The sequence below is a fragment of the Aulonocara stuartgranti genome (assembly GCF_965226115.1).
Source record: "Aulonocara stuartgranti genome assembly, chromosome: 10".
Classification (NCBI taxonomy): domain Eukaryota; kingdom Metazoa; phylum Chordata; class Actinopteri; order Cichliformes; family Cichlidae; genus Aulonocara; species Aulonocara stuartgranti.
In genome coordinates this window covers 5,136,558-5,198,036 of record NC_138946.1, presented here as the reverse complement: position 1 = coordinate 5,198,036, position 61,479 = coordinate 5,136,558, and the positions used below count along the sequence as shown (strand labels likewise).

Genomic DNA, 61,479 nt, shown 5'->3' with positions numbered 1-61,479 from the left:
TTCATAAATAACAGTTGAAGGTCAGCTCATTTAAATTTACAGAACACGTTTTCATCTCACTCCTTCTAATGTTCTGTAAAACCAGGAGTGCTGACTGACATTCGCTCTCATATTTCATGTTTCCACAAATGTATGTCACAGTGGGGTAATTCACTTACTGCTCAACCTGTTTTTCTGCTTTCCAGTTTCCCCTGTGATATGTCTACAGTTCAGATGATGAATGCTCATAATAAACATCAGCAACATAGAAATAATCCCTGTAATTCAAAACCCCAGGCTTCAGATTGCTCTAAACAGCAAGTTTCAAGTCTTTTTTTTTTTTTTTGGGGGGGGTGTTCTCCTCAAATTTAAATGAATGATGTCAATCAGGGTGGATACCCCAAATATGGTCATCTTAGGTACAGGGCTCTGGCTGTGACCACAGAGGCCCCACCCACATGCTGCGTGCGTGTCAGGGACAGCCAATTTAGAGGGTTTGATTCAGACACAGGATGAATTGAGGGGCTGAGCAAGTGTCCAGTCTAAGATAAATGGGATCATTTGAAATTGAGAACTGTGTAAATCCACTCTAGTACAGTCCAACGGTAAAACCACGGAGCTGGAAATTCACTGTAATGTTCTGTGAACTGTTCAGCTTTTAAATGTCCAAAGGTTTCTCTTCTTTTCTGATTGTCAAATATTTAGAATCATGATTGTACAGGGTCATTTTATGTTTGAAGATGACATTTCAATTTTTTTATTTTTTTTTTATTTTTTATTTTGGCTGATCTTATGTGACAATCTGTAGATTTGTCTATTTATTCGACTGTCTTCAGTTAACCTGAAGTCAAGACATGTTTATTTTATTTGTTTGGGTGATTTTATTTAGACTGTTCAGGTGCTATGTGTCAACCACATTATTTCACATTTTCGGGCCTAGTAATTTTTCCCACCGGTGTGTGCCATGTTGTTATTTATTTTTACTCTTATTAACAAAACTAAAACACTGTTACACTGACTTAACGGCCAATAATTTAGTGTTAAATTTTGAGCATTTGGCATCAATGATCTTTGTGATGCAGGGGAAATGGGTTTTTCTGGACACGTAGTGTATTGTTTTTATTGTTTAGTCATACTTCATGAAAACATATAATTGAAGGCTGGATTTCATCTATTAAAGGCAATGTTTCTTGTCCTGATGGGTCCGGACACACTTAAATTTCATCATTTTACTGTTTAAAGTAACTTAATTATGAAACTTTGTAACTGCCAAATTTTCGTCTTCTTTTAAAGTCTGAAAGCAGAAGAAAATCTTTATTTTGTAAGTGTTCTCTTCACTCCCACTGATCATTTGCACATTTATTTGTGATTAGCTTGTATCATTGCTGTATAAAGACATCTTTCTTTCTTCTTTCCTTTCTTTCTTTTTTTTGACAGAATATAAACTCACTGTTCACTTATTATTAAAATATAAGCTGTGATTATTAATTTTGTGTGTTTGTCAGTTGATAAAATCTATTTCATGGATTTTTACACAGATCTTCTGTGGATGTAGGCTTCCTTGCATCCTTCTGTCTCTTCATGTAATCCCAGACACACTCGATGATGAGATCAGGGCTCTATGGGGGCCGTACCATCACTTCCAGTACTTCTTGTTCTTCTTTATGCTGAAGATAGTTCTTAATGGCTTTGGGTGTTTGTTTGGAGTTGTCATCCTACTGCAGAATACATTTGGGGCCAATAAACAATCATTTATATTTCTTAAAGCATTCTTTGTTCACAGCATTTTTTCACACCTTCCTAAAACTTTTGCACATATGAGAAGAGATATTTATATAGCGAGCAAGAGAGCAATATCAAAGGATCAGCAACATGGAAAAGACTAAACCCCAATGGTGATGCACACAACTGTGAAGCTTACTTAGGTCCCCAGTGATACATCTTCAAGGTTCAAGGACTGGATGAGGGATGGGGTAAGTGAAGCAGAAAAAAACTAACAAGGAGACAATCCCTGTTTTATTAGTGAGGTTAAAAGGAAAAGCAAGAATGTGTGTTTGAAGTAGATTGCATGACTATTTGTCATGTTGAAACCTGAAAAAAAAACAAACAGATTTCCTTGTTAATAGGATAGTTGACCGATTAATCAGTTTATCAAGAGAATAATTTCCAGGCCTACTTAGAGGAAGGTTTCACTTGCGTGTACAAAAAAAGGATCTGTTTGTTTCACTCATTTTCCCCAAATTGAGGCAACAACCTTGGACCTGTCTGATAAACTGTTTGGAAAACTTACATTGGTATCTCACAGCTGTGTTCCCCGCCTCTGGCTTTCTGTGCACTGTAATGGTTTTTGCCAGGCCTGTGGCACAATTGCTTCGCTCATGTATGAAAAGACATGACGTGGCAGACGTGTTAATTTATCACGTTATTCCTTTCATCTTCATCATATCACCGTATATAGTCAGGTGACAAAATAGGCTGTTTGTGAACGCCAAACAAATGAATAACAAAAATATATGTATTGTTCTTTTTCCTTGCAAGCTACATATTTATTGTATAAAAGTAAATAATCAATTACAAGCATGATTAGAGTCACATTTAAAATACATTTAAGAACCGTCTTGCACAACAGTATCACCATAAATAAGTGAAAGTGATTTTAAATGAAACTGACTCAACAAAATAAATATAAGTTGTAAAAACAACTTTTTCAGTCTTGCACCATCATCAGAAATGCCTCTCTTCTTATGTGCTGATGAGCTGAGAAATGTAAATATTCTCTCTGCTTGTACTTTATGGACAGATTTAATGTAGAAGTCTGTTCCTGCTGCACAGAACTGTTCACACATTTCATTGAATTTGGGGCATTTTAACATTGAAGAAGTGCAGACAGGGCGTTGTTTACATTTTAACCCTGAGAGGAGTCATTAAGTAAATCAGCATCAGCTGTGGCAGCTGGTCGCACAGCTGAACGGTGGTTTTATTAAAAACTCTTTTAGAATTTGATTTGAGTGAGGTTTCACTGCTGAGAAGGGTGCTGCTGCGTTTGCACATTTAGATGCATGTGGATATATTTGTGTTTTGGTGTCTTTGATGAAGCTGCCTTACAATTCAAGCTGAGTTCTCTGTTGAGCTTCAGCAGCAAATATGTTTGCTTGAATTGTTTGGTTTGGTTTCCAGTTTGCTCTGGATGTTTTTATTTTCTGTGGTACTAGGATCCCTACATGCGTTTTATCTGAAGAGATAATTTTTTTAAAATTACGGTTTCAGTTTGCTGTGCTCGGTAAGTGTGTCGCCATGAAGGAGGAAATTGCTGCCGCTGTGTTCTTTTTGGCTCGGCTGGTGAAGAGATACGGATGTCTGGACAATGACAGCAGAGAGCGCTTTGCTGCTTCCCTCACCTCCCTTCTGTTTGAGAACTACAAGAACCACTGGCACCCAAGTGCACCCGCCAGGGGTCAGGCCTACAGGTCAGTAATCCAAAAGCAATTTTTTTTTTTTTTTTTGGTTGTTTCAAAATGGCTGAAGGTCCTGCTTCCCTTTTAAAAATGAAAAGTTAACCAAACATAATATTAAAAATTAAAACTCAATTAAATTTAAGAGGAAAAACTTTGTTTCAAAGCCTGAATGTGTATCCATTTGGCACTCTCCTTTTAAGTTGTATGGATTTACTATAAGACAAGTTGGTTGGGGACCCACAGGAAATCAGATTATTTGATCAGAAATAAATGGTTAAAAATAAAATGATTTAAGTATTTTTCAGACTGGTGGCTTATGTACATGTACTGCATCCAGAGTGTTATTGCAGGCATGTTAACTTTGAACATAAACTGCCTTGAGGTGACTGTTGTTGTGATTTGGTGCTGTATAGATAAAAATGAAGTGGCTGAGTTGGAGCCTGAGAACCTTTTTGTAGTGAACAGCTGTTTTGTAAAGTATCTATCCTTAGGTAAAGGTCTCGCTGCTGAAATAATAAATGTTTCTCAGTCAATTCTTAATGAATATGTTTGCTTTAGTAACTTTATGTTATTTTGTATATTTTGATACAATTACTGATTTTATTTTTAATGAATGTCACTTTAATGTTGCAGCTGCTGATTGTATTAAATGTACTTGGCTATAAAGTATCCAAATCTTTAAAATTGTAAGGTTATGAAACTCTTTCTGCCTTCAGAAATGCAACAAATATTATGAACCCACTTTGTAATTGAAAGTATTGATTCTTTACTTAAAATACCAACTGTTATACTTGAGTTATTTAACCTTGTAAATGATCAAAACACCTGGAAAAACACTTGTAATGCTCCACTCTACTGGCCTCAGTAAGAAGCAGGACTGCAGCTCTCAGGTTTATTCACAGGAATATAATGGATATCAATCTAAATGTTGGCGGGTTAATTTTAAGCTTTGCTCAGCTGCTCAGAAAAATGCTTGACTTAGAATCTGCTCACTTTATCTGAGCAACCAAAGGAGAGGTCTGAAGACTCAAAGTACAAGACTCCTTACGGTGGTGCAGGGAGTAGAAACCAGCACAATAGAAATACATTTGCATTGCAGCTGTGCTTAAGTAAAGTACTGGAGTAAATGCACAAAGTTGCGTTCCACTGCTCACTTTGAGTGGTGCTAGACCCTGTAATATTAGGTGTTGTCGTGGGAAATACCCCCCCCCCCCCTCTTTTTGTGCTCTAATTAAAATAAATGGGGCTTGCATTGCACACTACAGGCGACTCTATAGTTCAATATTCTGCATTTTCTCATTTGATTCGGGACATAAAGAAATCGTACAATTTTAGGATTCATGAAAGAGATCTTCAGTTTGTTTTTGTACCATTTAAAGAACTAATGTGCTGATGCTATTCCTAATCGTCTGGCTTTAAACCACCTTTAACTGGCACCAACTACTACTCTTCCATCTATATTTTAATTGGATTTTTACTGGACTTGACATCTTGGTGACATGTGAAATTGCAACACTATTTAAAAAAAAAAAACAAAACTTTCTTTGAGCTGTCCGGTGTTTTTCAGGTGTCTGCGTATGAACAGTGTTCGGCTACAGGACCCGGTGCTGGAGCAGGTCTGCGAGCGGAGCGGGGTGAGGTACGAGGACCTGGGCCTGCCCCAGGAGCTGACAGTGTGGGTCGACCCTGGAGAGGTGTCCTGCAGGTTTGCTTTAATCATTAGTCACCTTGCATTTGTGCGACGCTGCAGGTTACATTGTTTCAAAGTCCTCAGTCCTTTTTGGTTTCACATCTAACTTACTAACCAGATGGTAATATCATTAAGACATGAATAACCATTTATTTTAATGTCAGTTTAAAAGCAGAGTTTGAAGTAAATGCTTAATTATAATCTAATTATTGATCATCCACACAGTGACAAGACTTGAGGAAAAGTGCAAATAAATTGGTCTAATCAACTTTTTTTTTTTATATGGCTCAAACAGGTGGTGATATGATTAGTTAGCAGTGTCTTCATGCCAAAGCTAGAGCTAACAAGTGGTTCAGCGAGTTACAAACCTAATGTTGAATCAATAAAACGAGTGTCTTTCTATAATACACAATCTTTATCTCAACTTCTCCTAGACCACCAGGAGTTAACAGCCAAACTGAAGGTTCTTATCTATATCAATATACCATTGCATTGGCTGACAACCATTTAGCACGAAGATAAAATGACCTGTTTTTTGTTAACTATTTTACCTTGTGCATCTACCACACCTATAGTTGTAATTTCATTTTTACAAATAAGCATCGGATTACTTGTAATTAAGTTTGTCATGGGCATGTACTAATATATTCATAGTTGTGTACTTGATCATTGCTGCTAAGGGAAGGAATGGATTGTGACTGAAAAGGGCTGATTTGGCTTCCTTACTGGAGCTTTTTTTGTCCTGATTTCCTGCCACTAAACTAAAGATATGTGAAGCACATGAGTCGGGCTGATGTTGTCACAGCTCTGGCAGGTTTCTAGAACATTAGGACAAGGAGTGGTGGGGGAACAAATGTTTAGAGCAGTGTTAAGGTGGAACTTCTGGCCTCATAATGGAAAAGCCCTTTATTGTCATTGTACATGTACAAAGAAATCGTGAAACCTGAATTTGCCGTCAGTTTCTAATTTTCTTTTGAATCCCTGCAGGTATGGTGAACACAGCAGTCCATTCTGCGTCTCAGTGGTGGACAACTGTCGGCGCGGTGATGGGGAATTATCCCGCCGCATCCATGAAGCTGTGGAACGGGCGAGTCTCGAGGTCCCATCAGGAAGCTCATCAGATGAGGATGAAGATGGAGGTGGAGACAACAGCATGAGCATGAGTACCAGCAGCAGCAGCCTTTCAACCCTCTGCCCTCAAATCCCACCCATGAACAGTGAACCCAAAACCATTCCGACTGTTAGCAACCCCAACAGTGTTTACAGGGTGAGTTCAATATATGAAATGCAGGACAATTTAAAGCCTCCCAAGCTTGTTTTATGACGATGATGATGGTAGTGTTTTATATCTTAACATATTCATTCTCTGTAAGCTCATTAACATGAGACTTGGAAAAAATAGGCTTCCTGAAAGTGCAAGTTGATTGACCATCTTCAGGAGCAGGTTTTTAGCCAAAAAAAAAATAAAATGTAATTCTGCTGAATAACATTTTTAAAGCTAGAGCTTTGCAAAGTATTTTTAGTAACTTCTCTAAGAGATCTCAGGTTTTCTAAATGACTTTGTTGTACCTGTCTTCAGTTCAGCGAGTTCTCTCCAGGTGCCCCTCAGAGCTGGCTGAGGGAGAAGCGGAAAGGCTTTCCAGGAGACATGTTCCCACCTCATGGCGCTCCTGCTGGAGCCCACTTCTCAAGCCAGAAAGGCTTCAGATCCTATCGAGCCACGTTCACCTTCACTGGGCCTCGTGTTGACAAGTACCACTGGGTCAGCAAATCGCGATCCTAGCCTTAAAGCTACAAACCAGAATCTGGTTCCTGCTGATGTCGGATTTAGGCCACACACTTTGTACATCTTTTAAAGGATAAGCTTATTTGTACCTGATTTAAAGTAATGCTGTTTAAGTATGTTTTTAAGATGTGAAAATTGATATTTTAAATAATTCTTCACTCTAATTGTCTTTTTTAAATTAAAGTGTGAATAAAGTAACATTGACCTGTCATTGAAAAGAAATAAATAGATTCATGCCAGCTCTACTGGCCATAACATGTCTTGTTTTGGTTTTTTCTCCCTCTCTTAAACAGTTTTAGTTAACCTAACATTTAGGACTTTTAGATAAAACATCCAAAAGTTCTTTGAAAAACACTGAATCTATATTTACCTGTAAAGCGGGTCAGTCTGGAAGGAAATACAGCTGCGCTGGTGTGTGTGGTGGTTGTACTGGTAGTGTAGTTAGTGATTAGCGTGTAAGAACAATCAGCTAACGACACTGCCTATACAGCCACCCCAATCACACTGACCATCAGAAACTTGTAATCTTGCAGTAAATGCTTGTTGTAATAAAATGTATATTTTTGTCCCCTTTAGCTTGCCTTTTGTCAGTTTCATTTTTACTCTTCATTGAAGGCCCTTGTGCAGTGTCTGGTCCTGGTGTCACACCTGCAATATTTTTAGCAGAAGTGCAGGAGACCCTTTTCTTGCATAAACCTTGTTTCTGATACCTTACGAGATTGCCCATCTGCATCACTGAACGGCACAGGAAATCATTCCTGAATTCGGCCATCTCTCTCTGCAACCCATCCAACTAAGCAGAGCGTGCAATAGATGCACAACCTTAACATTTGCACATCCTCTACAGTGAAAATAGTTATAGTTACAATTCCAATGTCAATCATATATATATATATATAATCTGCGTAATATTCTGAGATTTTTATAATTTTTGTTATATTTTGTAACTTTGTATTTAATTTAGTTCAGTCAGTTAAATGGAACCACATGTGATTTTCCCACTTCTTAAAAAACAAACAAAACCCCCCACTCACACCTTCCTTCAGGTAACATCAATAAAGCACATCGTGGGATGGGGCAAAGTCTCACAGTGGTTTCACCTTTAACCCCCAGTGACGGTAATGACTCGTTTTTGTTTTGTTTGTTGATTTTGTTTTTTCCCCCCAGACCTTGGCTCATGTGATGACTCGCATGATGAATAGCAGGTCAACGAGCTGCCAATACCTGGGACTGTCTGCCTTTTATTTTTAGAACAGAAGTGTTTTGGATACAAAGTGAAATGTCTTCACAATCTCAAGCAGCCAGCTGCCCACTTTTTTCAAGCTCTTATAATAACCAATGCTTCCTCTGACAGGATTTTTTTTCATAAATCCTCCAATGGGGTGCAGTGGTTATCCCAGAAAGCAGATTATGTTTATCTGGAAGTTGTTCTGGTGGTTAACATGTTTTACAATTAAACTGTTGCTGGTTCAATTCCGGCCAAAGACAAAAATGTCTTCATTATTCATTATGAAGCGTATCTGGCATAAAACTATTTGAATCAAACTTGCAGAGCTCCTGTAGTGAACCTTTGGGCAAAGGAGCAGCCAGAAGTAGCTTAAATATGTTGTTTAGGGCAAATGAGTACATGCAAATTACAACACAGTTTTACAATGTAATAGTGTGTGTCAAAAATAGCTTGAAGCATTAGCAAATGCCATTTTCATGTTTAGTAAATGTAAGGGTACAGGGAGCAGATTACTCAGACTGGAAAAACAGGGAATCTGTAACCCTGTTCTGACCAGAAGGTGCCGGATCTGTTTATCAAAACATCCAAAATCCACCACTTAATCCATACGCACTTTATAAATCCCGACAAGCAGAAGTGCAAAAAGCCTTTTTTTCATGTGATTAGCTCTGAGCAGTTACCAGGCAACCTTCAGACACTCCAGGAGGGAGCTCAATAAACTAGTCCTATACTTCTGTAAAAGAGTGAAGTCACCACTTTGCAAAGCCACGTCTATGCCTTCTAATGCATTTTTGCCGTGGAAAAAAAAGTTTGAATGAGTCACATGCAGTAAGAGATCATTATTAGAACAACAAAAGCAGTCACACTGTCTAAGACAACTTTTCTCACTCTTATACTTGGTCTTTGGTAACAACGTATGGGCCTTAGCACCACAACCATACTTTTTGTGTGTGCGTATGTGCAAGAAACAGGTTGTGTCATGTTTTAATCTGTTTCTATAAAGCAATGACTTCTTAAAAAGTTAATATTTGATGTAAAGACAAAGTCTAATACGTAATTTTAGTTAAAATTAAATAACAATACCCACTCCAGTTAAGGATTTTTAACTTTTTTATTTATCCACATCTACAAATCTGGAAAATCCACATTGCAGGGAAAAGGAAGACAGGGACATAAAGCTCTAATTAGATTATTATTGCTGAGTGAAGATCCAAAAAGGGTTGAGGTTTGAGCCTGATGGCCTTTCCATCCTCCATTTCCAAAACAAACTCTTCAACTGGCATGTCAGTCATGTTACACATTTAGTATAGTGCATAATCATTACTTTGACACAACTGGATGGATTAAGTAAACTTGGAAAATATTTTTACTGAAAAAAAGTAGAAAAAGAAAGAATTTAGTCATGTTTAAAATGTGCTGCGTTCTTACCTGTCGTTGCTGCAGTTCTCGTTCTGTTTACAAGTGACCACTGCTGAAACACAACTGTCTCCACAGATACCCTTTACTGTGTGTGTGTATGAGTGTGTGTGTGTGTGCCCATGTTGTACGTGCCTCAACTTGCCCGATAAAGCAGTAAACAGTCGTCCTGACCACCAGGACTGGCACGTTTTGCCCTATTTACAAATCCCCAGCACTCTTGTGTTTTAAGTACATTTGTTTCTACCCCACATTATTTGGCTCTGGTGTAAATGAAGAATCACTCTCTGGCCTGTAACTATAGTTTAAACCTACTTTCCCTCAATTTCCTACAGATTACAACTCCTGAATGGAAAGATTTTCTTTAACACAGGGGTGGTGTTGCATGAGAACCTGGGGCTGTTGTGGAGGTTCTGCAAGAATAAGTTGACCTGAGTCCTGTTCACTATTATTTTTCTCTGTATGTGAGCTTTTTTGTGTGGGATGTGTCAAATGCTGAAAAGTGTGCTTTGTTGTATTAATGAATTATTGTGGGGGAAATTGACAGTGATACAGTAGTCATTAAAATTTGTTCAGAATTTGCTAATTTAATCAAATCAAATCACTTTTATTGTCACATCACATGTGCAGGTACACTGGTACAGGACATGCGAGTGAAATTCTTGTGTGCGAGCTTCACAAGCAACAGAGGTGTGCAAAAATACAATACCATAAGAACAAGCAAAATATAAGAATGGCTAAATCTGAGAGTTATATGAATAAATATATGTACAATATAAGAGTGTATGCATTACTGAATGTGTATACTAGATATGTTTTTCTACGTGTGTGTATATATAATAATAGTGTATACTTTATTGATCCCCGTGGGGAAATTATTTGTTTTTCTCTGCATTTGACCCAACCCCCAACCACTCTACCTACTGAGCTATCCCTGCCCTCCTCGATTGGGCACCGTTCCCGGAGGCGCCAGTGGGTCAGTGCGCTGATCTCCTCCCTGTAAGCCGTCTCATCACCGTTGGTGATAAGACCCACCACTGTAGTGTCGTCCGCAAACTTCACAATGATGTTGGAATTGTTAGTGGCCGTGCAGTCATAGGTGTAGAGTGAGTACAGGAGAGGGCTCAGTACACACCCCTGTGGAGCACCAGTGTTCAGTGTGATGGGGGATGAGGTGATGCTGCCCAGTCTGACCACTTGGCGTCTGTCAGACAGGAAGTTAAGGATCCAGCTGCAGAGGGAGCTGCTCAGTCCTAGATCCTGCAGTTTCCTGTCCGGCTTCGAGGGAACGATGGTATTGAATGCTGAGCTGTAATCTACAAACAGCATTCTCACATACGTGTCTAATTAATGATGATTCATCTCATAAATCATGACACACTGCTCTCCTCTACATATGCTGCCTTTATAGGGTAAAAGTATTGGCATCAGCAATATTAGACCTATATTTGTATACGGATCAATGCTAAAATTTGCATTAGTGTAACACATCAATAAGTAACAGCCATGATCCACAAATGAAAAAACCTTCCCAGGAAGTGGACGGACAGTCCACCAAAATTATTGCAAGAGAGCATCAACGAGTCATCGAGGAGGTCACAAAAGAACCAAGAATAACCTCTAAAGAACTGAAGGCCTCACTTCCCCCAGTTAAGGTCAGGTCGTCATTCACCAATAAGAAAGAGACTGGGGGCAAAAATGCTATCCATGGCAGAGTTCCAAGACGAAACCACTGCAAAAGAACACAAAGGCTCGTCTCACATTTGCCAAAAACATCTTGATGATCCCTAAAACGTTTGGGAAAACATTCTGTGGATTGAGGAGACAGAAGATGAACTTTTTGGAAGGTTTAAGACCTGTTACATCTGGTGTAAAATTAACAGATTTCAGAAAAAGAATATCATACCAATAATCAAACATCGTGGTGGTAGTGTGATTGTTTAGGGTCACTTTGCTGCTTCAGCACCTGGAAGACTTGCCATAAAAAACCTATAGTTTGTATATATACTGCATGTACTGTCTATTTGTGTGTGTGTGTGTGTGTGTGTGTGTGTGTGTGTGTGTGTGTGTGTGTGTGTGTGTGTGTGCACAAACTTGGCCAAAGACAGATGATTCTGATTCTCAGCAAGTCCACCTCTAAAAGGCTAAAAAAGAAGGAGAAGAAGAAGAAGAAGGCAAAGAGTGTGTAGTCAAAGTTCAGACTTAAACCAGATTCAGGTGCTTTGGCATGACCGTAAACAGGACATTCAGGTTCAAAAACCCTCCAATCTGACTACATTAAAACAATTCTGTAAACCAGCGGTCCCCAACCTTTTTTGCGCCACGGACCGATTTACGCCCGACAATATTTTCACGGACCGGCCTTTAAGGTGTCGCGGATAAATACAACAAAATAAAACTAGTACCGTACCGAAAAAAAGAAAATGTATTCATAACACACGTGAAAAGACCCAGGAAAACCGAGTAAACGATAAAAACGATAACAAAATAACGCTGAAAACCGATAAAAACCCTGAAAACTATACATTTCACACCTGAGCCTCAACTCTCGCGGCCCGGTACCGAACGACTCAAGGACCGGTACCGGTCCAAGGCCCGGGGGTTGGGGACCGCTGCTGTAAACTGCTTGCTTTTATGTTGCTTTTATTCTGCTCTGTACAGCAGGGGCGTCAAACTCAAATACACAGTGGGCCAAAATTCAAAACTGGAACAGGGCTAACGTTAATATTTATTGAAATATATTTATTCCTCCAGATATAAGAATGAATCTTTTCTTATGGACTCAAACACGTTTTGCTGAAAAACTGAATATGGAACATGCAAAGCTTAATACTAAACAATATATATATTAGCTGTATAATACCAGTAGGCCAGCTCTAATAGTAATTTGGTATGGCTTCGCGGGCCAAATGTAATTAGGTTGCGGGCCAAATTTGGCCCACGGGCCAGAGTTTGACACCTATGGTGTACGTGACCTTGAGTGTTTTTGAAAGGCGCTTTCAAATAAAATGTATTATTATTATTAATTCTACAAATAATAATTGGCAAAAAAAAACCCCTCCACAGCAATGTGAAAGACTTATTAGTTCTCGCTACCATCGGTTGTACAACCAGTTATTAGGTTTAGGGGGCGATTACTAATTCTCATAGGGGCATTTTTCCCATTAATAAATAAAATCACCATTTAAAAACGGTATTTTTGTTTTTTCGTAGGTTATCTTTGTCTAATATTAAAATATTATTGATGATCTGAAACATGTTAGTGTGACAAATATGAACAGTACAAAATGTCTTCTTTAATCCCTGATGTCGCAGAGGATCGTAACAATGTAGCGAAGCTACAGTACAAACATCGGTTTCACTTTTAAAGCTATTTGCAGCCGACTAAAATGAAGCTACGGAAACACACATTAGTATTATTCACGCTTTTAAGCCTAGCATGTTTAAAACGTTTCTTTTGAGACGCCACTCTAAAAAGAAAGCAGAACACAGGAAGCAGGAAGGACGTTTGGCTACTGAATGTGGCTTTTGTCACAGCGGGCGAACAGTCAACCAATGATCCAACGCCTTTAACTTCAAAAGGGTCGCTTTCGTCCAATCACGCATGTCGACATTACGACGTGGTTGTTTCTTGGTCACATCCGGTCATATATATGTTGCCACGAGTTAGCGGCGAATTTGGAGCGTGTCCATTTTGAACAGCCACTCGGCGTCCCCGGTATTTTCAGTCAAAGTAAGAACACGTTTTTATTGTTATTTTGGGTAATAGCAAATATAAGAGTAGTAAATAGAAACTGTAGGAGTTCCGGTTTATATCGTGCTTATTTCCATCGTGATTCTTCTGCGGCGACCATTTTGTTCGTGTGCGGTGTTTTCTTGTTAGCCTGTAAGCATGGCTAGTTCGTTAGCTGCAGCGTGCTAATGTGCGTTAGCGCGGCTTTTGCACGCTATGAGTCTCTTGTTCTCTTGATGATTCTCATCCGTTGTGCATAATGGCAGTTTTTAAGTGCACTTTATATCATCTAAACGGTTTTTGTGTTTGGTTGGTTGCCCATCTGATAGCCGGGCCTGCTGTCTGCCCCGAGCGGTAACGGAGCAAAGCGCGGTCCGCTTAAACGTTTGGACAACATGGAAGACTCACGCTCTTTCTTTCCTTTCAACCGCGGCTGTGGGGTCACTGGTGCACGCACAACTGCGTGTAACTGTCTTATTACTGATGATGGTCGGTGGTGTGTAAATAATAAATAACCTGCCGATATATGGCGCCATTGCAATGATCGGACTAACGCTTTAACTTAAAATTAGCATTCAGTTAGCATTATGTATGCGGCTCTTTATTAGCATTCCGATTTATGCTCAATATTCTCTGAAAATAGGGACGAATAGAAATATCTTTAGGCCGTGTTTCGGCTCTCCTTATACAGTAATTTCCAAACTCTGGGAAAAAATAGTTTCTATTGCTACTTGAATTTAAATGAGTACACTCTTTGTGTGTATCTGTTTAGAGTTAATTAGTTTTTATCCCGGGTGTTTTTAAAGCCATGTGCCTATTCTGTTGTTTTGTTATGATGCTATTGGTTATGTTTAACTATTTTAACAAAGGACCTTTAAAACTATACATTTTAAAATGTAGGATCCTAAAAATCACTAGAAATTAAGATGTAAAGTAACAAATGTTTAAAATACTACACACTATTAGTTGATCACAGAAGATCAACTAATAATATAGGACTAAAACCATACATTTATTATACGCTAGTAAAAGCCATTCTGTAGTTTAAACGTCAGTATTTTCAGATGGGAAGTGCTGCCTCGTTTTTTGTTTTGGTTAAACTTTGCAGTTAATAGATCATAGAGGATCCTTTTGGTAAATAAATCAACAGCATTTTAGAAGTTCTGCCTGTTGCAGAGTATGTAATGTACATTTAAGTATGAGTGAGTTTAAAACCAATGTGAGAGCGACTTAAAGTCAGCATAAGTGTGGCTGAATTTTAATCAGTCTTATTTGAACAAATTAGCAAGTGAGAGCAAAGATGGGATCAGGTAGTGATATGAACAAAAGGTTTCTTGTCCTTGTTGAAGAGTATTTATAAAGCATCAAAAACGTAAAGAAGACAATACCGCTTCCAGTTAGTGTTGTGCGTGAATTGATAAATGTTGGTTTAATGTAGTCTGCTACCTACTTCTCCAATCTCTCAAACTTTGTCCTGTCCCATCTCAGTCATTTGAAGATCCCACCGTCAGAATGGCAGACGCTGACAACCTGCTCATGGAGACATCAGAGCAGAACGGCAACGAGGGAGAGGAGGAGCAGAATGGAGCTGAGCTGGAGCAGATGGCCGGGGACGAGGAGCAGGACAACAACACAGATGGCGGAAAGATCGACGCTAGCAAAGGAGAGGAGGATGCTGGGTGAGTGTCTGGTTGGACTGTGGTTGGCCACATGTGATGTGTGCGAGGATCTCGTGCTGGCATGATGAGCCTTGGGAAAATAAACTGTGAAACCTTGTAAATGAAGAAATGTTAGCAATGTCTACATGTAATTTTACAGGAAAATGTTCGTGGGCGGCCTCAGCTGGGATACGAGTAAAAAGGACCTGAAGGATTACTTCAGTAAGTTCGGTGAGGTGTCAGACTGCACCATCAAGATGGACTCAAACACTGGCCGATCCCGAGGCTTTGGTTTCGTTCTCTTCAAAGACTCTGCCAGCGTGGATAAGGTGACTCCCCTCGTAACTGAGCATAATTTCATCCCGAACGGGCTCCAGAAGCTTTTATGGGAGAACGGTTCTTAGTAATATAAATGAATCATATGCTAATCAGCCACACTGCCTTGTCTGCATTATTAGTCATCTCTGTGATGATGACGCTAATCTCTGTGCTGTTATTGTCTGTTAATGGTAATATATCTGTATCCACAGGTACTCGAGCAGAAGGAACACAGACTGGATGGACGCAATATCGACCCTAAGAGGGCGATGGCTATGAAGAAGGATCCCGTCAAGAAGATCTTTGTTGGGGGTTTGAACCCAGAAGCAACTGAGGAAACCATCAGGGAATACTTCGGCGCCTTTGGAGAGGTTGGTTTTAGAGATGGACCGATCCGATATTACGTATCGGTATCGGTCCGATACTGACCTAAATTACTGGATCGGATATCGGAGAAAAATAAAAAATGTAATCCGATCCATTAAATATCACGAAAGCACCTCACAAAACTTGCAACACGCCGTAACTCGCCTCAGAACGTTAGCACGTCGGAGCAGTATGCATCACGTGATAGAGCAGCTGTGGCATGCAGGACCTGTCGGTGGTCTGGATAGCATGTGGAGCTTCGCTAGCAACCTGGCATTTCATCTCCGACAAAGTTATCCCCGAGAGAAGTAAAGCAAGTGTGTAAGTCCATCTCTGAATGTTTGTAAAGCATTCCTGCGTTAAGCTTAACAAGCGACTGCCTCTCGCTCTCCTGCTGCTACTTCAATCGTGAAACTGCTTAAATCAGCTGATCGGCTTTTCTGTCACGAGTCTCTCTTGTTTGTTTTTGGCCCACTTTGCACCAGAAAGAGCAAACCAGCGGCTGAACAACAGCAGCACGTTTAAGCTTGATAAGCTGTTGTTAGAATTTATTTAATATTACTTTCTACACCAGGATCTTTTTCTAAGTAGCTGACGCTGGTAACTGTGCAGGGGCGGATCTAGCAAAGTTTAGCCAGGGGGGCCGATAGGGCATTAACAGGGAAAAGGGGGCACAAAGACATACTTTTCTTTCTTATTCTCATTTAAAATGTCTAGCTTTTAATAAATAATTATCTGACACCCAAAGTTTTAATTTGATGTAAAATGAATAGAAGTCAATTACTGTATATAGTGACTATTAAGTCTAATATATATACCCTAGTAAGCTATAGTACTTTTTACTTTGGGAAGGTACCATCTGTGCAGTCTGCAATTTTGTTGAAGAAAGATGTTGAATCTATTTAATATTTCTTGAAAAATAATTGATTTCTGTGCATTTTTTTTCACACTGCATCAAATTAAGGTTGATTACGTAGATTAAGCATCATGAGGTGGAGCGTGAGGGGTGGTTCCCTATTTTTTATTTATTTATTTTTGTTGTTGCTGGGAGTTGGAACCCTATTAGTTAGGTTGCTTAATATTTACGCTAAGTACTCTTTAAAATACCAGAATAGGGAGGATGGTGTAGGTCTAAGTTTATTAGATTGATCAGTATTGCTGAACTATGAAATATTTTTTTTGCATACAGGTATAACAGAATAGCTTTAGTGTAGTTGTTGTTTTAAACTTGAGTATGAACTTGCAGACTTGCAAAATGCAGCAAGATATTTAAAAAACAGTTTTGTTGATTAAAAAACACTATATCGGATTCATATCGGTATACGCAGATATCCAAATTTATGATATTGGTATCGGTATCGGACATAAAAAAGTGGTATCGTGCCATCTCTAGTTGGTTTCAAATAAAATGTATTTTAAATATCTGCGGTTAGAATGCAGCAACCACTGCATCTCTCTTGTATGTTGAGTCTTCTTGGTTAAGTGTTTCCAGAGTTAAACTTGGGTAGATGGCAGTATCATTTTTATTCTCCTGTACAAACTCCGTGGATATGTTTGAGAGCCACTGACTTGCCCAACTTTGTATACTCATGCAATTCAACACATTATTTACAGTTTTAATCCTGTTCTTACCAGCTAAACTGGTCTAAGCCATAAATTAACCACATGTACATCACCACTGGCCAGTAAACAACAAAGTTGTAGATTAATTTGAGGAAGTCATCCTGTTAAGGATAAATAATAACTGAGATATTCTGGCACTTGTTTGTGTGTTTGAAGTTTGACTAAATGATGTGGCCGACATTTTTAAAGCAGAGATAATTTACTCCTGAGACTGTCATACTACATGCACCGTATTTGTTGTTTCTGATCAAAATCTTTTCTCCAATCCTCCCTTTTTTTCAGATCGAAACCATTGAGCTCCCAATTGACCCCAAATCAAAGAAAAGGAGGGGATTCATCTTCATCACATACAAAGAGGAAACCAGCGTAAAGAAGTGTCTGGAGAAGAAATACCACAACATCCAGGGTGGCCGGGTAAGCAGTTATTCCAGAAGTGCTGATGTACAGCTGGAAATCAGCTTAAATTCTTCTAATCAGCTACCTGGTGGACAGTGCAGCCTCACCTGTGATCTGTTTTGGTGAAGAGTGACAAAGATTAAGCCACTACAGATTAACTTGTTGCAAACTGATGTTTGACCAAGTCAGTAGTTAAACCCTGAGTTAATGCTTGAGATGTTTTTGAAATTTACAACTTTGAGTTTTCTCTGTATACACATGGGAAGTGGGTCACTCTTTAATTGCAAATGTTTTTTATAAATATCGCAAGGCGGTTTTAACGTTAGTTTTGTTTTAAAGGCCACATAAAGGAGAGAATGGATTTTTCAGTATGTATATCTCTTTTAGTGTGAGCTGAAAATTGCTCAGCCAAAGGAGGTGTACCAGCAGCAGCAGTACGGAACAGTGCGTGGAGGTGGCTATGGAGGAGGCCGAGGAGGCAGGGGCCGTGGAGGTAAATGACGATGATCACCCTCTTCCTTTCTGGATTTTCTTGTTTGTTTTGAATCTGTATGATTGGGTAAATGCTAAGAGGCTAGGTCACTGTTGACAGCACGTTTTAGTGGTAATGGGTATTAATATGTAATTTGGAACTTCTCGTGTACTTCTCGAGTTGGATGATATTGAAGTTTAGACCAAACTCATGTGCACTTTGTGTTTCAGGTCAGAGCCAGGGCTGGAACCAGGGCTATGGAAACTACTGGAACCAAGGATATGGCAACCAAGGCTATGGCTATGGTGGATATGGCAACTACAGCAACTATGACTACTCTTCTGGTTACTACGGATATGGTCCTGGATACGATTACAGTAAGTGCAAACATGCAGACGAGTTGTAACTTGGAGTAACAGTTAACACATCGAAGCCCAAACCTGAGGTGTACGCGTCAGTACTGATTGTGATTGTTTCCCCTTACCCCGCCCCCACTACAGCCACAGTACAAGAGTAAACTGCTTGATGTAGCCATGCCAGTACTTCTAGACCTTTGAGCTGTTCCACTTGCTCTGATAAACTTGCTAACATAACGTTTAAGATGTTCATTTTTCCCTCAGTTATATTCCTATAGATGCATAAAGTTGGTGCTGCATTAACCCTTTAAGACCTACCATAGAACCAAGTTCGCCAGAGCTTATATTATATTTTTACATGCTGTGGAGCCATTTTTGGGAGCATTTCAAGTTGCTATACATCAATACAACAATTATAGCCCAGATTTTAATAATATGTATTCATTAAGTGCATAGTAATTACATAAATTGCAAAAAAGTGCAATAAACTACAAAAAAATTGAAAATCGTTTTTGCTTTTTTAACATATTTCTAGTTAGAGAAATTTAAGAGGTTTATCCCTCAAAACTGTAAATACAAAAAAGTTGCACAAAATAGTTTCCCACCACAGGAAATTTATTTTGAGTGTCTTCATAGTTTTATTTTTGAAATTCACCAATTTTTATACACTGCAGGAAAAACGAAAATAAATATTATACTGCAAATTTGCAAAAAAGCAGCATATGCATCAAAATAAACTATTTCCAGCAGTGCAATATGAGTCCTAAGCATCCCAGAAAGGACACAGAAAGTCATAAAGTCAAAGATAACTTTTAAAAACAGTATAGGCCCTGTGGCCCTGATGGTAAAAAAAAAAAACCCACGAAAACGACGTCGCTTCCGGTTTCGGGCAGGTAATGGCAGACATGCAAAAGTTCGTGCTGACGTATATTCCAACATAGGAAGTGTTATGAACAGCTGATCGGCAAAGCGTGTTTCTGGAATATTATGTTTTTGTTGCTGCAAGTGCTTTTTATGCAGTTTTTGTAAAGCTATATGTGGGAGGAAACTGTGACCTAGGACAAGCTGATGGCAAAAGATGTAAGTACAACTCCTCCGGTTTCATATGCAAAACAAATTATTGCGCTAGCTTACGTGGTTGCAGAGCTACCGGGATTTAAAAATAGTTATGCAAAACAGAGCGTGCCCGCTCCGACCGGCTCTAAAGGGTTAACAACCTAAAATTTGCCAAAACACATCTGGCTCGCGTTTCCTGGTTTGACTCTTGGAGTTTGCCTCGTTCCTGCCACCCATCTTTAGTGTTTAAGACATCATTGAGTGCCATGTTTTCTTCTCAAGCCTCTAGAGTGTAGTTTGGGGAGCCGGAGAACTGGGTTCCTGTCCTGCTCTTTACTTAACACTCAAACATCATCTGTCAGATGTTGAGCTCTTGCTTTAATACTGCGTCTCCTTCACAGACCAGGGCAATGCCAGCTATGGAAAAACCCCAAGGCGGGGGGGACACCAGGCCAACTACAAGCCATACTGATGGTCACTTGGCAGTGCAAGGTATGACATTGCTACAACGCAACATGTGCGACTGTGTCCTAGTGCTACGTATTCCAGTTTAAACAGTGGATAGACTTATTAGACCCCCACTCACACCTTGCTGTTGTAATTTCAAGTTCGCATGAGTTCCCCTTTGATTTGACCTGTCATTGTCCCAAACATAGCTGTGGGGTCAGTCCTGGCTTTCACCAAATGGGAAAACATTCCTTTCCAATCGTCACCAGAAATGCCAGGCAGTTGGATTAAATATTGTGTTTTAATAATAGAACACAGGTCCCCAAAATGTTAGCTGTTAGGCAGCCACCTGCTGCTGACTGACTGCAGTTAGCATAAATATCATTGTTCAGGATTGTTTTACTGCTGGACACAGATGCCTGCAGACATAACTGATGACTAGTTGCTCTTTTGTTTTTATTTTTGGTTTCTTTTTAATGCAACTCCATTTGAACACCTGGAGGACACATTTACAGTTGGCGCTGTGTCTCAGCTGAGTATTTGATCATAGTAAACTGGCGAACATGTGGACGTCCTCCTGTAGCCTCATGCTCGTGTTAGTTCCTGCATCTGTTTGGGTCAGAGTCTAACTATTTGTACTTGAGTAAATTGGCTGCCAGGAGCATCTCTGCTGTTGAAAGTGAAATAGAGAGCACTTAGATGTTTCACTTGGCACTGAGCTACTAATAGCTGCTGTAAGTGGAGAACAGATTGAAGTTTTCAAGTTAAAATACTCATAGAAAGCTGTCTTTTTAAAAGTTTAATTTCCCTTTGAAAAGATTAGACTTTGAATGGTTTGTTCCAGCTGTGTCATTAATGTGTTTCACCCCTCAGGACTCCAGTGATCCAGTGAGACCGACGGCTGGACGGACACACACTGGGCCAGACTCGACCTCTTTTATGACAGAAGACCATTTGTACAGAAAACACCAGAAATGTAACTTTTTTCTTTTCTTTTTTTGTTTTTGTTTTTTAAACCCTATCAGTTTTAGTTTTTATTTTTCCCTCGTGTTTTTGTTTTGTTTCCTCGTCCCCTTCCACATTTCCACCGGAAGTGTAATTTTTACTGTACTTTTTGGTACCTGTTTTGATTCTATTGTATTGTAAGGGTTGTATTTTACATGTTTGATGGCTTTACAGGTTGAAAATCTTGGCGCTGTAAAGGAGCTTTTTTGACAAATAAATACAGTTTTCAGTAAATTTTGTTCTGATGCTTCCAGGTTTTGGGGAGGAATATGAAACATTGAGTGGGTTTAGGATTAAAGTTCAAATGTCAAGGATAATGTTGATTATGGAATTCTTTTTTCCCCCCTCCCCCCCTTTCTTTCCTCTTTGTCCCTCCTTACATGGATTCCAGTGTACCTAAGAAGGATTTTTAACTTGCCAGATTTCATCAGTTGTAAAACACAGGTTAAAAGACTGTTCCAGGCTGTTTGAACCCAACATCTGGAAGCCTGTGGGATGTGCTGGGAGGGGAAATGTTTTGTCACTTTAGATCGTGTTCTTCATACGCCGTTGGTTTTAGAAATGACCGTTTCTGAAGTTAAATGTCTTTTTTTCTTTTTCTTCTTTTCTTGACGGACTTGAGGGCCAGTGTCGTCGTCTCAGCCAGTGTCTCTGGCATTTATTAGTAATAAACATTCTGGTTTGTAATGATCTTTGTATTTTTAATTCTTAATGTTACTGTTAATGGTCCAAGTCATTAGATAAAACTGTTTCAATAGAAACTGTCCAAAAAGGAAAAGGAAGTTTCCTACTGAACTACAATTGAGCCCCTGCGGTTTTTATTTTTCAGTCATTTGTGATTGATCCCAGTTTGACCTCAGCATGCCAATTCCAGGGAATCCCAAATCCAAACGTCTGTGTTCCCTGGATGTCACCTGGACCTCTGTCCGCACCATTATGTGCACGTAGATGCTTCATGCGTTACTTTTTTTTTTTTTTTAAATTCATCACTATTGATGCTTGGTGCATTAGGTGGCATTCTGTGATGATGATGAAGGATGCACCTTGCGTTTCTGCAGTTGTCTCTGTAGTTTGGTGTTGGGGCTTTGAACTGAAATGTGGCTGTGCGCAAACAAAATAAATGCGTTTTTAAAACAAAAAAAAAAAAAAAAATCAGGCCTGTCCCAATGATCGCTCAGATGTGGCTGAAGTTGAAGGAAAAACTGCCATGTTTTGTGGACTCCAGGTAAGAAAAGTAATACCTGACGTTCTCTTTGAAGCCTGAATGAAGAGACTAGAGTGCAAGTACACTACGGTAAAATGACGTCTTCCTTGAGCTACAACTAAACAACGATGGCAAAGGCAGGGTGGTGCTTTTTGCACTTCAGCTGATAACTCCCTTCCCCCCCAAAGCTGGTATATTTTGTCTGTTTGTTTTTCCCGTGTTCATTCTTTGTTATACCTGGAAAAAAAATGAGCCATAATGAGCGTCTTGCAGGTAATAATTGTAGTTAGAATAATAACCACATTTTTATTGGAGACAGCTGGGCAACACCCAGAGCTATCGACTTTATTTTTCTCATCTTTGCTTAAATACCTGAAATGAAACAGTAAAATAAGCACAGTTCACTAAAATCAAATCCTATCCTTTTGGGAAGTATTGTTAATGAAGTTGCTGTTTCCACTAAAAGCCACTAGATGGCGCTGCTGTTAAACTCAGCTCACACCATAGCGTGTTTCTCAGTCACAGGCGAGTTTAGACCCTTTCATCAGATCACCCTTAAAAACAACTAATTAATAGTGTTAATAACACCGTATCTTAGTTTATTTTCTGGAATTATCTTTGTTCTCTAAATGGCGTTCAAAACATTAGCTAATGTAGCTTAAATCACCAGAGATTATTAGCTAACCTTCTGTTTCACTAGTCTGCTGGTATATCGGGAGTTGCCAGTTAGGGAGCTGATGTACTTATGAATTATTATAGTTTATTTTAAAGAAAAATCCTTTTCTGGTCGATTTTGTCTTCAGTGTTCAGATTTTGCGAGATGTATAGTCGTGTAACTTTTGCAGACACTGTCAACAGTGGAAAGTCCATTTTAGAATTACTCTGGTGTTTTAAGAGCATCTTGATTGTGGATAATTCCAGTTGAATGAAGAACAAAAACAAAGGTTTTCATCTGTAAAACTCCTGAACTGATGGCAAATGAAATTACTTATATGAAGCGAAAACAAACTCACAGGTACTTTAGCACTTTTTAATTCAAGTTTACAATCACCATTAACCCTGTACTTCATACACCTGTAGATTCAATTACAGGTCTTCTTTTAAACTTCGACTTCAGCAATGGCTGGTAGCACCGGGGCCTTGAATCTTCTGGTCTGTCTGCATGTGATGCGACAACTAGACTTCCAAACATAGATTACACCTGTCTGTCTTTCTTCTGGTCTGTTTGGTGAGGCTGCACCTTCCGATGTCTCTTTGGCTTTATCATCTTTTTCAAAGCCTGTCTTTCCATCCAGCGATGTCTCCCCACTGCTCATATCAAGAGTCCAACTTCTCATGGGGTCCTTACGGCAAATCCTAACCCTGACTAGAGTCTTATGCCCCTCTGAACTGGTGAAAATGGGTTGACGTGCTGAACCATCAGATTGTGAAAGCTGCCTGTTTGTTTTGGTCCCTTCATTGGGCCATCCTCTGCGGACGAGTCGGGCTGCCATGAGGAAGGAGTCAGCCTGGCTGTGCAGCATCTCGGAGCAGTATGACAGCGGCGGCCCGGGCATGGCCGACTTAGTGTCCCGGTCAGAAGGTGCTGGCTTACTGCTGCCTACCATCCTTCTGTTGTTACAAGTCGCCACCTCTGTTGCTGTAATACAGAAGGTATAGATGCACCAAAACATGAGTAGCCTCTTCCACAAAGACATAAACACTGACTCTCAGCCAAGAGTGACCTCAGCATTCTTTCAGTTTATTCGTAACTTTCTTTGAATTATGTTCACACTGCATGATAAATTATGGAGTGAACACATGGGAGACTGAAAAAGACAAAAAAAAAAACCCACATTAAACAACAAAAGTCATATTTATCACCTCTATTTACGTCCAATATAGACATGTCCAAATATTAGCAATAGTGTCAGAAATCTGACACTCCACAATTCACAAGCTATTTTATAACACTGTCATTAAGTGTCCAGTAAGGTTTTTGTAATTAACTAAAAGTAAACTAAAACTAGATGTGAAAAAACATTTCAGTAAACTTAAATAAAAATAAAAACTGGACTTGAAAAACATTAAAAACAAACTGAAGCAATTTTGTGAACTTGGAAAACTAAACTAATAAAAACTAAACTAAAGCTGTGATTAGACAAATATTTTCAAAGTGATTGGCTGAAAGAATCTTTGTTGGTGCTGAAGGAAACTGCAGATACTTTTTACTCCGTCTCACTTTAACATCACAAAAGGGATGTAGGTATTAATCTGGAGGTAAAAAAAAAGGGTGCTGGTGGTAGCACAACTTTTCTACTTGTGCAGCATTCAGATGAATCTTAGCTGAAATTTCTCTTCAATCAAAAAGAACATTTGTAGTTAGAAACATGTCAAATGCATTGTGGTGCTTGAACTTAAAAGCCATATGGTTCCCTTTCCCCCTGTTGAGCAGATATTATGTGGGGTAAAAGCTCTGGTTTGCTGCTGAACTCGGTCACCTTGGACAATACAGTTTTGTATTGCTGATAAAGAAAAGCCAGTGTTACATTGACAGTGGCTGGTCTGTAACCTGGATTGTGTCCAGGGCTTCTTCCTTCCTTGCTGTTTGCACTGATTGCACTGATATTTGGTCCCTGGTCTTTACTTTTGGAGTTCAGCAGGTTTATCTGCTGTGAACACGATTTCATGTTAGTGTCTGCTGAGCAAGCAAATTTTAAAAAACGGTTCTTGTACCAAACTAGCAGGGCTCAGAGCATCTCTGTCTGCCAACTCGACCCAGTTAAACATGTTTTTATCTGAACTTGTCTGGCTCTTATCTAGGGTGCATCTTATAGCTTTAATGCAGCTGCTGCTGAAGCAGTTTGTTTTCATTAATTCTCCAAGAGGTGGAGGCAGACGTCTGTAAGAGCAGCTGCAAGTGAGACCATGACAATAACAATGGCACATTGAAGCAGCCTTTCCTAGAATGTGGGGAACTTTACTTGAAGTTGTGAAGCTCACCTTACTGGAGGCTACTGAAGCTGGATGGATCTGCCCTGGAGATGCTGACAGCAGCCACACCGCCCAGGCGGAGGAGGGTACAGGGTGTGCAAGCTAAAAGATGGACCCCCAGGACCTCTGGTGGAAAAAGTCTTGGAAGAAAAAAAACAAAATAATAGAACTTAAAGATTAACTGAAAACAAGATTTAAGGCTTGATGCCAGCAAAGAACCACTTTTTAAGCACGACTGATACAAATTCCTGTACCTTCAGTAGATATTTAATGTCATAATCAAATATAATATTAAATGATATATGGTATAATGATCAACAAGCACATGCTGTCACTTTGGGAGCATCACCACAGTTCTGTCAATATTGGCAATAATAGCTAACTCCACACTGACAGTGTCACCTCCGGACTCTCTGCTAAGCGACCTATGGACACTGGCTGGATCTGCACTGTCACTGAAAGCAGAGGTTCTCTGTACTTTGCAGTTTTTACTTTGCAGTTAATTCAGGGGTTATTTTTCTTCTGCTTTACGCTTTTTAGTCAATATAATCCTTAAAATTCATTCACAGTGGTCGCAAAGAAAAAACACTTTAAAAGTTTTGGACTCAAATGTTCCCTTCAGACCAACTAACCTGCAACATTGGTCTGTGTTTGCAATCCTGTAAGCCTCGGTATATTTGTTTATTATTCAATACATGTATGCAACTCAATCAAAGTTGAGTTGATATCAAACATTGGATAAGACATTGGAATTTTTCAGTAAGACTGAATTATGCAGCCAAAAGTAATAAATTACTTCAGAGGTTTTCAGTATTTGACTCACCGTAGACAACAAATATATTTAGGTACATTTATGTAAAGACACTTGATTTTTCCAGCCGTAAAGAAACTTAAAATAAAAACATGCTGTTAAGTAGACTGTTTCAGTCCAGACTGTGCCATTTTTTTCAGCCTCACTTTTGACGTAAACACAGTGTGAAAATCATACAGCAAGGTTATTATTAATCATGAGAAAAATATAAAATTTCAATAGAAAATCTGGGAAATTAATATTAATAATGCAAAAGTCAAATTCAACTTTAACTCTGAGCATTGTTTTTTTAACCACATTAATGAAACTCAGACTACAAGAAATGCATGATGATGATCAGCTCTAGCCAGACCTGTACAAAAGCATGCTGCTTTAAAGGTGATAATTCATCTTTAAATATTTAGATTATCGACAGTTATGTAGTTATCATAGAAGCACACTAATGCAAACTATGACGTGGGTGTGGGTTCAAGTTATACCAGATTTCAGTCGAAGATCCTCATTTTTCTCTGTGCTCTTCTTCGTCTTCTCAGGACTGACTGATCCACTTCTGCGTAATCTCGATCTGAACGCTTTTTCACCTCTCTCTCTCTCTCTCTCTCTCTCTCTCGCTGACTCCCACTCGTTCTCTCCTCCTCTCTGCAGCTCAACTACCACTAACAGAATTTAAATAAGAGGAAATGTGGCACTATAAACAGTTTCGTTAAAAAGTAACAGTGCATGAGGTGTTTACATACATACATATTGACTGTGCAAAAGAACAGCCCTGAAAAAACAAAAACTAATAAACACACAGTTTGCATTCTACATTAAAACCTGAAAGTTGCAGAAAATGATCTGAAAACCAGGACTCAAGGTTACGTCGTGTCCTTGCTCAGGTGCTAAACCTGCACGTATCTGTATTTTTAGCACAGCAATGCACAAAACCACGTAGCCCTGTCACACTGCAGCTCAGTGTTGCAAATAGTAAAAGTGAAAGTAGGTCTGTTGGCAACTCGTAAAAACAAAAACAAATGCTCTTTAGGCTATGTCCCAAAAAACAGATGTCATAAGCATATAACCACTTAATAGGATGTGTAAGCACATTAAATACTTGGAGTGCTTTCTTATTTTCACCAGTCAGATTAGTCCACTCAGCACCATAACTTAGTTCAGATTATGTAAAATTAATATTTCTCACCTTATTTACATTCAATATAGCATTAGCGTCAGAATTCAAAATCCATAATTCACAAGCTGTTTGCTAAAACTTTCTGTCTGCTGGGAAGGAGGACACAGTTTGAAAAGAGCTGCCTGCTGTGACTGGAAATAAGGTTTTCAGAGTAGCACAACATGTGATTGGCAGAAAGAATCTAAAAACCTAAGATGGAGTTGAGAAAAGTGCAGATATTCTTTTACTCTGTACCACTGGAAGTGCAGACGGCTTTAGTAACTGGGAACATCTTATATGCTTTGCGGTTTTTAAACATAGAAGTTTTTATTTCTCCTCGTTGAGCAGAGGCTGTTTACACTGGTTGCCAGTGAAAGCCATAAAGAACCGTTCACAGAGAGCATCTTTAGAGGCATGTTACATTTCTTTCACAACAGATTGCCTGTTTGAAAATTATAACCAAAGATGCTTGAGGATTTGACTTCTGCTTAACTCAGCAACCTTGGAAAGACTGTTTGGCATTGCTGATTAAAAAGAAAAAGAAAAGTCAGCATTATGTGACGGTGGCTGAACTTTAATCTCAGTGTGCAGGACTTCTGTCTTCTTCTCTGTTTGCACTAATGCAACATAACAACATGCCAGAGTGAACACGGTAGCAGGACCGCTGGAAATCAGGATGTTGGTTTCTGTTGAGCAACGGCATTTTGTAAAACCCGTTCTTGCGCCAGTCTGGCTTGGCCCAGAGCATCTGTGCCCGCATGAGACATGCTTTTCGATTGCCTCTTGTCTCTTATCTTGATTTTGAGTGAGTTGTGCCAGTTTTGCTAACATCCCAGACAGCAGTGTTTCTCAGAGAGTCGGATTTGATCTCAGACATTTTTTTTTTTTTTTTTGCGTTTGTTTTGAAAAAACTAAATAATACTATATGTTTTGTGACTTGAATCCATCATGTTGGACTGCAGCTGATAGTGGTCCTTGTTCTGCCCTGCTGCTTTGATGAGCTCAGCAAACTGGCAACACCTGCTGCAGGTTCAGATTAGATTAGAACTGCAGATCAAGGACAAGATAGACTGCAGAATAAAGGACTCGTGACAGTTGACTGACATCAAGAATTGACAAAATGGTAATCTGGGCAGGCTGTCACCAGGACAGCAGGAAAACCACCAGACTTTAAGGACTTGAGGAATCTGATTAGCTACAACCAAACCTTCAAAGTGAAAGCTTTGCCAAAACTACACCGACTGCATTATCAAATCTGATGATGAAAACAAAATCGTTAAATATTGTTAAGTACATGTCCATGTAAAGTCTGGTGGAAGAAGATGGACGTTTTGATGTTTCATTTGCTTTGCAGCCATCATGTAGCTTGTAGCTCTATCATGGATTGGCTGCTTAGACTAGTCTATTGTTTCTGAGTCGTACCACATAGTTTAAAGGACCAGCCTGTCTTCCAAGTCCCACCAAATCAGTTATGGCCTAACAAGTAAAACCTGTGGATGTTTTACAAGGGTGCACAAGAAATGCATTTCTGCAAAGGACAATCTGATCTACAGAGAGAATCACCGGCACTGGTCTTCCATCCATCCAGAACCTGTACTTTTCAGGGTTAGGAAACAGACATCTCTGCAGAGCCCTTACATCCCAGACATAAACTATTTAACCCTGCTGCCCTCAGGCAGGCGCTACAGAGCACTGTTTACTAAAACCAGCCATCACAGAGATGGTTTCCTCCCTCAGGGTGTCTCTCTGATGAACACTGTGAAATAACCCACTGCTCTATCATTCAGGTCATATGTACAGTGCACTTCTTAGTTTTGCACATATAGTTTCTTAAGACTTTCTGCAATTTGTCTTTTCTTAATAAAACCTTTCTTTTTTTGAACCGGAACTGAAATTAGATTTTTTGTTTGTGTGCACAAACTTGTCCAAATAAAGACAATTCTGATTATCTTTAATGTCTGGTTGCTACAGAGGCTGTATTTATTTCTTGTCACACAATAGCTGCTTTGGCAGATTTGGATTTGAACGCTTCTTTGCTTTAGCAATCTTACTCTCACTATTCCCTTACGTTGTGAACCCCATTTTAGACAGTGTTTGTAGGTTTACCACAAATTTGAAGTTGTATTGTTTCAGTCTCATCATTTAGTATGTTGTGACTGTAAGTACACATGATCAGCTGGGTAACTCTCATGTGCTAGTGTGAAGGTGGAATTCAGAAACTTGAAAGCAGCAAGGCTGACAAGTCTGTACAGTTCAGAAAAGGCTACTAAAACAAAGAAGAAACATCTTGTTTATGTTGGGCATTAAACATACAGCCCATAGCTTTTTATTCTTTTCCCTCTGCTGCATGCACTTGGCCTGTTTCCAGGTGTTGAACAAGTCGAGAACAAAGAGGGTGTTGAAACTGCTCCGAACTACTTAGTGAAGTGATTGCTGGCATCTGAAATCTGCATTTGCACACTCTGAAACCTTGTACCCCACTCATTATATTCGCAGAATCAAAGTTCAGAGTGGGATGGAAGAGACCCATGATTGAAGTCCATCAGGGTCAGTTTGCTGGGTTTGCACTGGCTCAGAGCGGCCATCAGTCTAGGCGAAAGGTAATGACAATGCTGCAAAACAGTCATTGAACAGCAAAGTAGTTGCTCTGCAGACCTTACTGTGTCTATTGTTCATCTACATCTACCTTGGTATTATCTTTGACTTTGTACAATTTTATTCAATTGTACAGAGATTTATGTCACATTCATTTTCTGCGTGTGGGGGAAAAAAGAAAGTAGACCACCATCAACACATCTATTTCAGGATCTCTCAGTCTGTGGAGAAAGAGAAAGGAGAAAAGGGCTTTTGTGTGTTGCAGGTGTGTAAAATCTAACGTTCGTTGACGTTAACATGATTAGTAGCTACTGTCATACAAATATGTGACCAAAATGAAACTGGGGCATCTGATGACGTTTGTTTTTGATGGACCAGGCGGCTATGAACCGGCTCTAAATTCCTATCAAGCATTCCTTCTTTTTGTTGGACATGTTTATTGTGACAAAGTCACGCATACGTTACTTTCTGCAGGAAGCACCCACAAGAACACCAGATGTACACCAGCTATTTAATAAATGCAAATGTAAAATTTGACACCTCTTGTTGTGTTTGTAATACATTTTTTCTGATAATAAATAGTTTAGATCAGGGGTGGGCAACTCCAGGTCTCGAGGGCCAGTGTCCTGCAGGTTTTAGATGTGTCCTTGATCCAACACAGCTGATTTAAATGGCTGAACGACCTCTTCAACATGTCTTGAAGGTCTCCAGAGGCCTGGTAATGAACTAATCGTTTGATTTCGGTGTGTTGACCCAGGGTGAGATCTAAAACCTGCAGGACACCGGCCCTCAAGGCCTGGAGTTGCCCATCCCTGGTTTAGATGATGCAGAACAAAATTCAGCAAACTCTAAATAGGTTAAAAAAAATATTTAGAAATTCTAGTAGAAGTTTAAAAGCATAACTTTTCAACTTTTCAAATTCTCACTCAATAATGTAAAATGTAATAGTAATAATGTAATGCCTTATCAAAAAGTTAACTAGCTGATAGTTATACTGAAGAAAGACGGAAGTACTGATGCTGATTGTCGACCTTAAGCAAACAACATCTATGCAGACATCTATGTAGACAGTGATGTACAAAACTCTGACTAAACCTGTCATTGTGTTTGAGAAAACAGCGACAGTGGTATTCAAGTGCAACAGGAATGCAGGGCTATGCAGGAAGGGTAGAAGGACAGATGATTGTCAAAACCTTTTCCATTCCTTTGTTTGTTGTTTTGGATTTCTCAAGCTATTTAGGTTGATCTGCATTTACAGGCAGGCATTTGTATGTTGGCAAAGAGCAAAGTCGTAAAGCACCAATCATTTCTTTAGTGTCTGTCTTGCTAAAATTTTATTTAAAATTTTTCGCAACAGTGTTTTGGTCTGGACACCATTCCCTAACATTCACGGTACATTCTTTAGTGCTCCTTTAATGTGGTTTGTTGTTTAAAGATGATGATGTGTATCATTAAATGGAAAGTTAATGGTGATTGTTATACTGAATAGAGTCAGGGAGAGGTTTATGTACTTATGTTCCTTGGAAGGAACAAAGAGGTGACCTTTTGATGCCAAAGCCAACTTTTTGTGTCATGTTTGTTTGTCTAGTTATTGAAGATGAACATTCATGGTCTTGTGCCCTGACATACACAGGGAACAAAGTGAAGGAAACTTCTTCTAGAAACTTTTAATTAAATTAGACTTTTGCAATCCAGCTAATCCAGCTGTTGAAAGACAAACTTTTCTTTATAATCAAAATGCAACGAAACCTTAATCACAGGTTAATCCAAGGTTTCAATTTTCTTCCAGGTCTAATGAAAATACTGTTTTGGTTTGTGGTCATTTTCACCAATTGTTCCTTTAACTAAGTCTACCTTCTGTTGGAACAAGAAAGTTGAATTGTTTAAAAAATAACCTACATTACATCTGTATCAGTTTTTAAAATGTTCTTGTAGGAATTGGTCTCTACCTACAAACAGCGTAAATATTCTTGCAGGAAAATGAGAAATATGTCATCCTGTTATTATTATTATTATAAAGTCCACTAACGTTTATACTTTTCTTTTCAGTAAAATTAAAGAACTAAAGCAGTGTTACATATTCTTTTCCGTGGTTTTCTTTTAATCCACTGCGCGTTCCAGTGGAAAGTACAACTATATCAAAAAATTTTTTTAAATGGTGAACCGGTGTGTCCGGATTGTCCTGTCAGGTGATCGCTTGTGTAAAAGGGCTTAAAAGAGCTGCGGAAAGCAAACATCACCTGTGCCTGCACAACATTGAACTTTCTTATCTTCAAACACAAAAGGTAAGGCATTTTATTTTATTTTGCTTATATCCTCATAAGGTCATTTTCATGCATTAATGATGCAATTAATGACGTGAAAAGTGTATGATTTTAATTTGAAAAAGTATTGTGTGTCATCAGTCTGTTAGAGTTTTGGGTTGGCATGTGGTTTCTAAATTGTGTAAAAGTTTCCAGTGCAGTGATGTGTGCTGTCATAGCTGTAGCAGTGTGCAGTTAGATAACTGAGCACTGAAACTTTTATTCCTTTGCAGCCATATTAAATATGTGTACAGTTATTCACTGGCCACTTCATTAAGTACATCTGCCTAGTACTGGATTTGACCCACCTTTATTTTTACAACTGCCTACAGTCTTTATGGCATCGATTCAACAAGGTGTTGGCAACATTTCTCAGATATTTTGGTTCATATTGACATGATAGCATCACCGAGCTGCTGCAGATTTGTCAGCTGCACATTCATGATAGGACTCTTCTGTTCTACCAGATCCTAAAGATGCTATGTTGCATTGAGATCTGGTTGCTGTGGATAGCATTTGGGTGGAGGGAACTCATTGAGAAGTTCTAGAAACAAGTTTGAGATGATTAGAAATTCGTGACATGGTGCGTTATCTTGCTAGAAATAGCCATCAGAGGACGGGCGCACTGTGGTCATAAAGGGATGGACATGGTCAGCACTCAGCTAGGCTGTAGTGGTTAACCCTTTCATACATGAACTATTACAACTGCAATTAGGAATTTTTTCTTAAGTATTCTTATTCATCTTTAGGCATTAAAAAACAATTTTTGAGGTTCACTTTTTTAAACACGTACTTAAGTACACTTTGACAACACTGACTGACCAGTGGATGGCAGGGTATGGAGTGACAAATCAGTGTCCAATTTAGTGGTTTATGTGCCATTTATGTATACCATCAACACTGACACAAATACAAGAAAACAGCCTTTGAATAGCTGTCCACTGCAGTGACCACTATGCATGAAAGGGTTAAATGATGCCCAGTTGGTACTAAGGGATGCAAAAGGTGCCAAGAAAATATCCCCCAGACCATCACAGCACCAGCAGCCTGAACCATTAGTACAATGGTTTTCTTTCACTTTCTTTATGCCAGATTCTGATCATACCATCTGAATGCCTCAGCAAAAATTAGGACTCATCAGACCAGGCAACATTTTTCCAATCTTCTATCGTCCTGTTTCGGTATGCCGCCTCTTTGCTGATACGGGTGGCAACTAGTGTGGTCTCCTTGCTGTTGTAGTCCATCTGCTTATAGGTTCGACATTTTGTGTATTTAGAGATCCTCTTACATAGTTTTAGTTGTAATAAGTGGTTATTTGACTTACTGTTGCTTTTTAAATCAACTCAAAGCAGTCTGGCCTTTCTCCTCTGAACTCTGATATCAACAAGGCATTTTCACCCAGATAACTGCTGCTCACTAGATATTTTCTCTCGTTTTTTGCAATCCAGCAGATCAGCAGTTTCTGAAACACTCAGGCTGTGTCGCACTGCTGGCACGGTCTCTGCACAGAAAAAATCTGCGTTGCGCACAAAAAAAAATCTAACCTGAATTGAAATTAAAGTAAATATGTTAACAATTCTGTTTTCCAGTGTTAGTCAGTTATTGACTGGCTGCTCCAGTATGGGATTAGAACGATGCCACCTTATCCCATAGTCCAGCCACTGATGCGATTCACATTCGTATATACGCAGCTAATCAACGTCGTTGACAGGCTATGACAATGTGCCGACACCAGTGTTTTAGCGAACAAAGCAGCCTGGCTGATGTGGAGTGAAGCCACGTTAATGACAAAGTGTACAACCATTGGAGATGTGAGCAGGACAGACGGAACAACTGACGGAAAAAGTGTGGACTTTCTACCAGTTTTTAAATTGTGTTGATCGGCCACATAAAACCAGAGTTACGATAAAAATATCTGCAATGTTTGGTTTTCTTCCTGAATACTATCGTTGTTTATATTTACTGCTGGAAGAAAACGCTGGAAAGCCTGTGAGCAAAACCAAAACACCCCTCACCCTTTCCCATTGGTCGAAAAATGTACTATGTCGACCAATCAAAAAATGATATGGCAACATGGCATTTAGCTGTTTAGGAAGGGGGAGGTTTTAGGAGTGACGGAGGTGTTTTGAGATGTGAGAGATTTGCCACGTTTAGCGCAAATCTTGTGTAGTTAGTGTGTAGTGTAGTCAATAGTTTTGTTGTGTGTGTCAGAACAATGAGGCGACTGCTGAATGTTACAGGTGTTACAGGAGTGATACATCTCCTGTTGTCAGGCCTGCAGGTATCAGGCTGTTGTTCTCCTTTATCTCATAGTGGACAGAAATGATTATTTGGAGTGCCACAAATAATTTGTGTGGCATCAGATTTGATGCAGAACAGCTGATTGTTCTGTAAATAGTTTGAAATGTTTATTTAAAAAAACGCCTTGGCTGCATTTTTAGGTAAACAGCTGCAAAAAACTTTGTTGTTTGCAAAACTCAGTTACTTTTTTTTGAAGAACTATATAATTAATTGCCCAACATTGGTCATTATTTACTGTATTTTGCAGAGAGAGAGAGAGAGTTACAGGACCCAGACCACAGACTCATAATACAAGTCAGAGCTTTATATTTGTTTAAAAAATAAAGTTGTGTTTTCAAAATTGGAGTTCAAGTTATTTTTACTTCCAATAGTGTTAACATACTGCACAGGTCATGAACAAGATTTTTTTATTTTTTTCATTGTAAATGGGCTAAAGCAGTTAATTAAAAGTAGTCTAACATAAATGTAAACGCTGTAATTTGATTATTTTAATAAACCATGTAACTTGGATGGATTCGATGCTGGCGTGACCACAGTGCTCACGTCTGCTGTCGCTCACAGTGGTCCAAGGGTGTGTTTGCTCAGACACATGAAAAATTAAAGGGAACATTGGTGCAAAGCCTCACAGATGATGTGCAGCAGTGGGTCCCTCAGTCTGTCCTCACTCTGGACACTTGCAGTTGTCACACATGGTAATCAAATGTGTGATAAGCTGCAGGATTAAAACACAAGCGTAACTTATAAATACATGTTCATACTTTTATTACACAGTCAGAGAGAAAGACAAAGAGAGAGAGTGCAGGACAGACAGGTGACAGTCTCAGGTGTACACACTGCTACAAAACAGCACAAGAGAAGGAGGATTTAGTGTTTGTGTTATTACGAAACAAGAAGAGTTCCCAGATGGTGCAGTGGACACATGTGACTCCTGTGATTAAAGCATCTTTCTTTCAGCTTAACGAGTGAACCGTCAGCTCGTTCAAACACACGTTAAAGTCCGTTTGGCTCGACACCACCGAACAGAGGCAGCAATATAACATAGCTGACTTTAATTATCCATGAAATCATCACATTCTCTGTAGGATTAATGTCAACTACTGAACGGTGTATATTTTTAAAGGCTTTAAAACCAAGTTAGTACAAACGTCACTAATGTCACATAACTTTACCGATATGTGGCCAACAGTAATGTTTTAATGTTCTTCATTATTAAACATTTGCACATAAATAAGTGACATAATATTCAGTACTTACTTTTGAAAGTTTATTTTTCGGCCGTTCCGCTTCAGCCGTCTGCCATATTTTTCGGCAAAATTATCCACACCATTCGCCGCGCTATGAATATTTCATTTGAGCAAACAAAATTTCTGTTTTTAAATTTGCCATTGTGATTATCTGTATAAGTGAAATATCTGATTATATTGTCAAGTTTTGAATGCACTGGTTAGGTGTGGTTAATAAAGGGTTGTGGCTGCTCTCTTCCACAACAGCCTTTTGTAGTGCTTAACCTTGTGATCTTATGAACTTTCAACCTGGTTCCTCCTTTAGACTCCATCATGACTGATACGATGGTCGTCACGCAGCCTCAGCCTGTGATATATGTTCAAGGGTCGGATGAATGGTCATCTGGGTTATTTGACTTCTGTGAAAATGTGCCAGAGTGTAAGTGTCTCTGATTTATATCTATACCACAGCAAGTACTAATTCACTGCCAATGCACTGTGCTTATCATTTCTCCTTTTTAAGGCCTTTTTGCTTACTTTTGCTTACCCTGCTTCGCCTGTAAAACTTCGAGAGACTACGGGGAAAATCTCTGTCTCCCTCTGGCCGACTGGGTGAGCGGCATGATCCCGCCGGCCACCATGTCCATGAGGGTCTCCATGCGACACCGCTATGGCATCACCGTAAGGCCAAAATTTGATTTTCTTTTTAATGTATCTATATTTCACTCACTTAGCCTTCAGCCACTCTGTTGCACTAATACTTTTGAGAGGAGTTTGTTTCAACTTTTTAAAAGTTGCTTTTATTTGTGTTAACTATTTCTTTGCCTACTGCGCGTTTGCCTACTGCGCGTTTTAAGGCTGTCAGTAGGCTACTGACAGCCTTAAAACGCGCAGCCTTGTAAAACAACCTTTATAACATGACCAAATTATAACAAAAGAAAGATTGTATATCACCATATTTCGGATTTTTAAAGGAAGAAACTGTATTTTCTTAAATCATTCTGTGTCTGAATAATTTTTATAGATCAACATGTATTCTGTCAACATTATGCAATCTGCTCTTTATCTATAAAACTGTGCTTAAGACTATTTCTTACCTAAGCCATTGGGGTCTTTCAGCTCTTACATATTAACATAAAAAACTGGCCTGGTTAGCCACTTGCTGACCAAACGTCACTGTGTTTTGTTTTTAGGGCACCATGTGTAACGACTGTGTGCTTTCGACATTCTGTATCTCCTGTGTCTGGTGTCAGATGTCCAGAGAGATGAAGAAACGAGCACTCCCAGTCGTTATGGTTGCTACTAAAAACGTGTAACCTCTTCCTTCTTCATCATGTCTGGGGCCACCATCCTCATGGAGTCTTAGCAGCACAATACACTTTAAACAGAAATCCAACTGTAGCCATCCAAGCTTATTGAAGTTAGGAAACTGAAATGAAGTAAAAGGAAACTGTTTTTAATGTAATTAAACTATCATTAACTATCTAAAATAGTGCCTTTTAAATTTTATTTTACATTTTTCCCTTTGAGAACAAAAATTCTTCACCGAGGGGTTTATAATGACCACTTATTAACCAAAGAATACTTTAACTTGAGTTTAAAGGGGGTGTTAAAAGTGTGTTTTTGTGTAATCTCACATACTTTAGTCAGGTTTGTATTTTATTTTTATCTGGCATAATGAAAATTTTAAACAGATAAACTTAAATGACATAAAAATCCAAACACTGTTCTTTCATTTTTTGTCAATAAAATTAAGTGAAAGGCACATGACTCTTATTTTTCTGTGTTCATACAGCACGCTGTTAACAGATGGTAAACATACAAGTGTATGAAAGTGAATTTCAAAAATACATAAAAGAAAAAGGGTTTGGTTACCTTTAATAAGTGCTTTAAAAGTGTAACACCTCAGAACACAACACTGGATGCCACTTCTTTTATTGTTTTCTTCTTTTTTTAATAATTAATTTTGATAGTAGTAGTAGCAAAAGTAGTAATGGCAGAAATTAGTTGGGTGCCAGTCCTTCAAACTAGCATGTGCTAGTTTACTGATATTGATATTTTTGGTAAATTCAGCTGTTTTCTGTTTGAAGGAAGCTGACATTTTATCAGTGATGTATGATCCTGACAGAAGGTTCTTCCACAGTGCGATGTTTTGTTTTTTTTTTTAAATCCTGTCCCTTCTGGCAGGTTTCAATCAGAATTATAACAAAAGGATAAAGCACAGATGGAAAAGCACAATGTATCACAAACTGATGCACCTGTAAGAAAAAACAAAGGGAAAAAAAACTGTTCATTCAGTATATGAGGACATGCATTGATGTATATAAGATGCAGAGAGTATTGTAGTCTCTTATGTTATGTAGCGCAGTTTCTGATACTATAATCAATTTTAACTGTAAGTTCTTAAGAGACTATGAGCTGTCAATGTCACACATCAGGAGTCAATTCTGAAAATTGATAAAGTGTTTAAAATGTAAAGTGTGTGTGTGTGTGTGTTTCTATTAAGGATTTCACTCACTCTTTGAACGAATATCAAAGTCTTGGCCCTTTAACAGAGATGTGATACAGCGCCATCTGGTGGTTGACTTTCATTGGAGATTTTTTCCCTTTAATTTAGCTTGAGGCAGGTGCATGGTTGCTGATTGTTCTTGAGAGGATTTGTGTCTCTGATATATCTGGGGAAGTTAAAAGATGATGAGTTTTCTTGATCGCCTCCATCTATAGCAAAGAGCAAAGTACATACTGTAATCTTGCATGTAGTGTTTTCAATTTTCAGTGCCAGGACTATCCATTATGGGGTCCAGCAGAGCATTAAAGTCACCTATTGTCATTTTTGAGCTATAAATATACTTGCGAGTGATTCTTTGGCATGATTTATTTCGTCTTCTGGTTATTATCTTTTATTCATTTTCATTCCTTGTGCTGTTTTATATGTGAATGGCTGTCTGTCTCTCTGTGGTAGACAGACTGATGGCCTGTCCAGGGTGTACCCTGGTTCTCACTCCATGGCAGCTGAGATAGGCACCAGCACCCCCGCGACGCTGAATTGGAAAAGTAGGTTATTTGGAGTGCGGCATCATGTCTAGTATTTCTGACCCTAAAAGTCTTATTGATGATTTCAGGATACATGCAACAGCTGTTTGTATTGTAAGTTAGAAGGGGAGAATATCAGAAAATGCTATCTTATGCTAACTAAGACCCAGTGGAACCCCATTTCCACTTAACAGAAACCGTACTCATACGTCAGGATTGTTAGATGTTCAGTTTAATGTATGGACTTGAAATTCACTTTAAAGTGAGTTTGTTTTACTTCATGCCATCCAGATTTCATAAAATTTCATTTTCAGGTTTAAAATGAAATGCAGTGTGGTCATATTTTTATGGAAGGAACTGGAGTTTTGGTAAAGCCACAAATCCAGTCAACACTGTCTAAGGAGCTTGGGCACAAAGCAACTAGACTTCTTCAGAATATGTTTCACGTCTCATCTAAGAAGGTTCTTCAGTTCTAAAAGCAAATAGTCCCAGGTATTTTAAACCTAGTGCTAGGGGGGTGTCCCCCTACTAGAGGATTGTTGACCCATTATTAATAATATGCCTAATCAAATGAACCAAGATTATCATCAGAGGTTTCATGTGAAACCACTGTGAAACTTTGACTCACCCTATCATTTGACCTATTGAGGTCCCCTGAGGCAAGATGTGAGTGGGGGTTGAGGCACCTGGGAAGAGACATCAAGATTGCATTGTAGGTAGCAGACAGTTGGTGTCGTAAGCCACCCAGTCTGACTGCCGTTCACAGTGCACGTAGACGGCTTCTTTCACTACTCTTTCAAACCACCTGTCTTCTCATTCCAAAATGTGAACACTGGCTTCCTCGAAAGAGTGACCTTTATCTGGTACTGTACACAGACATCCAGTCATCACAAAAACGCACTTATGTGAGTGGAGAGTTCTGTAGATAACCTACTAACAATGCACTGATCTACAAAGAAAGATGCAGTCAGTTCATTCCAGTAACAATCATTCCAGCAAGAGCAGCACAAATATTAGGTCATAACAAACGGCTTCAATGCAGGTATCCCACCAATCTACTTACCAAATAGCACAAGTTTTATGTTCCTAACCGAATCGATATGTTTTTTTTAAAACGTTTTTGCAGCTGTTCTCTGGACAAAACTGATAGGGACTCATCCTCCCTTAATACAAATTGTGCCAAGGTGTGATGTCGCAATCTGAAAACAGCTGATCTATCTGGCATAAGGAAGAAAAAACACAGCTTACCATCAGATCTTGACGCAAACATGTTTGATTAAAGTTACCGTTCTATCGTGTGCCACGTGAGTACCTCGGAGGTTGTAGTTACTTATTAAAGTAAATATTACTCAGACACACTTCAGATCGAAGCCTGAGTATTTGCTGCATTTTGAGAGACATCGATACTTGGTTTGAAACAGATGGATGAGAAAACCAGTCTGTCGTGTTTTAATTCTTTACCAATCTTTGTGTGGAAATGGGGTTAAAACCCGAAATGCCAGATTTCAGTCAACTTCCTGGAAAACACAAGATGTCTGCCTGCACAGGTTTAACAACTCTGTGACAGGCCCAGGGGCAGATGTTTCGCTGTCTTTTTTTCACCTACCACCAAAGTAAACAAGAGTACATAGCTAAGTCTCTCTTTCTCTCTCACACATACATGCACACAGTTCATGCTAAGATGATAGTGAATAGTAATAATCAACTATATTAATAACATGATTCCAGCTTTTGATCAACACCAGTGGTGGATCTGCCAATTCTGGTATTCTATGGCAAATGCCAACTGGGCTCCATGGTGCTAGGCAGTGAGCACAGGGCCAAGTAGAAGATGTTCGGCCCTCAAGCCACCCTCACAAAGTCTGCGTTTTACTGTTTGGTCAGAGACATTTACACCAGTGGTCATTTAGTAACTCTGGTAATGTTCCTGTTCCTACTTGGACAAAGGAGCAGATACCAGTCCTGCTGATGGGTTAAGGGCCTTCTACGGCCCAGTCTAGCTCTCCTACTGTATTTGTCTGTGCTGGGAGGCACAGCAAACCTTCTGGCAATGGCATGTATTTATGTGCCATCCTGGAGGAGTTGGATTCCCTGTGCAACCTCTGTCGTATCTAAGTATCATCTCATGTTACAAGTAGTGACACTGACCCTAGCCAAATGCAAAATTAGTGAAAAAACAATCAGTAAAGATGAAAAACCATTCCTGTTTTGGGGGTTGTATCCTCTAGTGCACCTGCTATTAACTTCATCAGCACCAGAGCAGCTGGAACTGATTAATGACCCCCTCTGCTACTTAGCCGACCAAATCAATATCCCAGAAGTTTAGAAGTGTCTCTTGAATTTTTTTGAGCAGTGTATTTCCTCTGACATCAAACCTTTTCATAAATTTTTAATCCACTCTTTTAATCATTTGAGTGTAAAATGACTGAGAAAATACAGAACAAGTTTATTTGACCACCACCAAATATAAGGTTTATGTCACAGCTGGCCTACATTAACAGTATTGATCATTACCAAAATATTTCTCATATTTCATTGAAGGTTAATTTACCAGTATGGACAATTATATTTGTAATGCTAAAATGTAATCATTATTGTTATCGATGACTTTTCATAACTACTTTTCTACAAAAAAGCAGACAAAAAGAAAAAGCACATTATTATTGTAAGGTGCCAAATTACAGTTGAAATCCTAACAGAAAAAATTGTTTTAGTTTTTGACTTCCCAGATAAGTCCAATGTTCCGGCTCACCCAGTCCAGCCGCCCAGTCAGATGTTACGCCCTTGGCGCCTGTCATAACCCATATAAGGCGTATCTTTGCATCTTATATTAAGATCCTCTTCCCGCCTCCTTCACAGCGATGCTCATCGCTGTTTCATCAGAATGTCAGTGTTACTGAAAATCAGAAAGATGTGGAGCTCTGATTCCAAAGGTTTCGGTGAGGACAGAGCCAACGCCTTGGCGTCACGCCCGCAACGTTGACTCATCCACGCACGCCAGTTCCTCACTTCATCTCACAATAGCACATTCCAAATGCATGACCACTCCTAATGGAAATCATAACAATCACATAAAGGAACATAAAACCTCTATTGTTACTGTTGTTGTTTTTTCGGTGTTAATTACAGTGAATTGCCTGGCGCGAACTTTGGGTTAGGGCAACTTGACCTGTCGTTTTTCTGCCCACAGCTTTTTAGTTCAGAGGGCACGAGGTCACTGGAGAAAGCAAACAACAACAACAACAACAAAACAAACAAACAAACAAACAAACAAACAAAAAACCCCAACACGCTCACTTTAAAGAAAAAACACACACACTTGAGACATGTATATGAATATGAAATACATGCATATGAATAGAGAAAGCTTCCGTTCCGTCAGTAATGGGAGTCCTCAGTATGCAGCAATACCACATATATTTCCCCGGTGAAGTGAAAGCAGTGTGGGATCATTTTTTTCCGCATTAGACAATGACCTTTCCAGTTGCCGCACCTTCACTTCAATATTAACACAAAGTTGCGGAGTGAACCGGTGCGTCCGGATTCTTCTGTCAGGTGATCTCATGTTTTCTAAAAGGATTTAAGACATGAGAGCTTCTCGGAGCTTTCAGAGATCAGCTGTGACCGAACATCCACCTCAGAGCTTTCTAATCGTCAAACACAAAAGGTAAGACATTTTATTTATTCGTTTAGTTTCGTTCCCATCCACATGAGCTCAGACTTTATATATTAACCACAGTAAAATTATAAATATAACGAGCAGCAGTTTACTGTTTTAATTTAAGAAAGTAATGATATTATAGGCCTATTAATAACCAACATGTTGACAAGTAACAATTTAAAAGCAGAGGAGCTCTTTAATGGTTATTGAGAAAGGCTGGGAGTATAGTGAACATTTACCAGCTTTCCTGAAATACACACCTGATTGTAAGAGGACTTGCAGTTGGAATTTTTCACCTTGCTCTTTCTTTTAGGCGCCATCATGACTTCTAAAATGGTTGTTCGGCAACCTCAGCCTATGATGTATACCCAAGAGTCTGATGAGTGGTCAAGTGGGATCTGTGACTGCTGTCAAGATGTGCCAGGGTGTAAGAGTCTCTTAATTATCTTCAAAGTTTATAGAGGACTTTTGCTCTGCAGTGATCGTCACACATGTGACAAAGGAACTTATTTTGCTCACTCGAAGGGAAAATATTTATTCCTAATAATCAAATTTTTAAAACAGTAGGAAACAAAATCAAAACAAACAACAAACAAACAAAAATGCTGTTTTCGTATTTCATTATCTATAAATAACATAAAAATGAATCAAAGAGTGTTTTTTGTTTTCTGGACCTGAACCTCCTGATGAAATCCAGGAAGCCACACCTACATAAGAATTAAGGCCGTAGTATGTTTTTTTTTAATGTGGTGAGAAAGGCATTGGTCCAAGAAAGAAAAAAAGGATTTATTAACATCCTCATATTTTCATTTGTATTTTCAAACACGTGGTGTGCGTCATGTGATTGGTTGTTTTAATCAGACAAAAAAAGGACAAAAGATAATTGTACTTCCGTCATACTTAGGTGTTATTTTCAAATTTAACTCATAACTTGTACATACCCACATGCACAACTATAGCACTCACACTTATTTTTTCCAAAGACATAATAACCCCGTTTACACTATTTTCAAAGATCTGATTTGTTTGGCATTCATTTTCATTTCATTCTCTACAAAAGGGAATTTCTATTCTAATAACGATTAGCGTCTTTTAAGAGCACATGCTCGCCTTTTTTTCTTTTCTACATTAACTCACTGTGTCCTTGTATAATTTCAGCATCATAATGATGTTAGATCTTATTTCTTCTGAGTTATTACTTAAATGGCCAAACCGAAATGATGATAGGACAACTATAAGACATTTTATTTTCAGTTTAAATCAATAATAATGCTACTTCCTTAAATAGATTTAAATCAGACGTCTTTCTAACACATTCTACATAAATAGCGCGGCTTATTGTCCTGTTTTCTTTATTAAGCATTTCAGGGTTTTACGTGAGTGTGTGTAGTTGAGTGTTTTCCTGGTTTCGCAGTCCATATCATTTGCTTTTCTCTGTATCTTTGCCTCTTTCAGGCTGTTGTGCTTTCTGGTGCTTGCCCTGCTTTGCCTGCATAACTTCGAGAGATTATGGTGAGCCTCTCTGCCTCCCCCTGCTGGAGATTTTCAGTGGTTTTATCCCGGGAATCACCATGTCCATGAGGGTCAACATGCGACAGCGCTATCGCATCAGGGTAAGGCCAATGTTTTCAGCTTTATACAGTTAGTTCCCGAGATGTTTGGACCAATATAATTAAATACATCAGACCCTGAGCTTTCATTTGAGAGATTTTTTTTCTTTAAGCAGGTAACAGCAGGTGACCTATTAATAGTCATTAAGTCAATGGTAATGGTCTTATAGCTAGAACTGAGCCAAATAAGCAGAGTTTTAGAAACTAGAATATATTTGCTTTCAAATCAAGTCTGAAACCTGCATTTGTCCTTCTAGTATCAGATTTCGGTTTGGGTATGATCTTGAAAAGGTCAGTGCTGACCTGGTGGATGTTAATAGGTAAAGCTACAAAAACAAAACAAATCCATCTGACAGATAGCAAGAACATTAGAAGGAAAGATGATCCTGAGCAGAATGACTAGAAAATAAAAAGCATGAAATAGTCTCGGAAGAGCTCATGATCCCATTAAACAGCTGGATGTTGAAATGTGCAGAGTTACAAAGTAGATTGGATGGTGCTCAACCCTAAAGATGGGTGTAGCCGGTCTGGCCTTAAACTCTTATTGCCGTTAGTTCTCTGCGTTGTGTTGTGCGAATGACCAGAGGAGTCAGCTCTCACTTTGCCAGCTGGGTGGATTTATTCTCCCAGAACTGTTTAAAATAAAAACAAAACAGTACAGCAACTTCACTTTACTAGACTTCTGCATGAACACCTCTCCTCAGCGGGGCCTCTAGGCGACTGAGGTGCAACATTACAACAAATCCAATTACCAAATAATACTGCTAAAATGTATTTATATTCATATATAACAAACAAAAATGCACTGCATCGTGAACATATAGTGACAATTACCTCATCAACAAAATTATACTTTAGGGAGACTTCATTTACCAGTGGCAATTTTACATATTTACAGTAAGTTGAAACAGTGAACATGAATCACAAACAAACAGAAGATATAACCAGTTCACATGACACAAAAATAAAAGAGGGAGCTCACATACCTGTTTAAAATAAAAACAAAACAGTACAGCAACTTCACTTTACTGGACTTCTGCATGAACACCTTCAAGGGAGAGAGAAGGATAGCGGACCACATGAGAAGCCACGTGCATGCTCCTATGCTCTCATCTGAGACATGCTAACTAGCATGTTACAATAAAGTGCTGTACTCGACAGAGAAACAATAATTCACACTAAAACATCTAACAGAACTATGAGACAAAATGCACAAAGGGAACGAGCAGTGTTTGAATTACTTTTAGTTACTTTAACTGTGTTTATTTGCTCTGTAACTGAGAACACTAGCGTACGCTCACCTCTCCTCAGCGGGGCCTCTAGGTGACTGAGGAAAATAGCGCGCAGCTACAGGAAGTGACTTCGTGGGAAGTCAAAGGTCACACAAACAAAATAAAAGCTCCCAAAATATAAATACAGAAAATAAACATATATAAATAAACACATATACATAACCAATACTGACAAAGCGAGATAACACTGCAGGATGGATCTTTGGTGAAATATAAATTATTTTTTAATACACCCGTTACATCGGCACTGTTTTTCTTTTTTTTTTTTTAGGTCAGAAAGTGGAATATTGTACAATTGCTGGCCAATTCAATGAAACTTTTTGAGTTTTGTTGACTTTTGTTGGTCAGTCTGGTAAAGGTAAACAGTGTATTGCAGCATAATAATCAGGAACTGTAGAAAACTCACCTTAAGGAACAATAACTCCAAAACCAATTCAACAGAGTGAAAAGCAAAAGGTTAAAAATGCAAGACTTTTCAGTCCAAACTGCTAAAACACAACCAAACTGTAACCGCACATCAAAAAACCTGATTCATCTCTTTTCACAGGAAAAATCATTTCCATATTAATGTAAAAACTGATCAGATTGACTGTTTATTACCAAACGTGTCTGTATTTTATCTGCAGGGCACCATGTGTCGGGATTGTGTGCTTTCGACTTTCTGTTGCGCCTGCAGCTGGTGTCAGATGTCCAGAGAAATGAAGAGTAGGAATGTTTCAGTTGTTATGGTTGGTGCCAAAAACACATAACCTCTTCGCTCTTCATCATCACCACCTGGGCTGCTGGTTACTTAATACAACACCATCTGCGTGGAATGTCAGTAACATTTTACACCGATGACTTCTTTGAGGAAGAGTAGTGTTCACGTCACTGACAGAAACGTGTCTGTAAATATGACTTTATTAAAGGGAGACGGGATCATGGCTTGCTGACTAAAACATTATAGAAATCTCTTAATAAATGTTAAAAATATATAATGACCTTTGTCTTGAATTTTAATCTTTTTTTTCTTGTGAGTTTGCTTACATACACAACACTAATGGTTGCATTTAACAAGTCACAATCTACGTTCACAATAAGCACTGGGATTCAAAAATTTGTATAAAAAACTGAAGAATGTATTTTTTTTATCCTGCTTGCAATTAAATAAACAAATAGCACAGAAATAAAAAGAGAGCATGGAGGTTTTATTTATTTATTTATTTATTTGCGTTTATCACCAATAAAAAATAACCACAGTATGTTCAGAAAGCAGTTAATTCTGTGAATGTCCTCTGCGCCTGGGTAAGACTCCACCTCAGGCTAAAGACACACTGCACAGGAAGGTGACGCGGGCTCCTTTAAACACTTGTAAAAAAGTGACACGGCCACTAGAGGGAGTCAAACTCTTTACAATGAGTCCAACAGCTCGTTAAGGCTGAGGTCAAAGTGGGTCACACAGGATCAGACTGACTACAGCATCGCCACTCATGTTTCACCTTACAAGCTGTGCCACCTGTGTGTTCAGGAGGAGAAACACGTCATAAAAACACCACACAATGTAAGATATTTCAGTGTAGTTGATAAATCTTTGTTTTACCTCTGCAAAGTTGTGGAAGTCAGAAATGAAGCTGCAAGCAATTTCATCACTGTCAGTAAGTCAATGTAGAATAAAGATAAAGTTTAGAATAGAATAATTTTGCTTGTCTACAGGAAAAGATGCAATATTACAAGTTTAAACTAAACTGTTACTTTCCTTGAAAATGATCCTTGCCTCAAGATTTCTTCAGGTAACAGAAAAATAACACAAATACAAGTTTTTAGTGATTTTTTTTCACTCCTGTATGTTACAGATATGATATAATTTTAATTTACTTGATCAAAAATTGTATTTATAAATGATCTCATACCCACGACTTTGAGTTGGATAAGCGGATTAAAATGGATGGTTGGAATTATCTCGGAATTTTGTCTTCCCAAAGTCTCAGTGTAATTTTTCCCTTCTGAAGCCTGATAATGGGTTTCTGCATTGTCATAGTTAACACCATTAACAAGTTAGCATTTTGTTTTAAATGTTAAATGTAGGCTTTCTCTGCCTTGAGCTGAGCATGAACAGGTGTTTCATGGATCCAGAAAACCTTTTAGTCTCTTTAATCCTGTTATTTTGGCTTTAAAAGCACCATTTTTGTTGTTGTGTTATCCATTTAAAGGCCTTATGGATAAACCACCTGACTTTAGCAGGTCATAGATCTGTGCTACTACTTTCTGTACATGGTAAAGAAAAAATTTAGCTGCTTTGTATTTTTCTTTAGTCTTTATTTATGGCTCCTGGAATCATTAGCGAGTGTTTTAGTCTCCTTTAGCTTGTTGTTTGGTTTTAATTTCACAGGACAAGCCGGACAATTTAGCAGCCAAAGAGACAGATGATTTTTCTCAAAGGTCGATAAACACAGCTGAACAATGACAGCAGTAAAACAGAGAGGATGCTGGACCTAAAATGCATCACAAGGGCATTTTGGCTTGTATTTAGCAGCTTGTTTTGGTCTTTTTCTGCTCTAAACGTGTCCAAATTGATTGATTCAGCTTTAAACTTGTGACATCTGCACTGCATGGTCACCTCGGTGTTTGCCAAGACCAATTACATTCAAAGGAGGATGAAGAAATAGCGCTTTAGCCCCTTTTGCTTCAGTTGTGGAGTCTATCATGTCATATTTTGTCAAATTACTCCCAATAAACTTTCCCACTTGTTTAGTCCCATTTGTGTTCCAGCAGGGACAATCCTTCCCCACTCCTGGCAAACGTGGCCCTGGTGTTCACTGTAAATTGCTCAGTGGTTTGTTTTTAATGGGATTATAATGACAGTTATGGTTTGCAAGAATTGATGTTTGTGACTTTTATGAGGTGTGAGTGAAGGGGCGGGTCCAGGCGGCTCATAAAGGCTGCAGGAATGTTAATTGGTCGAGGGCAGTGCTGCCCTCTTTGTTCTGCTCTCTCATACTGGGCTTCTGTTGCGCCCGTTAAAGGCCAAAGAACTGATTTAAAATCTGTGACTTTAACCCCACACACCCTATACTTCCCCCTACACACACACACACACACACATGTAGACAACTTATCCCACTTACAACTCCCCTCTGTTCATCCCCTCCCATTCTTTCTTCCAAGTTTTCCCCTCCCACTCCTGAAGAGAATGGACCTCTTTGCTTCTCTCATTTCCTCGGTGTTCCCTAATCAGGTGGCTGGTGCTCCCCTTTCTGCAGGGTTTGATCCAGTGTTGGGGAAGTAATTTTATCACAGTTTTTTCCCCTTCTTCTCTTAAGGCCACACGGATGGTTGCACATCCAGTTGTGACGAGCCAGATGACTTGGCGCTGTAGCGAGGGAGAGGTTTCTGAGCCCCAGAAGGGGATTTATGTCAGAGAGTCATTGTTTATGTTACGAAATATTGAATAAATGAGCAAAACTAAAGAAAATTACTTTTATTTTAGCATGCACTGGTTTCTATTTTAACCAAATGCCTTCGGGCCCTCACATGCTGATGATTATCTTTTGCTTTGCAAAGTTTTTTTTGGATTTGGTCTTTTCTTATATTATACAAAATTCCTGGAACTGCTGGTTTTTTAAATTTTTATTGGGAACAGACTGAAATATTTTTGTTGCACCGGCACTTGGGCCGGACGAGTGAAAATCCTCTGAGAAGTTTAACTACACATTTATTCCCTCACATATCTTCTTCATCTCATAAGATGAAGAAGTGCAATTTGAACAGCTTACACTATAAAGAAGTCATGCTGTAGTAAATGAAAGAAATGGGACTCTTTTGAACTTACACTGTAAGAAATAAAGGTGTGAAATTACAGGAGAAAAGGTCCTGGTAGCTCATTGCTCAGATGGTCATGTAAGGTTTTTTTTAGGTCACAGAAACTTTTATTGTGAGCTCATTAAACAAACAAACATTTCACTAGCAAATCAAGAAAAAAACAGGAATTTTTACTGTCATTTAATTTTTATCTATTAATTAATTTATTCTAATTGTTTACTTAATTACTTTGGTGCAGTATGACTGTAATTTTGTGGCTTGACAAATTGGTCTCACGTCCTCCTTTTCTGGTCACTGTGGAAAATAGAGGGTGCTGTCACAATGAAATCCAAGTATGGGCTGTAATAATCTGTCTGCCCGAGCAACCAGCAGGGCTGGACAGGCTACTTGTTAGGTTATCTATAAAAAACCGAGGCTACAGATAATCTCCAGTTATGCTCAATCAGTGACTCCTTGGAGGGCAGAACCTGAGATGACAATCAGAGGTCATGAGACGGATTTGAACCTGGACAAACTGGAATCAGCCCGAAGCTGCCGAGTGTCATCCAGTTTGTCCCGGGGTTTCCACCATAAGAGATAGAGACCTAGTCTATCTGCCCGGGTCTCTCTATAATTTCCTGGGGAAGTGTTCCTTTTAAAAGACAAGGTTGGAGTTGCCCGGGGAGTCGGCTGATAACAGCTAAGGTTAAGATGAGGCAGGAGGGGGAGGCGTAGTCCGACGTGCTATCAGACGATGGGCCTCCGAGCAAACAAACAGCTCTGACCTCTCAAAACAACGGCAGCAGGGAGCAGCTGATAGGGAGAGACGGATAGGTAGAGGCTGGTGATGATGCGGCGGGAGTGTGTGTCTCGGAGTGTGTGTAGGGGAGGTAACAGGGGGCAAAGGGGCTTGCAGGGCAAGAATTATCTCAATGTCTCAGTGTCCATTAAAATCAGAGGGCTGTGTATGTGTGTGTGGTGGTTTTCACGGTGTCTTAAATGTCCCAAGATAATTTCAACTCGGGTTTTGGTGGAGACTCGATGCTCCAGCAGTTCCCCTGATAGCTACACAGGAAGCCACATCTTTTATACTTTTATACTACTTTCTTATTTTAAAATAGCTTTTGTATCTTCAGAGCATGTGCCATCTGTCGTGAAATGTGAGTTTACATCCTTTTCAAAGTAAAAGAGTACACCAGCAAAATGTCACCTGTTTATGACCAAAAAGCAAAAAAGATGAGTGTTTTCTCCTGATACTAATGTCTGAACACGGCATCAGTTACATTTTACATAAATCTACAAAAAAACAAAAAACACAATTTTGTTGTACATGTACAGTGATAATAAAGGGCTATTCTATGCTATTAAATAATACAGCACATCATTATATTTGCTGTTTGTACTGGAGTCTGTAGACACACACAGACAGATGAAAAAAATTGAACTATTAATTGTGGAGTAATGATTAACACAAGGAACAGAAACTGTGAAACAATATAAATAAAAAAATATAAAATAAAAAAAATATAAACAAAAAAAGCAGACTTTTTTTGTGTGAAACCAGATCACCTGTGTAATCAGGATACAGATTTTTTTAAATTGTATTGAATTACATTTTGTATTATAACATCATAGGATTTAAATTTTGGATCAGTGTCTTTCACCAACATCATCTCTTACAGAAAATCAATAAATTTGAAAGAGGTTTTAGTCACACCGATCCCTCGAGCTCATTATCTGTGCACATCTTTTGGTTTGTTTGTATAATCATAATTTAAGTAAGTTCATCTACACAACTCAAAGTAACATGAAACTCGACAACTGTCTCCAGTGTTTAAGTAACTCGTTGCACCTGATCGGCCACCCTGACCTCCTCCCTTAACCATTCAGAGTGAAAACAGCAGTGTGTTAAATCAACGGTCGGGGCTACATTGGTGGGGTGGGCTGGCTTTGGGTATTGTTCATATTACGATTCATAGAATAGCAGCTAAGTAAGAGATATATGTGTTTTAAATAAATCTAATCATGCAACAGGTGATTGTACTAGCAGATAAAAATGACAAATGATTAAGTAAAGAAAGAAGAAGCCATAAAATATTCAATATTAACCTTCTGCCTGCTATATCAATCTTCCAGATTTTCTCATCTAATGCAAAGTTGTTTGAATTCATTTTAGAAGTGTGGCGGTGCTGTGCACGTACATGTAGATGCACGCGTTTGCCTGTGACACAGAGATAAATGAGAGAAGGCAGAGGTGGGAGGTGTAGCAGCAGAGGAGAGTTCAATGAAAGGGAGGTAAGGTTAACTAATTCTTTGATTACTGAACCTTGTCATTCAGATTGGGCGAGGGCTTTAACACTCAGTGAACACAGAAAGGTAATGCTGAGGGCTGAAGACTACAGGATAGGTCTACTGAATGGTAACAGAATCTGTTTTCAATTAAAACATTTTTCTTTTCTAACTGTTTTGTTACCAAATAAACAAAATACATTATTCCAAAAAAAAAAAGAGTTTTTAATTCCAGATTTATTAATGTTTTTGTCATTAAACAGTAGCACTAAATTTACTGAAGCAAACTTTGGCCTTCTTTTTCATTTATACCGAATCTGTCGTCCACTAGTGGGCAGCAGTGGGAGTCAAGCTCATGCACTGAAGAGGATCTACTGTTGTTAGCCTTGATATATAGCCGCTGCAAACAACCTCTAAGTGCATCTCAAGGTTCATTGAAGAAGTGAATAAGATCTATAACTCTTGTGTAGATGTCTGTCTCTCTCTCTTTTGGTGCGTCTGACAGCATTTCTTAAAGTCTTGTTTCATCCCAGGGATGGTTAATTAATTAATTTAGTTTAAAAAGACAATAAACACATTTTAATATTAGCTTGAGCTGCACTCTTTTTGAATGTCACAGGCTCATAAAATTGTAATTAAAATGTTTGATATTCACTGGATTTCTCTTGATTGTAATATGGTTTTATTTGGTTTGGTTTAAATTTTTGTTGAAAAGTAAATTTATATTCAAATAGCTTAAATCAACTCATGTTATTATTCATTGATTTGATAGCAACTCAACCTACAAACCTAGAAAATTATTAACATTTATCTATAATTTCTCCATTTACATTTCTTTTTCTATTTGATTCTCAGAAGACTGATCAGCATTTATATATACATAAATGTCTCTGGCCTCAAGTTTTGGATATCGAGTGCACCAATCAGACTTGATGAAGGTCATGTTCAATGCATCACAGTGTAACGACTGATTATTATGCAGATTTCTAGTAAGTTTTCAAAGTTTGAGCTTCAATCAGTCAATCAATACTTTATTTATATAGCACATTTAAAGACCAGAGGTACACCAAAGTGCTTGAAATATGAAATAAAATTAATTACATATGAGTACGATAGTAGAGTACAAATATATTTCCAGACAAAACAAAGCACTAATTAACCCGGGAGTAAAAGAAATATTTCACTCCTAGTGTAAAAGTTAGGCAGTCTCAAATCCCTCTGAAGCTGTGAGATTCCATATTTGCCATTATTCTCTTTGACAATAAGTGTCTATATTCAGGTTAATATAATACAAATCAAAAGTAGTAATTCAAACCAAATCCAGGCTTTGGTTACATGTGTATTACATCCAATACATCTCTAATGTTTCCAGAGATCTGAGAGTTAATGTCCGTTACCGTGAGAGTGCAGGCTCACCAGAATTACCTTTCTGAGTCTGCAGGAGTTAAAACTGTCCAGAGCAGCTCTGCGGGTGCTAATGTGTGTGTGCGTGTGTGTGTGTGCATTTATAGAGGGCTTTCGTTGGAGTCGCACAGTCCACATTGTCCTCGGTGAAGTGATATTTTGTACATAACATAACCGAGCCCATTGTTGTGTTTTCTGAAGTTTCCTGAACTCCACATCAGTTTTAAAGACTCCATGTTGCATTGCTGGTTTGTTAGAGGATATTCATGCCTTAATCGTGTTTTAACATCTTAAAAACAAATTTCAAAAACACCCTCTCAGCCTTAACAATTTAATCAGCTGTTAAAAAACAGCTAAAGTAGCTTGAAAATTTTGCACAAACATCTATCGTGTTTGTATTTCTTATACCTTGATATAGGATGAAAGGATACACTGAATAAGCCTATTTCTAAGTCCTTTGGTTCATAAACAGGTCTTTATGCCGTCATCATTAAATTTAATGTAATGTCACTTACTGTGGACGGAGAAGTGAAAAAGCAAACTTACAACGTCGCAATTGGAGGACAACTTCTCTCTGCTGCTGCATATTGGGTGTATTTTTATATATGTGAGTACGCTTCCTGAACCACAACACCACTTACCACCCCCACCTACCAGCCCCCACCTTCAGTCACCTCCACCTCCAACCCCCAAACCTAGACTCTTTGTCACCGTGGTGATTGGTAGACTAAACAGCGTGCAATGTTCACCAGATCCACATCCCACTGGATCATTACAAACATTAAGACGATACAAAAGGAAACAAAACTCGTGACCCCGCCCCACCCATGTGTCCCCCTGGCCTCCTCACGCTCTTTATTTTAAGTGCACGGTCACATGGACATGCTTTTGCACACTCACATGCATACAAGGCTGAAGCCTATATTCTTAACATTCTTTGGCCAGTAAACAAACGGGCCGGACAGATGCATCACCCCCAGCAGACAGACAGATTTTGAGGGCTGGGAATGTTTACATTGGTCCTGTCGCCCTCTGAGGCCTCAACCAGATTCAGGACGAACTTAAATAGAGAGGAGCAAAAGAACACCAAGAGCCAATGTTTATCAGGTCACACACTGGAAATGATACTGCTTCTGATCGCATAGATTCTCATATTTTATTCATAACTTGAGTGATATGAGTTTGAATTGGGCCAAATGAAGGTCTTATATCTGCGGACGGTCACTGAAAAACCCTTTTATCTCATAACAGAAAAGATTTGCACTGTGATTTTAAGTTGATGCAAATTCAAAAAAGATCCTATTCACAGGACGTTTTATCCTTTGGCTCGAGGCAGGTTAGAATATGATATAGGGAAGATGAAACTAGGAATATTATCATGCACAGGGATTAAAAGAGAATAAACACACTAGAGTATATTACTGCAAGTATTTCCAAAGTAATGCATGATGTTTTAAAGTCTGAACTAAAGATTACGGGTTTGTCTGTTCTTAATTTTCAGCCAGACACATAAGTGGACACGCTGAGTCACTGGCATTTTCAAAATGAACATGGCGACTAACCTGAATATGGAATATCTTTCCTTAAATAATCACCAAAGTCTGAGGTAAGTATGACAGAAAATGATTGGTTTGGTTGAGAGTAACATTTTACTATTTGAGTCCCACATAATGCCCATAAAGCGGAACTAAATCAGGCTCTCTGTGGACACAGGCTTTCTTAGAGTTTGGTGGTGGATCCTGAACTGGTCTCAACCTTGCACCTCTGTTTCTTGTACAGATTCTGAGAAAAAGAACTATGAATGAAAACAATGAAATACCTTTCCCTGAAATATACATTTTATTTCTCAGATGGCCTAAAAACTATCAAGATTTACCAGGCTGGATGTTGTTTTTTAACAAAACAAAAAAACCTTCTAAAACTCCTGTTTCTCAGAATTTTCTTAAGTATTTTAGGATCCGTATTTTTCTCCCATTTTACCAGATTGTTTACAAAATCAAGTGCACATACACAAATCCACACAATTCCAAAAATGTTAACCAATCAGTCTGATTCAAGGGACGTAAACAGCTAATCACTGTGCAGGAAGATCCGTTAGATACCAAATTAATTGGCTTGCTAGGTTAGCTTGCTTCAATTCTCCTCACGTTCGCCCATAGTTGTTTTTTATCCTTCTTTCCCCTCACCCCCAGTCAGTTTAGACACGTTTGCCCCTCCCTGAAACTGGTTGTGTTGGAGTTTTCTTCCTGTTAATAGGAGGTTCTTCTTTCCCACTTTCGCTTAGTGCTCATATACAGGATTGATCATCTGATTATTGGGTTTTCTCTCTAATACTGTTGGATGTTTACCTTACAGTATAAAGCACTACAGTGCTATTACATTATATGAATAAAACTGAACTGAACTGTGAAGATAGTTAAAAAGAGATGATAAAGCATACCAAAATACATCCTGGTGAGTTCAGTAAACTATGCGACTGATGTGTAACTGGTATTTGTTGACTTCAGTAAAGATGGAAAACTAGTCAGGGATATGAGCTTCAAAGCTTTGTTTTAAAAACCAAAACTATACCTTTTTCTAATCATATTAAATTAGACAAGCTATATACTCGGGTGTTTTACAGTAAGTGAGAAATGGAGATTTTCACAGTGCAGTTTCACCAGTTTACACATAACGTCCCCATCGCTGATGTTTGTATCATATAACATCTGTAGTATAAAGTAAATCTAAAACAAATACAACAGCATTAACTTGACTGTTTGAAACTAGGGGGCTCCCGTGATAAAGTAACAGCTGTTGTTTCCTACACACACAGACGGTAGTTGGTATGACATCGTTAAACCATCATTTAATCTTCTAGGGAGGGTGTTGAACTGGATGGCTGGGCATAAACGATGTAAAAGTATTTTTATTTGTCCAAACCCAACCAAAATTTACATGAAATGTTTTTTACGAAGGTAATGAGAAATGATCTTGTCTGCCGTGGACCTATCTGGACACCTTGCTTTAGAATGAATAGTTTTGCTCCCCCACTCTGAATGAGATAAGATAAAATAACACTTAACTGATTGTCATGGAGAAATTCAATAAGAGGACTCTTACAGCCTTAAAGTGGGCATTTGCATCTATTATGAACTTCCTTTTTCTTTTCTAAATATTCTTTTAAATAAACAAAAAAAAGCCTGTGACCCTGAGCAAAATATAAAGTTTTTTTGTGATCAGCACTAAAGTCATGACCGAATGAGAACCAGCCAGCAGACATGTTGGAGTCCCTGCGGTCCCGGATACGAATGAGCTGACCACATTTTACCTAGGCTCCACATCAGTCAAAAAGATATACGCCATTTCCTCCACACAGACATGCTCAGAAAAAGCCTCCATCCCAGTCTCCATCAGTCAAGCCCTGCGGCCGATGAACTTCCATCGTCTCCAAAGTTGATAACAAGCCTCTTAAGCTTGGCGGCTAATCAAGCTCAAAGGAGGGAAAGAAGAAGAGATAGTGGAGGAGAACAAGAGGTCTGCCTGTGGATACAGAGATGTCTCCCTCTCTTTCCTCTTCATTTTCAATTTTCTCTTATCATCCTCTCTCCACAGGGGGAGGTGGAGGGAGGCCTAATAGCTTGTGAGGGGGGCTCCCGTTACTCTCCGGGGTCTTTCTACATACCAGTCATTCACTTTAACTGGAGGGGGAAAAAAAGAGAAATGTCTTGATAAATCATTCAGGGTCACCCAGCTTCCATGTTCCTCTGAGTTAAAGAGATAGGCAAGGAAGAAAAAAATGAAAGAAAGAAAGAAAAATGAAAGAAAAACAACAACGCTCTGTCTCAGACGCTGGTTCCCTCTTTGATGTCCGGCCCATCAGACAAACAACATGAAGCTGAAATAAATGGAAACAAGTGGCTGCTGCTGCTCTCTGTGGTTTGCACTCGAGTTCAACTCTTTCTGCTAACAGCCTTCCTTGACCTGCTCTGGCGACATCTGCTTGGCATGAAAAAATGTTTTCACATTTAATTTAGCTACTGTATTTTTACGTACAATCTTTTTTTTTGTCTTTTTTAAAAAGCTACCTGTCTTTTAACGTGTTTGCAGTCATTTCAAGTCATCTTCTGAGAAATTTTCTTTTTCTTTGCAATTTTAAACTTGAAGATTAATAAACTCTTTGGTGTACATGCTTGGCTACTCATTTTCCACCTGACTAATGCCTCAGCTCCATGACTGCAGTCTTGTTAAGGACATAACTTATTTCTCTGGAATGTCCTATTATTTCACAACTATTTTCAGACAGATTATTTATTCATTCATATGAGTGTACAATATTATTACATGAAAGTGATGTAATGGGGAAAATCCAGGAGCTCAGCAGTAGTAATAAGTAGAATATGAGTGAATCAAACAGTGAAGAAAATGAAAGCCTCTGCAGTGATCGTCAGGTCAGCCTGTGTAGATGCTTAAAATTAATTCAGTTTTATTCATATAACACCAAATCACAACAGTTACCTTAAAGTGATTTAGATTGTCAGGTAAACAACTTAACAATAAGAGGGAGAAAACTCCAACTATCAAATGACCTTCTATCAGTAAGCACTTGGCAACAGTGGGAAGGAAAAACTCGCTTTTAACAGGAAGAAAACTCGGGCAGGACCAAGCTCAGGGACGGGCAAACATCTGCCGTGACTGGTTGGGAGGGAGGGGAGGAACAAATGAGAAAATTAGTTTTAGTGTTCACTGTCTTAATTTAGCGTGGTAGCATGCAATCTGTGATGGTCCCAGTTTTGTTGGGTTACCATTTTGGTTCCAGGTTTGATTTTATTTTTACTTTTTCTGTTTCTGGATCATCAGTGTTTCCTTATCCTGCCTCCCCTCCCTTCCTTCTGCATGGTCAATGTGCTAGTCCCATCTGTGTTCCCCTGTCTAAATTCAGTTATATTTAATTTTTAGCGCCTTCTTTTACCAGTATGTTTTGGTTACTTCCTGTTTTACTTTGATGGATTAGTTTTCTCTTGGTTTTACTTCCTGTTTTTGGTTCTCACCTGAATGATTGCCTGTTCTGCCCTTGCTGTTTTCACCAGCGGTTGACTGTGTCTGCCTTTGTCTTGTGCTGTAATGAGTCCTTTAGTCTGGTCTTGCCTCTTGCCATTTGGTGTTGAGCTTTCCTGTTTGCAGTCTTATCATTTTTATGGTTTTGGGTTCTTGTTTTTTTCCCCTGCCCAAAGGGAGTTGTGCTTCTTTGTTATTTGTGTCAGCCAAATAACTGGTTGCCTTGTTCTGTGTTGGCTGCCCCCCATGTCTTGCACTGCTCTCAATGATGTCATTTGCACAAGAAGTCTAGCTGGGGCTGAGGAGTGTGTGACTGGTTTTGTAGTGATATGACCAAAAACCAAAGTACTTGACAAATATAACCTGATTAACCTTTGCTTAATGAAAAGAAATTCTGTATATAGCAGATGATTCTGCACTTTTTAATGTTTTTTTTTAATGCCACTTTTTTTCCATTGGCGTGATGGATAACAAAAATGTTGAAGTCAGAGTGGTGGTCAGGCTTGTACTGTGTAGCATGTGTGACTTACACTGATGAAATTTTCAGCTCATTACTTGCTGTTTATTTTTTAACTTTTCACTTATTGTTATTTCTACTAAGTTATCTAACCTTTACCATAAATCTGAAAAATGTTACTTGGGACTGAATCAGAACCCACATTAAATCCAGGCTGTGGCCCCTTTTTTAAATTCTTATTTCTGATTTGATCATAAAATTAAAAAATAACAAAAGGGTAAGTGTTGTGCAGTGACACAGAGGATGCTTTTCAGATATGAATTAAGCCTAATCTTAAAAGAAAAATCAAAACACTTTACAGTAACACTTTACAATACAATAATAATACAATAACTAAGGGACTAAGGGCACAATTCCCCTGTAATTAAATTGAATTTCAATGTATTTATACAATGTGTTTAATTTATACAATTTATATTACATTATTATTTGTATGTATATTATAGTTATATTTGAACAAATACTTAAGGGTACTTTCAGTAGAATGAGGGGGTAACAAGTCAGGTTTTTACCAGAGGCGTTGTTTTGGTACATTCACCTGCTGCCCTGTTGAGGCGCACTGATATGCATATATACACATCCAAAGATTCCTACACTCAGTCTCATGACTCATTCTCAGCCATTTGCTCTCATCTTATTCCCACAACTCTCTTACTTCATCTCCTCTCCCTGTGGTGCCCCTCCTCATTCCTCCTGCCCTTGTCATCTCTCCGTCCTACATCACCTCCACTAACCCTCATATCATTCAGCCTCTCCACAACCTCTGCTCTGTCCTTGTTTGCTCCACAGCTATTTTTCCTATATTGTGAATGGCTGGTATTATACATACAACCATGCAGCAGGTACAATAATAAGGCCCTCTTATGTTTGAATACTTGCCGTCTTTTCCACATAGACAGAACTTACATTTGAATTTTTTTTTCCTCTCAGAACATTAAACATCGCCAAAGCTAGAGCTGAAAGGATACAAACTTCAGACTTTCTTATATCTTAATGACGGAGTTGTGATATTGATAAATCTTTTAACTTAGACAGTCATCAGTTTTACTGGCTTTGTCTTCAGGCTTCAAACAGACTAAACTTTGTTAACATTGTAGCTCTTTTCCAGTCTTATCGACCAAAATGCTTTCTTCTCATACGCTTCTTTGTGTGCCACAGCTTTGTTACTTCTTGTCTGTATTAATGTCTTTAACCTCTTCGTATTTTTCTAATGTTATGGTTTTCTCTTTCTTTGTAAATCAGACCCTCTGTTGCCAGTACACTTGCCCATAATTGTGATTGGTCACATGCTGCCAGTGCCACACCTTTCATGTGAAGGTGCAAGGGAAACCCTGGGTTAACTTATCGAGTTGATAACCAGCTTCACGTGATTGCTTATCCACTTAGAGTTAGTGAATCCAGATAACAGGAAGATACCCGGGGTATGTGGAATTCACTTTGTAGTACAGATCCCAAGCTAATGCAGAAGTGTCAACAGCTTGATCAGTTCCTCTGATGGTTGCTTGAGGTTGGCCCCAAAAGTGAGACAATACCTTCTGATGTCCAAGTAAACTTTACAGCCTGGTATAAAGAATGGTTTTTCACCTTTAAGGATAGTTCTCCCTTCAACACCTGGCCTATACATCGCATGAGTCTCTTTGCTAGCTCTTACCTCTGCTAATGTCATGGCACTAAACTCTCAACCGCATGTGTGTTGTCAGTGCCCTTTCGGGTGTTTTAATGGAGTTTAATGGAGTGTGATTATTTCTATGGCTTTCTGTGCAGACAATCCAGCATTTAGCAATATGCTACTTAGTACTGCTACTAAGTACTGCTACTACAGTTTGTGAATGCAGCTTAGTAACCAAGTTAGCATCAGCTGAATACTTAGCAAAACATCCTCTCATTTGTTTGATCACGCCTGGGCCAAAATCAAATATTTAGGGGGGGTTTTTGTGGTCCCACAGGCTGTGCCCATCTTTCATATACAGTTTATGTTTAGGACACATTAACAGACACCTCATTCACTCCAGGAGGAAACCACTTGATTTTGTCATTTCAGTTTTTAGGCTACTTAATAAAATGCTTCTTCTAAAATTACTGTGATTGCCGCTTCCCAGAGTTGGCTTTAATCTCTAAGTCTCTTGGCTTCTGACTACATTCTTGTTTGTGTTGGGAAGAAAAATTCCAAGAAATATTTTGTGAATAAATGTGCTCTTATCTTTTTAGGTGCTTTACACTTTATTTTATGGCAGCTCAACTGAGCGTTTTCCCCAGTATTGTAGTAATGTTGGTTTAAAAACAGCGAAGATTTGAAGGGGTCACAGTGTCAGAAAGAGGCCGGGCCTCATAAGAGGAGAAATAAAAGTGAAGTACGCTGTTAAGAGTGTGCGTTGAAAAGAGAAACACACACACCTCTACAGTGCCTCTCTATCTGGCCCCTGTCCCCCTCCCTTCTACCCCCCTCTTGGTTCTCTAATGTCACTCCTGCAGAGCAGATAAGGCCGAGCTGGGCTGTCAGCGGACGCCATGTCTGTCACTGTTCTCCCACACACACCCATACAGAGAGAAAACCTGGGCCTGACAGTGGAGGAGTAATGCTTGGGTTAATATATTAGTCCATCAATTATGGGTCAAATATTGTCCTTTTGATTGGAACGTAATCAGATAGCTCTTACCAGCATGGTTGGAAATGCCCTCAAGATGCACTTAGGCAGGACTGTAGTTTGATTGTCCGAACCACCAACGACTACTTCAGCTATGGACAGTAAATGTAATGCATCTTCACTTGAGTCATCAGGGAGGCAAAGCAAAACCAAATCAGGCAGCTCAGACAGTAACACACAGCCACATTTTACACTAAAGTCAGATTAAAAGCAGCATTGTCTCATAAAAAATCTGATAGTTTGTTTTCTAAAATTTGAGGCAGATGTAAATTTATGTCTTTTTGCAATGAAGGTGTGCATGAAGGCGCTTAACTGTGAGACCAGAGTTCACATTATGAATCTCTGGTTAGGTTTATTCTACAGAATCTCTTTGGTTAAAGTAAGGCACCATGTTTAACGATTCTTGGTTTAAATATAATAGGAGTAGTCTGTTTTTGCTGTTTTCTCCACATCTCACTTCTGCTTCCCACTCGAGAGCGATGCAAGTTACATGTTTGGAAATTTTGGAAACCATGGTGAATGGAGGCGTACTGTAGTTGCACAGCACAGAAAGAACAAGACCAGAAGAGCAGAGGGTGATTAAATGGATGGTACGTGTGGTCACATGTGGTAAGGAGTATTATGCTAACCAGAGAAACACAGACAGAAACAAGTAGCTCTGAAAGGATCC

At 38.9% G+C, this 61,479-nt stretch overlaps 3 protein-coding genes, 1 long non-coding RNA gene and 1 pseudogene across 5 annotated transcripts; 4 read left to right on the top strand and 1 right to left on the bottom strand.

Moving 5' to 3' along the window:
- The first annotated feature begins 3,060 nt into the window (after positions 1 to 3,060).
- Positions 3,061 to 7,171, top strand: btg4 (B-cell translocation gene 4). The gene is made up of 4 exons (XM_082547835.1): positions 3,061 to 3,446; positions 5,002 to 5,139; positions 6,112 to 6,391; positions 6,704 to 7,171. The coding sequence occupies exons 1-4, from the start codon at positions 3,274 to 3,276 to the stop codon at positions 6,905 to 6,907; spliced, it is 795 nt and encodes a 264-aa protein (XP_082403961.1). The 5' UTR covers positions 3,061 to 3,273; the 3' UTR covers positions 6,908 to 7,171.
- Positions 7,172 to 13,158: 5,987 nt separating this feature from the next.
- Positions 13,159 to 21,671, top strand: LOC309716235 (heterogeneous nuclear ribonucleoprotein A/B-like). The gene is made up of 9 exons (XM_082549914.1): positions 13,159 to 13,287; positions 14,776 to 14,966; positions 15,106 to 15,274; positions 15,476 to 15,634; positions 17,535 to 17,666; positions 18,036 to 18,141; positions 18,351 to 18,497; positions 19,934 to 20,024; positions 20,853 to 21,671. Exons 2-8 carry the CDS (start codon positions 14,800 to 14,802, stop codon positions 20,002 to 20,004), a joined length of 951 nt encoding a protein of 316 aa, XP_082406040.1. The 5' UTR covers positions 13,159 to 13,287; positions 14,776 to 14,799; the 3' UTR covers positions 20,005 to 20,024; positions 20,853 to 21,671.
- Positions 21,672 to 23,204: 1,533 nt separating this feature from the next.
- On the bottom strand, positions 23,205 to 26,622 carry LOC309715140. The gene is made up of 3 exons (XR_014279154.1): positions 26,452 to 26,622; positions 25,171 to 25,301; positions 23,205 to 23,827 (listed from the first exon to the last, which is right to left on the bottom strand). It is a non-coding gene; the product is annotated as an uncharacterized lncRNA (long non-coding RNA).
- Positions 26,623 to 29,650: 3,028 nt separating this feature from the next.
- On the top strand, positions 29,651 to 37,300 carry LOC309715459 (cornifelin homolog B-like; annotated as a pseudogene). Its single transcript, XR_014280694.1, has 5 exons — positions 29,651 to 29,722; positions 31,907 to 32,002; positions 35,870 to 35,983; positions 36,068 to 36,225; positions 36,738 to 37,300. The product of XR_014280694.1 is annotated as a cornifelin homolog B-like (transcript).
- Positions 37,301 to 42,130: 4,830 nt separating this feature from the next.
- On the top strand, positions 42,131 to 46,120 carry LOC309715139 (cornifelin-like). Its single transcript, XM_082547985.1, has 4 exons — positions 42,131 to 42,244; positions 42,552 to 42,665; positions 43,694 to 43,851; positions 45,767 to 46,120. The coding sequence occupies exons 2-4, from the start codon at positions 42,560 to 42,562 to the stop codon at positions 45,887 to 45,889; spliced, it is 387 nt and encodes a 128-aa protein (XP_082404111.1). The 5' UTR covers positions 42,131 to 42,244; positions 42,552 to 42,559; the 3' UTR covers positions 45,890 to 46,120.
- The last annotated feature ends 15,359 nt before the right edge of the window (positions 46,121 to 61,479 follow it).

Coding starts and splice junctions, on each gene's coding strand:
- btg4 (XM_082547835.1), top strand. CDS start 3,274: ATGAAGGAGGAAATTGCTGCCGCTGTGTTCTTTTTGGCTCGGCTGGTG. Junction 3,447..5,001: donor GCCAGGGGTCAGGCCTACAG/GTCAGTAATCCA, acceptor GGTGTTTTTCAG/GTGTCTGCGTATGAACAGTG. Junction 5,140..6,111: donor CCTGGAGAGGTGTCCTGCAG/GTTTGCTTTAAT, acceptor GAATCCCTGCAG/GTATGGTGAACACAGCAGTC.
- LOC309716235 (XM_082549914.1), top strand. CDS start 14,800: ATGGCAGACGCTGACAACCTGCTCATGGAGACATCAGAGCAGAACGGC. Junction 14,967..15,105: donor AAAGGAGAGGAGGATGCTGG/GTGAGTGTCTGG, acceptor GTAATTTTACAG/GAAAATGTTCGTGGGCGGCC. Junction 15,635..17,534: donor ACTTCGGCGCCTTTGGAGAG/GTTGGTTTTAGA, acceptor CCTTTTTTTCAG/ATCGAAACCATTGAGCTCCC.
- LOC309715139 (XM_082547985.1), top strand. CDS start 42,560: ATGACTTCTAAAATGGTTGTTCGGCAACCTCAGCCTATGATGTATACC. Junction 42,666..43,693: donor CTGTCAAGATGTGCCAGGGT/GTAAGAGTCTCT, acceptor TGCCTCTTTCAG/GCTGTTGTGCTTTCTGGTGC. Junction 43,852..45,766: donor GACAGCGCTATCGCATCAGG/GTAAGGCCAATG, acceptor TTTTATCTGCAG/GGCACCATGTGTCGGGATTG.